The following is a 72,089-nucleotide window of genomic DNA, read 5'->3' on the forward strand; positions in this document are numbered from 1 at the left end:
TCAGATGATTAAGGTTAGCATGTCAGTGAAAGCCACAGAATAGGAAAGGCAACTATTTCAAATACTGAGCACTTTACATGTACCTCTTTCTGCCTTAGGTGCTTTATTTTATAAGTTTTGTTTTCCCTTTTTAATTTTATAATTTTTATTGAAATATAGTTGATTTACAATGCTGTGTTAGTTTCAGGTGTACAGCAAAGTGATTTAGTTATATATATGCATATATATGTTCTTTTTAAGATTCTTATCCATTATATGTTCTTAGAAGATATTGCATATAGTTCCTGTGCTATACAGTAGGTCCTTGTTGGTTATCTATTTTATATATAGGAGTGTGTATATTTTAATCCGAAACTCCTAATTTCTCCCTTCCCCCACTTTCCCCTTTGGTAACCATAAGTTTGTTTTCTGTGTAAGTCTATTTCTGTTTTGTAAATAAGTTCATTTGTATCAATTTTTTATATTCCACATACAAGTGATGTCATGTGATATTTGTCTTTCTCTGTCTGACTGGCTTCACTTAGTATGATAATCTCTATGTCCATCCATGTTACTGCAGATGGCATGATTTAATTCTTTTTTATGGCTGAGTAATATTCCATTGTGTGTTCATACCACATCTTCTTTATCCATTCATCTGTTGATGGACACTTAGGCTGCTTCCATGTCTTGGCTGTTGTAAACAGTGCTGCTAAGAACATTGAGGTACTTGGTGTCTTTTGAAATTATAGTTTTCTCTGGGTGTAAGCCCAGCAGTGGGATCTCTGGATCATGTGGCAATTCTATTTTTACTTTTTTAAAAAAACTTCCATTCTGTTTTCCATAATTGCTGCACCAATTTACATTCCCACCAACAGTGGAAGAGGGGTTCCCTTTTCTCCACACCCTCTCCAGCATTTATTAGTTGTAGACTTTTTCATGGTGGTCATTCTGAACTGTGTGAGGTGACCCCTCACTGCAGTTTTGATCTTCTTTTCTCTAATAATTAGCAATATTGAGTATCTTTTCATGTGCCTGTTGGCCATCTGTATGTCCTCTTTGGAAAAATGTCTGTTTAGATCTTCTGCACATTTTTTGATTGGGTGGTTGTTGTTGTTTGTTTTGTGTGTTTTTTTTTTTTTTGATATTGAACTGTGTGAGCTGTTTGTATATTTGGAAATTAATCCCTTGTCGGTTGCATTGTTTGCAAATATTTTCTCCCATTCTGTAGGCTGTATTTTTGTTTTGTTTATGGTTTCCTTTGCTGTGCAAATGCTTTTAACTTTAATTAAGTCCCATTTGTTTATTTTTGTTTTTATTTCCATTACTCTAGGAGGTGGATCCCAAAAGGTACTGCTGTGATTTATGTAAAAGAGTGTTCTGCCTATGTTTTCTTCTAGGAGTTTTATAGTATCCAGTCCTACATTTAAGTCTTTAATCCATTTTGAGTTTATTTTTGTGTTTGGTGTTAAGGAGTGTTCTAATTTCATTCTTTTACATGTAGCTGTCCAGTTTTCCCAGTACCACTTGTTATGGAGAGTGCCTTTTCTTCATTGTATATTCTTGCCTCCTTTTTTGTAGATTAATTGAGCATAGGTGGGTGGGTTTATTTCTGAGCTTTCTGTCCTGTTCTATTGATCTAAGTGTCTGTTTTTGTGCCAGTACCATACTGTTTTGATGACTGTAGCTTTGTAGTATAGTCTGAAGTCAGGGCGCCTGATTCTTCCAGCTCTATTCTTCTTTCTCAAGGTTGCTTTGGCTATTTGGGGTCTTTTGTGTTTCCACAGAAATTTTAAAAAAGTTTTTTTACTATTTCTGTGAAAAATGCCATTGATAATTTGATAGGGATTACACTGAATCTCTAGACTGCCTTGGGTAGTTTGGTCTTTTTAACAATATTAATTCTTCCAATCCAAGAACAAGGTATATCTTTCCAACTGTTTGTTTCATCTTCAAGTTCTTTCATCAGAGTCTTACAGTTTTCCAAGTACAGGTCTTTTGCCTTCTTAACTAGGTTTATTCATAGGTGTTTATTCTTTCTGATGTTATGGTAAACAGGATTATTTCCTGTATTTTTCTATCTGTTATTTTGTTGTTAGTGTATAGAAATGCAACAAATTTCTTTATATTAATTTTGTAACTGTAACTTTACCAAATTAATTGATGCAGATGACAGGATATTATTCATAGAAAATCTTAAGGATGTCACCAGAAAACTACTAGACCTTGGCACTGTATATTCATGAACAGATTAAGTGTATTACAGTGATTTTTCTTAAAAGATCAGGAAATAGTGAGAAGCAAGCAGAATAGCAAACAGCAACAGTACTTTTGAAAAACGCACTTGGTATTTGTAAGTAATTCTTCTTAAGTAAAAGAAACCCACGGTCATAAAAGTTTGGGAAACACTGAACAGTAAATTTTTCTTTTTGGAGATTTATAGCACATTAAGAGCTTGAAAACATTGCAAGAAGAAATCAGTTTAAAGTTATTAAACCCAAGTTTACCAAGCTGTTTATCATAGAGCTAAAAAGAGTAGAAAAAAAATTAACGTATCACACACTGCTGGGCCTGGTGTACAAATGAAAGAAATAGTAGTTGTTGGGCTTATTGTTTTCCTACATGTCTTGCTGGGTGTGCCAAGAAAGACAGGACCTAACTGCTCATTATGTGGGCCTTTCCTTGGGCTTATGTTTTCAGTGGTGAACCTGGAGGGGTGATATAATGCCTCACTCCTGCCCTCCAAACCATAAGAGGCCTTGCTTACTGCTTGCTGTGCAAGTGGTAGATCCCTGAAACTCAGTCTTCCTGATCTGCAGTACAATCCCACTATGTGCACAATAACCATTTGACCTTGTTGCACCTCCCATGTGAGACTTGAGGTCCAAGGGAAGTGAAAGCAAATAGGCTGATATTCAAGCTTTTTACTGAGCTATAAGAGAATTTTTGTCTCTCTCCCAGGAGTGTCATGTCTCTTCTGCCAACATCCATGTACATTTTAAGGTAGCTTATTAGCTTATAACTAGGGTAAATTCAAATCCAGGATATAATAGTATAATGTAGTAATAATAAACTTTCAGCTTTTTCCATAAGTTGATTAATTTGAGTAATTTTTCCAGGGCTACCAATTTTGACAGAGGAGAAATATGAGTTACTAGACAATCAATTCATAGATGCTATGATCTACCACAGTTACAAGGTCTTAATTAGCATTTGAGTGCTTACTCTTTCATTTACTGTGGAAAGCACTTGACATGAATTAACTTGTTTAGTCTTCAAAGCCGCTCCATGATTTAGGTACCAGTATCTTCATTTTACAGATAAGGGCACTAAGACATAGAGGGGTTAATTAATTTTCCTAAGGTCAAACAGTAAGCAGTGGGCTTGGAATTCAAACCCCAGGCACCAGAACCAAATTTCTATCCATCACATTTAGAGAAAGGAGATTTGGAGTTTTAAATTTATTCACAATAGAAACAAGAAAAAAAAAAAATAAAATACTTTATTGAAGAACAAGTTTTTGAAATATTAAAAGCCTGAATTTGCAAATGTCTACCCATAAAGAGAAAAGCAGATCAAAATCTTATTGTCAAACAAGTATAAAGACTATATGAGAAGAGAGCAAATGAGTTTTGAACTAGGAGAGCCCCACCAATTCAAGATATGGTTAACACTCCTTATTTAATCATTCAGATTGTATCAAGCAGAGCAGCCCCATTCAGATGGTAACACTGGTCCCTAATCCTGAAAGTCAAGAGTTCCTTCGTTGGTGTGGCAAAGCAATTCAGTCAGTTGAAAAGTATCTATTTCATGTAGCCCCAATTCTTCATGACATATACTTTACATAGCTATGATAGGTTAGTACAACTGTAGTGTTATAGGAAACTCTGGGGCTAACCAAGCCACGCAAAATGATTATTCACGATATGAAGATTTACAAATTTTAAGTACCTTCTGGTATAGGGATCAACAAACTGTGGCAGGTGGGCCAACTCTAGTCCACCCTCTGTTTTATAAATAGATGTTTCTTGGAACACAGTCACACCCATTTGTTTGGTATTGTCTACGACTGCTTTGTGCTGCAGTGACAGAGATGAGTAGGGCAACTGCCACTGAGGCCATATGACCTGCAAAGCCTGCAATATTTCGTATCTTGTCCTTTAGAGAAAAAGTTTGCTGATTCCTGTTTTAGTACCTTATGCACATTTTCATCAATAATAAATATTTTATTCAGCGTGTATATAAAAGTGAGTCAAACATGGAGCTTTAATGTTTAGAAATGAACCCTACTATCAGTATACGCTGAACTTCGATAGTTTTTGTTTGTAAATATTTCTACAGTGTGACAGTGAATTAAACTAGTTGACCATAAATTTTTATTCCATTTCATGGTATTAATGGTTAAAGCCACACATCATCTTGCCCATTTCATAGTTACCTTTAGCGGTTTTTCCTTCCCCAAGGGATCCATGAATTTTTTCACTTAACATTTCTCATGATAGACCTTGCTAACTGTTCACAGCCTTTGATCTGCATAGATCTTGGAGACTGTATCTTTCTCAACAAGTTTAAATCATTCTCATCCAAATGATTTCAGGCAATTACTATCAAATGGTTGTTGAAAGAAATTATTTGCCATCTGGGCCTTAGGCTGAATATACTGTTTGTAACTTTTTGTTTACGTAACAAGTCTGTTGAATATTTTCTTCATATTTTGCATGATAAATTATTCTATTGATAAATAAATAGAAACTTGTTTTTGATCCTGAAATAGGAACTACAGAGCTGTGTAGGAAATTACCTTGATGCAACAGTGTCCTCCAAGTACACTTCCAATCACTATCCCAGTGGTCTTAGAACAAAAAAGTCTCAGAGCTTTAGATGATTAAATACCATAATTTTAAACTGAAATTTAAAATACACAGTGATAAGTTAGGTGAGAAATGTGGGGTAGGTTTACAAATTTAGGACAGGGTGCAAGCAGGGTGAAAGCCCTATTATACCTTAATCCTGAAGTACATGATTCAGGAACAAGGGAGCCAAAAATACAGAAGGTGCTTGGTGTCAAAATCTTCCCTCGTTGTATTGGAGAGACACAGGGGCAAGTATCGCCAGAGCTGTAGACAACCAGTGACTTGATGGAGAGCATGGATTTTGTTTTTGTTTTTTCTGTGTGATACTGATGGCACAAATGTGGTACCTCTATACCTCCTATAAATGTAACACCTTACACATACTGTCTCATGTATACTTGATATTTCCATCCCTTCCTATTTTTGACAAATGCTCTACTGTAATTAGTCACATTAGCTTCTACACTTAGTTTCATCTGTACTTGTTATTTGTTCTCTGATTAGCAGTGCTAAATACACTTTTTTTGTAAATGGTATAATTGACACACAGTTGTCTCTCCATATCCATGGGTTCCCCATCCACAGATTCAACCAAACTTGGAGTTCAGTCTGTGGTTGGTTGAATCGGAAGATACGAATGGTAGACATGGAAGACCAATGGCCCTATGCCAGTTTATATAATGGACTTGAGCATCCCTGGGGAATTGGTATCCATAGAGGTCCTGGACCAATCCCCTGCAGATACCTAGGGATGACATTATAACACTACCTTAGTTTCAGGTGTACAACATAAAGATTTGATGTTATTATACACTGTGAAATGATCACCACGATAAGTCTAGTTAACAACTATCACTGTAAATAGTTATAATTCTTTATTCTTGTGATAAACACTTTTAAGATTTACTATCTTAGCAGCTTTCTAATGTGCAATACAGTATTATTTACTAGAATCATCATGTACAATACATCCCCAGGATTTATTTACTTTATTATTGGAAGTTTGTACCTTCTGACACACTTTACTGATTTCGTCTACCCCCACCCCTTGCCTCTGGAAACCACCAGTTTGTTTTCTGTATTTATGAGCTTTTTTTTTTTTTCCTTTTGGATTCTGCATGTAAATGAGATCATCCTCTGTTTGTCTTCATCTGTTTGACTTATTTCACTTAGCATAATGTGCTTAAGGTCCATCCATGGTATCACAAATGGAAATATTTCAGTTTTTATGGCTGAATAATAGTCCATTCCATAGATAGATAGATAGATGATAGATACATATATCTATCTATATGTATATTTCTATCACAATTTCTTTTTGTATTCATTCATTAAGGAACACTTAGGCTGTTTCTTGCGGTCCGCAGCCTCTCACTGTTGTGGCGTCTTCCGTTGCGGAGCACAGGCTCCGGACGCTCAGGCTCAGCGGCCATGGCTCACGGGCCCAGCCACTCTGCGGCATTTGGGATCTTCCCAGACAGGGGCACGAACCCGTGTCCCCTGCATCGGCAGGCGGACTCTCAACCACTGCGCCACCAGGGAAGCCCCCTTAGGCTGTTTCTTGATCTTGTCTGTAATACTGCAACAATATGGGAAATGTATATATCTTTCAAAATTAGTGGTTTTGTTTTCTTCAGATAAATACCCAGAAGTTGAATTGCTGGATCTTATGGCATTTTTATTTTTAATTTTTGGAAAAACCTCCAACTGTTTTTCCATAGTGGGTGCTTCAATTTACATTTCCAACAACAGTGCACAATGGTTTCCTTTCCTTCATATCCTTGCCAAAACTTGTTATTTCTTGTCTTTTTGATGACAGCCATTCTAATAGGTGTGTGGCAAGATCTCATTGTGGTTTTGATTTGCATTTCCCTGATGATCAGTGATGTTGAGCATCTTTGCATGTACCTGTTAGGCCATTTGTATCTCTTTTGAAAAATGTCTATTCAGATCTTCTGCCACTTTTTTAACAAGATTGGTTTTTGTTTTTTGCTATTCAGTGTTACGAGTTCTTTATTCTTTATGTATTTCGCATATTTACCCCTTATCACACATATGATTTGCAAATATTTTCTGTTATTCCATAATTTGCCCTTTTATTTTATTGGTTTCCTTTGCTCTGAAGGAACTTTTGAGTTTGATGTAGTTCTACTCTTTTGTTTTCGCTTTTGTTGTAAAATTTGAAAAATTATCACCAAGATTGACATCAAGGAGTTTACTGCATATGTTTTCTTCCAAGAGTTTTATGGTTTAAGGCCTAATATTCAAGTCTTTAATGCATGTTGCATAAATTTTTGTGTATGGTGTAAGGCAGTGGTCTAGTTTCATTCATTTGCATGTGGCTGTCCAGTTTTTACAGCAACATTTGTTGAAGAGACTATTCTTTCCCAATTGTATATTCTGAGCTACTTTGTTATAAATTAATTGATCATATATGCATAGGTTTATTACTGTACTCTCTATTCTGTTCCATTAATAATGTGTCTGTTTTTATGCTAATGATATACTGTTTTGCTTACTATAAATTTGTGGTATAGTTTGAAATCAGGGTGTATGGTGCCTCCAGCCTTGTTCTTCTTTCTCAAAATTGCTTCGGCTATCCAGGGTCTTTTATGGTTCAGTAGAAATTTTAGGATGACTTGCTCTATTTCTGTGAAAAATGCCATTGGAATTTTGTTAGGGATTGCATTGAATCTATAATTTGCTGAGTAGTATAAACAGTTTAACAATATTAATTCTTCCAATTAATGAGCATGGAAGATCTTTCTTTGTGACGTCTTCAATTTATTTCATCAGTGTTTCATATTTTTCAGTGTACAGGTCTCTCACCTCCTTGGTTAAGTTATCCCTATGTAGGAATTGAAGCAATATGAAGCAATTGCAAATGGGATTGTTTTCTTAATTTCTCTTTCTGAGAGTTTGTTACTAGTGTATAGAAATGAACAGGTTTTTTTGTTTGTTTGTTTTTTGTGGTACGCGGGCCTCTCACTCTTGTGGCCTCTCCCGCTGCGGAGCACAGGCTCCGGACGCGCAGGCTCAGCGGCCATGGCTCACGGGCCTAGCCGCTCTGCGGCATGTGGGATCTTCCCGGACCGGGGCACGAACCCGCATCCCCTGCATCGGCAGGCGGACTCTCAACCACTGCGCCACCAGGGAAGCCCAAGAAATGAACAGTTTTGATATTGATTTTGTATCATGCAACTTTACTGAATTTGTTTACTAGTTCTAACAGATTTTTGTAGGGTCTTTAGGACTTGATATTATGTAATATCAAGTCATCTGCAAACAGTGACAGTTTTACTTCTTCCTTTCCAACTTAGGTATCTTTCATTTCTTTTTCTTTCTGATTGCTATGGATAGGACTTCCAACACTATGTTGAATAAAAGTTGTGTGAGTGGGCACTCTTGTCGTGTTACTGATCTTAGAGGAAAGTCTTTCAGCTTTTCACCATGGGGTATGATGTTAGCTGTGTGTTTGTCATAAATGGCCTTTATTATGTTGGAGGTGTATTTACTCTAACCTTGTTAAGGGTTTTTATCATAAATAAATGTTGAATTTTGTCAAATGCTTTTTCTGTATCTATTGAGATAATCATGACTTTTTATCTTTCATTTTGTTAATGTGGTGTATTACGTGGATTGATTTGCACATGTTGAACCATCCTTGTGTCCTTGGAATATATTCCACTTGATCATGGTGCATAATTCTCTCAGTGTGTTGTTGAATTTGATTTGTTGATATCTTGTTGAGGATTTTTGCATCCATATTCACCAGAGATATTGGCCTGTAATTTTCTTTTCTTGTGGCTTCCTTGTCTAGTGTTGGTATGATGGTTTTGCTGGCCTTGTAATATGAGTTTGGAGTGTTTCCTCCTCTTCTATTTTTTAAAGGAGTTTGAGAAGTATTGGTATCAATTCTTGTTTGAATGCTTGATAGAAATCACTGATGAAGTTGTCAGGTCCTGAACTTCTGTTTAGTGAGAGGTTTCAGATTACTGATTTCATAGCTCTTAGTTTTACTGATCTTTTCTACTGTCTTTTGGTCTCCATTTATTTCTGCTCTGTTTTTATTTCCTTCCTTCTGCTAACTTTGAACCTCATTTTTTTTTCCTTTTTCTAGTTCCTTGAAGTGTGAAGGTAGGTTGTTTGAGATTTTTCTTATTTCTTGAAGTAGGCATTTATCATTATTTACTCCCTCTTAAAACTGCTTTTGCTGCATCCAATAAGTTTTGGTATTTTGTATTTCCATTCTCATTTGTCTCAAGATGTCTTTTGATTTCTCTTTTGTTTTACTTTCTGACCCATTGCTTGTTCAGTAGCACAGTAGCATGTTTGGGAATTGGCACATATTTGTGAATTTTCCAGTTTTCTTCTTGAAATTGATTTCTAATTTCATACCATGGTTGTAAAAGATGCTTGATATGATTTTAGTCTTCATAAAATCATTAAAATTTGTTTTGTGGTTTATCATATGATCTATTCTCGAGATCATGTGCACTTGAGAAGAATGTGAATTCTGTTGCTTTGGGATGGAATGTTCTATATACACCTGTTAAGTATATACCTAAGTTAGGCAGTATACTGGCCTAACTTATTACAGGTTTTTGTTTTGTGGTTCCCATGAGTCTTACATACAATAGCATTATCACATACCTATAAAGGTTCACATATAACAACATATTTATAACAGTCTATATTAAGTTGATAACTGCTTAAGTTTGAACACATTTTAAAGCTCTACATTTTTACTCTCCCCACTGGCTTTATGTTTTTGATGTCATATTTATGTCTTTATCTTGTATATCCCTTAAGTAATTATTGTAGCTACAGTTATTTTTACTACTTTTGACTTTCAACCTTTATACTACCTTCAGTAAATATTTACCTTTACCAGTGGGGTTCATATTTTCATAAGTTTTTTTGTTACTAGTTAGCACCCGTTTTTCATTTAAAAAATTTCTTTAACATTTCTTGTAAGACTGGTTTAGTGATAATTTATTCTTTTGACTTTTTTTTTCAGTCTATTTTTTTCTGGTTTTATTTTTATTTGTTTTTATTTTTTATTCTTTTATTGAAGTATAGTTGATTTACCAATGTTTCACATTACATCAAAGTGATTCAGTTATACACAAACACACACACCTACGTATATATATAAATTCTTTTCAGATTCTTTTTCATTTTAGGTTATTACAAGATATTGAATATAGTTGCTTGTGCTATACAGTAGGTCCTTGTTTTTTAATCTATTTTATGTATAGTATTGTGTATCTGTTAATCCCAAATTCCCAGTTTATTCCTCCCCATCCCTTTCCACTTTGGTCATTATAAGTTTGTTTTCTATGTCTGTGAGTCTATTTCTGTTTTGTAAATAAGTTTATTTGTATAATTTCTTTGATTCCACATGTGGTATCTTATGGTATTTGTCTTTCTCCGTCTGATTTCCTTCTCTTAGTATGATAATCTCTAGGTCCATCCATGTTGCTGCAGATGGCATTATTTCATTCTTTTTTATGACTGAATAATATTTCAGTGTGTGTGTGTGTGTGTGTATCTTCTTTCTCCATTCATCTGTCGATGGACATTTAGGTGGCTTCTATGTCTTAGCTATGATAAATAGTGCTGCCATGAACATTGGGCTATCAGAAACACATATTGTTTCTGATTAGAGTTTTTGTCTTTTCCAGATATATGTCCAGGAGTGGGATTGCTGGATCATATGGTAATTCTATTTTTAGTTTTCTGAGGAACCTCCATACTGTTTTCCACAGTAGCTGCACCAACTTACATGCCGACCAACAATGTAAGAGGGTTCCCTTTTCTCCACACTCTTTCCAGCATTTATTATTTGTAGACTTTTTAGTGATGTCTGTTCTGACTGGTGTGAGGTGGTACCTCAGTGTAATTTTGATTTGCACTTATCTAATAATTAACGATGTTGAACATCTTTTCATCTGGATGTTGGCCATTTGAATGTCATCTTTGGTGAAATGTCTGTATAGGTCTTCTGTGCATTTTTTGATTGTTTTTTTTTTGTTTTTGTTTTGATATTGAGCTGTATAAGCTGTTTATATTTTGGAATTTAAGCCCTTGTCAGTCACATCATTTGCAAATATTTTCTCCTAGTCCATGGTTTGTCTTTTCCTTTTGTTTATGGCTTCCTTTGCTGTGCAAATGCTTTTAAGTTTAATTGGGTCCCCTTTTTTTAACTTTTGTTTTTGTTTCCATTACTCTAGGAGATGGATCCACAAACAATTGCCATGATTTATGTCAAAGTTTGATCTGCCTATGTTTTCCTTGAGGAGCTTTATAGATTCTGATGTAACATTTAGCTCTTTAATCCATTTTGAATTTATTTTTGTATATGGTGTTAGAGAATGATCTAATTTCATTCTTTTATATGTAACTGTCCAGTTTTCCAAGCACTACATGTTGAAGAAACTGTCTTGTCTCCATTATATATTCTTGCCTCCTTTTTTTGTAGAGTAATTGACCATAATTGCGTGGATTTATATCTGTGCTCTCTATCCTGCTCCACTGATCTATGTGTCTGGTGCCAGTACCATACTGTTTTAATGACTGTAGCTTTGTAATATAGTGTGAAGTCAGGGAACATGGTTTCTCCAGCTCAGTTCTTCTTTCTCAAGATTATTTTAGCTATTCGGGGTCTTTTGTGTTTCCATGCAAATTTCAAAATCTTTTGTTCCAGTTGTGTGAAAAATGCTATAGGTAATTTGATAGAATTAATCTATCAAATTGAATTGAATTACATTGAATCTTAGATTGTTTTGGGTAGTATGGTCATTTTAAGAGTGTTGGTTCTTCCAATCTAGGAACACGGTGTATCTTTCCATCTGTTTGTGTGGTATTCAGTTTCTTTCATTGATGTCTTATATTTTCCAAGCATAGGTCTTTGGCCTCCTTAGCTAGGTTTATTCCTAGATATTTTATTCTTTATGATGTGATAGTAAATGGGATTGTTTTCTTAATTTCTCTTTCTGCTATTTCATTGTTAGTGTATAGAAATGCAGCAGACTTCTGTATATTAATTTTGTATCCTGCAGCTTTACTGAATTCATTGATGTGCTCTAGTAGTTTTCTGGAGGCAGCTTTAGGATTTTCTAAGTAGAGTATTATATCATCTGCAAATTACTCCTTTAGGTTTTTCTTGTCTGTGAACTTTTTATCTCTTTCACCTCTGAATGATAACTTTTTCAGGTAGAATATTCTTAGTTGGAAATTTTTTTTTTCTTTCAGCGCTTTGAATATATCATGGTTATCCCTTCAGGCCTGCAAAGTTTCTGCTGAAAATTCTGCTGATGGTCTTATGGGGGTTCTGTTGTATGGAACAAGGTGTTTCTCTCTTGCTGCTTTTAAGATTCTCTCCTTGTCTTTTACTTTTAATATTTTAATTAAAATGTGTCTTGATCAGCATCTTTTTGGATTCATCTTTTTTGGAGCTCTCTGTATACCTGGATTTGGATGTCTGTGTCCTTCCCAAACTTAGGCAAGTTTTCAGTCATTATTTCTTCAAATAAGGTATGTGCTCCTTTCTTTCTCTCTTCTCCTTTTGGGACTACTGTAATGCAAATGTTAGTCTACTTGATGTTGTCCTATAAGTTCCTTTAACTGTCTTCAGTTTTTTTTTCATTCTTTTTTCTTTTTGGTATTCTGATGGGTAAGTTCCACTGCCCTGTCTTTGAGTTCACAGATCCTTTCTTCTGCTTTGTCTATTTTGATGTTAAATTTTCCTTAGTGTATTTTTAATTATTGTATTCTTCAGCTCTGTGACTTTTATTTTGTACTTTCTTACATTTTCTATGTGTTGAAGTTCTCATTGTGTTCTCCTGAGTTAAAGGAGCATCTTTATGATCATTACTTTGAACTCTTTATCAGGTAAATTACTTATCTCCATTTCATGAAGATTTTTTCTGAGGTTCTATCTTGTTCTTTTGGGGGGAACATATTCCTTTATTTTGCTTTTTTCTCTGTGCTGGTTTCTGTGCATGAGATGTAATAGCCCTCCTTCTCAGTCTTAAAGGAGGGGTCTTGTGTAGGAAATGAACCATATCGTTCATCTGTGCCCTAGCTCTTGGTTTTCTCTGACACATTTGTGATTGTTCAAGCAGCCTATTTTATTTTTAATAGCTCAAAGTAGTTGCACGTGTGCAAGACCTGTCAGCATCCCAAATAGGAGGAACTCACCAAGGACTTAGATTCAGGCTGATTGGAAGCTCTTAAATTATGCTGCAGCTCTTAAATTATGCAGATTTATACTGTCTGGTGGGATCATAGTTTTATGCCAATTTGGCCTCCAAAACCAAGTGTTCTGGAGATGTGCTCTGAATGGAAGTTGCAAAAATCAGGGCTCCAGACAAGTAAAATAGTTCTTTTCTGGAAGTTACCAGTGAGCTATAGTGAGGCAGGGGGAGAAAACTGAGCTGGTGTTCACCAGCCTATGTTCCCTGAGAGTATGTCCATAGGACTCAGGTCCTATGCCCCTCAGGTCAAAGATCCAGGGCAAGCAAATACGCCTCTATCACAGAAAGAATGGGAGTGTTTCAGTCTCTTGTTTGTGCAGTGTCCTCGGCATGGTAGTCTGCCAAGAACTGTCACTCTGATTGTTAGAGTCTCATGAGACTCAGGAGCACAAGGCCCTCTGGCCTCTAGAGCCAGGTGAGGGGTATCCCCTGGGAATCATCCTCTAAACCCAGGGCATCAGGTATAAAAACTGAATTATTAAATTCATGTGAAACTCCATTATGGAAGATAGTGGTTTTTCTTAGCACTGCAGAGGGAGAGTGTGAAATCGGCATCTTCTGGCTGGAATGGGGCAGAGGAGGTGCATAAGCATGGTGCTCATGGAGGGAGGGGGAGGTGGCACCCACCTGCTGGAACAGGGCAGAGGAAGAGTGTGAAGATGGTGTCACCAGCCTCTGTCCCACAAAAGTATCCCAGCAGGCGCCTATATGTGTACTAAATGAGATGCCTGCACCTCAGTCTGACATTTTAAAGTTAGCAAATGAGCCTCTTTCATATACAGTCTGGGTGCCTCTTGTTCTGCTGCTTCTGTACCTAACCCTGGGGGAGGTGAGCCTGAGCATGTGAGCCCTTTAACAGAGTCATTTCTCAGTTTTTCTGTGCCCTTGTGGGTCTCATGGAATTGATCAGCTAGTTTTTAGTTTATTCAGAGAAAATTGTTCCTTATGCTGCTGTAGATTTGAAGTGTGTGTGGGAGAAGTTGAGTTCAGGATCTTCCTATGTTGCCATCTTCAACTGGAACCAGAGCTAAATATTCATTAATAACACAGCAAATATAAATAATACAGAAAAATAACACATTTCAGCAAGAAATTATTTGTAGAAGAAATTTCTGAATCCTAGTGACTCAACTGCCCACTGAGTTGGTTACTCCACTGATACCCCTCCTTATACTTCTAGAAACATGCTACATGTGTACTGGTGGCAGGCTGGGGTGGGAAGGGAATGGGGATGGGCAAAAGGAAGTGGCTGACTATCAATACAGATAATTCTCACAATCTTATAGGACCTTTAATTTTAAATGATTATTCAGATATCTATGGAAAAATGTGCAACACTAACGTATGTTAATATTTCAAAAAGTTTCGGAAGAAAGAAAATTTTTAGAATCCTGCTCCCTGGTCTCTATCAAAATCTGAAGATATTTAATACTTTCTCACAATCCAGATTTCTATTTTAAGACAGTTCCTCAGAAGTCTCCAATAACTAAATTCTCCTCTTTAATATTTAGGAGGTGGAGTTTATAAAATGACCCACCACTTATTTCCTATCCTTTCATGTAGACCCATCTTTTCATAATGACCATAGTCCTCAACTATGTAGACTGATTCTGGGGAATATCTCCAGTGTTAATATCTCTTACTTGCCCCTGACCTATCTGCTACTTTACATGCAGTAAATATGAATATTTGTCATGAATATTGTCAAGCAGATCAAAGAACACATTCTAGAAAATTTAGAGAGTATAAAGTTAGTACTATCTCACCCTCTACTCTGCCATATAGATAGTTCTATTACCATCTGAAAATAGCATTTACAAGTTCAACAGTCAAATGACAGAACTTAGTAGAATATTTATAGCAAATTTTAAAGTCTGATGGATTTCTTCTCATCTCAGTATGCTTATATAGCTTTGTTCTCTTAAGTTATTCTGCTGATATATCAAACTATTACCAGCAACAGGTCAAATAAAACTGTTACACAGTGGTCCAATTTCAGTATGACTTAAATCAGGGCTTTTTCAATTTCTTGCGTATAGAAATCGCTTTGGTATCCTATTAAAATACAGATTCTGATTCAGTAGATCTGGGTTAGCATCTGAGATTCTGCATTTTTAACAAGTTCACAGGTTATGCTGAGGCACCCGACTCAGATTTCACACAATTAAAGAAACAAAACTTTAAAACATTTATGTTTTCCTAGCTATGTCACAGTTCTCCTTCATGAGTGTGTAGAATGGAACATTTCTGAAGTATGTACACATAAGCTTACTAGCATCTGAGAACAGTTGGGAAAAGAAAATGGAAGTTAATATGTCAATAACTCGTAGACAAAAACAGCTAATATACAATTATAGTAGCAATATCAAACAATATTGAAGTCAAGCACATTCAAAAATTATAAATGAAAAGCAAATCATTTATCTAATAAAGTTTTTATTTTCACAAATATTTAAAAACGTAGCTTCCTTTGAGCCAGGAAAGGAAAAAGCAGAGTATGCCTATATGTATTGGATACAGATATTCAACACTGACTCATTCTTAGTTCATTAGCTCAGCTCACTGCAAATAACTCAGAAAAACAATCATAGGTAGTTCTGTTAGTGTATGCAGAAAAGGGTAAGGGACAGTGATCGTTTAAGTGGAGTGAGTGGAGTGGTTATTTAGAGTTGTAGACGGGCCAGAAGAGGCAGACAAAGAGAGAGCAGCCACAGTGTCTCTAATACATTGAACTTCATCCGGAAACACTGAACTGACAGGTGGAACACAGCTGCAACAAACTCGAGCTCCAAAGATAATTAATGTGTAGCTCAGACATTGAAAATGGGTTAAGATTGACAGATTATTTCACATGTAAAAATCCAAATACAAATATCCAGCACTTTCACAAGAACAAATTTTCAGGGATAACCAATTTGCCTTATTAGTACATTTTTTTCCTGAAATGATACCCCCTTTTCTTCTCTTTTTCTGAGAACTGAAAACTGTATAGCTCTTTTCATGTACTTGTCAGCAACAGTAAGCCTTCACCCGTTTTAAGATGCTATAGATTCTCTAACTTATGTTAACTCTTTTGCATATGCTATACATTTTCAAACTTAAGTTTTGAACAACTATAGTTTTGTGGTGATTAAACATACCTTGGAATGAAAATGTGCCACTTTACAAAATGGTGCAAGTTTTCTATGGAATAAAACATACAAATTCATTCACGTGTACAATGACACTTTCTCTAAGTCAAACAAGTCACGTTTAACACATTCCCAAAAGCGCCCACTCCCAATTCAGCATACGCACATGCACATGGAAACACACACACATCCAAATCCATTTTTTATATGAAAAATCTATCTCCCATTTATTAAATGAAGTATTATTTTTTTCTACTGGGTATTTTTAATGTATTTCACTTATCTTTGAGTATGAATTATCCTTCCTCATACATAATATATAGAATTTAGAGAAAACATGGTGAGGAATGGTAAAGATTAGAATATTCATGTATTTAGTTATAGACACATAAATCAAAGCCTTTTTCCTGATATCTATATACTATGAGATGCATTTTTGTATGAAGATTTAAAATTGATTGGTTATACAGTTCTGCCATGAGGTGGATATGTAATTTCTCAACCAGTTCTTCTGAACAGTTTCTACTTTACATCATTCAGCCCTACTTAGTTTAAGATTGAAAGAAGTATCCTTTATATTCCTCCTAGATCAACATGTCCGCAAATATCCTAATATGGCGAAAGTAGACTCAAGTATCAGAAGAGGATGTTTAGGATCTCATATGTCCATATCTTAGGGGGATACTTTTTTTCTGTTCCCAATAAATGAGAGGACATTATTACATCAGTATGTTTTGAGTATCTTCAAGATTTTCCAACAATCCTTCCAAACTGGTGGTATCTTAGTTTGGGGTTTTCAGTATTTACCCTGGCAGCTAGCATGAGGAGATTAATTATTCTTGATTTTAGTATCTAGACAAACCAGTTACTAATAATTTATCCTAGAAACCTCTGTGTGTAAACATAGGCAGAATGTGATCCATCTTCTCTTTCTATGGGGGGCCTTTTTAGGGGGCCTAGTGCTCTCTGCCATAAGTGAACCCCTGCTAAAGAAAGCAGGGTTACCTAACAATATGTCTTCTAATAAAAAGGAAATATACTTCATAGTCTAGAATTTAAATACTGTAACTCTAAAGCATGACCAAGTATCTTTTTATTTCCTTTTCCCCCAACTGGCTCAAAAAATTAGCAAAGGAAAAAGTGGTCAAGATTGAATTCAGAAATGTTTCATGAGGAAATATAGATGCATAAAGAAATAAAAATTCAGATAGAATTCATCGGTCAGAAAACCAGAGTAAATGTTTTGTGACACAACAGGAACTGGACAAAAGCACAGGAATTTAAGGAGCAACATTTTTTAATGTTTGAAACCAGTCTTTCTGAGGCGACTATGAAAGCAAGAATTATTACAAAAAATAACTATGAATGGACATTCTACTCTTTGTAATCTCCCACACAATAATTTCTTTATTATCATTTACATCTCTTAATACTAGCACAGCATTCTGAAGTTGCCAAGCATAAGTTATATGCAACTGAGTGAAAAGATCAAAATCTACTCAGATTTCCAGAAGAGCTGCAGAATGTGGAAAATGACAAAGTCCCTAAACATGTTCATTTGCATTATCACTGACAAAAATGTGAGCCATATTGTTATAAAGAGCGTGGTGATAAGGCTTGCTCATGCTGTGTGAAGGATTTAATAGAGAAAGAAAATTAAATAATGTTTAATAAATGGTTCATAGGCCAGTCATTTAGTTTCCATTCTTAAATGTCTTTCAAAATAGTTGATACTCATGAAATGCAATGTCCTGACAGTCCTGGGGTCTTTGTATTGCAGGGGCACTGATGAGGGTAGTGATGTTTTCCCTTTGATGAGGAAGACAAGAGTTCAGGGTCCAGGATTTGTTTAGAACATCCACCCATCTGCTGAATTTAGCAAACTGGAACCAATCAGTGAATCAGTACCAAATAAAAATAACTGGATAATGCTGAAGCCACATCTGTAGAAACTGAAATCCATTCCATTGTGAACATGTTGAATTTTAAAAGGTGCTGTTTTATTCAAAGTATGGATTTTAATGACATCTTAATAATCCTTTAGAAATGTGCTGCTTCTCAGTACAAAAAAAAAAAAAAAAGTGCCACCAGTTCTTCAACTATAAGATAAGGTGTGTTTTGCAAACATAAAGCATATTAAATCTTTATTTTGTAGGTCGATATTAAGAAAGATCCTGATGTAGCTGGTGCATAAATGTAAAGACTCATTTGCTTCCTGGAAAGCAGAAGAAAGGTAAGTACTTATCAAAAACTCGTGGAAAAATAAAGCAGGTAATATTCAAATTCTAATTACTGCAGATGTCATGTTTTCTAGTAATTAGCCCAATTTCTCAAGCTGCAGAAAAAATTCTCTGATGAACTTCATGGATAAGGCAATTATTTTCCCATTCCAGGATACATGGAAGGCTGCTTCCCAGCTCTCAAGAGCTGCGTGTGGCCAGATAAGGAGGGGTAGCTCGTTAAATCTGCTCTGGATGAGCATTTCCACTCTTTGCTGTCCCTTCAGACCATCCTCCATTTAGCGGTGTATATACTACTACTTTCGAAAGGACTATTGGCTTACTCTCTTTGTGATCCATTGAGCAAAATCACACCTTAGCTCCACCATCTTTGCTTTACTCCCTCTTGTACATCCATCTCTTTATTTTTCAATTGTTTATAAATCTTCTCAAAGGCATAATTATTATAATATTCAAAACTGAAGCTTCTTTAAGGAAATCTATATCTGTAATTCTTCTAAATCTAGTAAATCAAGTAATCTACAGAGAACAGTGTTCTTCTCTATTTGTAAAGAAAAAAGACGTATTGTTGTGTAAAGAGCAGTAGCTTTTCCCTGTAACAGTCAGATGTTAAGCCAAACCAATATACTTGTTGACAAAGGCACTCTAGAAAGTTTTCAGTCTTTCACCTTAATAGAGCCATGTACAGACCCAAGATAATTGGCATTCAGGGCTCATTAAGCACTGATGAAATTGTTCATGTAATTTCAGTAGAGAACTATACAGAAAAAATTTATGACTCATACTTCGTTTTGAAAAGCATATTTTCCCACTAGAAGAAGTTTTTGTTGTAATTTGGCTTATCAGTGGATGATCTTTTTGTCTATTGTATGTGTTCATATGAATTACTTTGTTTAATCATAACTTATTTGTTACTGGACTAATGACAGGTCTTAAAGGTGATGCAATATTTCCTTTATGTGTTATAATGTGAATATATTAGGTTAGCGTTTTGAATACCTATTCAAATGGATTGTAGGCAGAATTATTCAGTCCTCTTTTGAGTGAATAGTGACAGAAATAATCAGAACAAAAAATGGAGTTGCCTTCCTAGTCTCAAGCTCTCAATTTCATATCCAAAAAAATATTGTCCAAAAATTCCACTTCATTTTTCTTCATCTTCAGTTTGACTGATTCACACTGTGAAAATGGACAATTTTGCACAGTTTAAATTTATAACTTTCTGGGATGACTCCATAAGATAGAATGGATGCTAATGAATCCCTGATTATTGGAAACTCATGAAATATTATTACGGATTAGTTGTGATAAATCATGTAAAATATTTAGCATGATTTTGGCACATAATAAAAGCTCAGTAATTATCAGTGGCAGTTCCAGAATTTCTACATGACAGGTTACAGTCAACAGGCTGATTGGAAGTAGAACAAGAAGACTTTTGTTTTGAAGTTGTGATTTTTTCATACCAAGTATATTGCTTTTATTTTGATTGCGTTTATTTTTTGAGGTTCCTGGGAAGGGAGGGGGGACAGAAACTATGGGTAAGTGACAAATTCCCCCCCTACCCCCCACAGGCCATACCTATGCCAAGTATGATTAGTAAAGAAAGGCTTAGGGAAGATAGGGTCAGGCATTCATTCCTCTATGTACAAGGGGGCTTGTGCAGTAATACCTAAAACACAGAGGCCTGAAACACCTCTACAGTTTTGTCAAAACTCAAATCTGTCTACATTTAGCTGATTTTCCTGTAAACTCTGAGTAATTTGGTTTTACTGTGTGAACATTTTTGTCTTCTGTTTTCTTGTATTGTTGTATTCAGTTCTAGCTCCTGAATTGTAATAATTCATCAGGGCTTCCACACTAAACATCTAGAGTGCACACTGTGATTTTGGACAGCATGACTATATGCAACAATCCTGTTTCTATATTAATATGCTATCTTCATTTAAAAATAGCATATTTTTACCTAATTTTAGTTCTATCATTGATTGAGTTTTCATTTCTCATTAATTTCTAGCTTATTTAATTTTCCTTTTTATTTTCTTTTCTCTTGTAAATTCTAATTTCCCCAAATAGCTACCATTTTCAGTTTTACATAAACTTTCCTGGTCATTGATCCATTAAATTAATTATTTGTAATTTTAAAATAATTAACTAGCTAGAAATAATTAGGAAAAGAAAAGTTAGTACATATATAGCTTTTGTGCAACATTCTAACTTCGAAAGGTGACAATTTCATATCTTAGCCCATTCCTCCAATAATAAAGATGAAATATAGTGATCTGCTTGATATTAGTAGGCCTTATTACTCATTCAGGTTTCATTTATGTTTTAATTTACATTTAGTATCTCAAAACTTCGAGGATGTATTAACAATGATAGTTGGCCAGACATGTCCAGAAATATTTGCAGCCTAATTTATAACTCCTGTTTGATAAAATGGAAACAGTAATATATAAACTAACATTACTGAAGCCATATATATATTTTGTTATATACTTACTTATTCTACACTCTTCAATCTGCATGCACAGTATGAAATCATAAAAGCAGTAAACATCACCGCACCAACACTGATTAAGATCATTTCTACCAGGCCAAGGAGTTCTATTTTTCCAGTCACTTGATTTCTGAACATTTCTGCCTTCTCATCACCGATTGTTCCAGTCTGTAATCAAGTTAACAATTAGCATTATTTCAGTTGATTAGTGGAGCAAATTACTCAAAACTCTCCATTTATGTATCACTCTTTTTTCGAAACACTGCATAGATGTTAGTCATCTTTATCTATAAGAAAAGACAGTGTAATTCCCTTTTCATGTCAAAGAAGGCAGTAAATGCCAAGGTAGAATATTTAGAGAGAGAAATATAATCTTCCTTTGAAACATGTTATGTAGCCCTCTCCAATACACTGACTTCATTGATCTATACAAAGGTCTTACTGAAATATTTTCCAGTTTTCCAAAGGATGTTTCCTAGTGACAGAGGGAATTGGAAAGGCCAACAGTTTCTTTCCTCTGAAGACTTCTGTAGTGCATTTCCTCATTCTGTGGCTAATCAATTCTGTGATTTGTACTAAAAATATCTTGTTAGGCACTCGGATAGACTGCAGACACCTACTCTTACCTGGTCTTTATAAGTTTGGTTTGCTTTTATTAGCACTACAGTATTCACATTGAGTTACTTGGAGTTACGTGTATGTATGACTCTTTCCTAACACAAGCACTATGACAAGAAAAAGTGTTTACTAGTTGTATTATGAAAATAATGTAAAATTATAGGAAGTACTTCATCCTTCTGAAATAAAAACACTGAAAACTAACATAAACCTGATATTTCTGTGTGGCTTCGTTCTCTCAGAATAATTAATTATATAATTAATAATATATAAATTCACCTATATAGGTAATGGAAACACATACAACTTCAAATTCTATACATATGTATTCAATTTTCAAACACTAAAAGCTGTTTCTATATACAAGGAAGTTTACAGTTTTTGGTGACTAAGAGATAAGAATACTAACCTCATTAAGCCAAAGAACAGGCACCATATAATTCTGCTTCAGACCCTTTAATGCTCTGTAATAAACATTGAAAATAATTATAACAATATATACTAATATAATACCCATATATAACAGAAATGTTAGTAATTACTAGTGTAAATAAATGTTCAGAAATTAGTTGCTCTTAAACTTGCTAAGTTCCTTGATTTTTGTTCCTTGTAATGAATCATTTAAATATTACTATGGCTGTTTATCAGACATCTTTCACTCTTATAAATCTTTCTAATACATATTTCTAATTAGATTGACTTTTTCTAAGCATGTATTTTCCCTTTTGACAATTTATACCCAGGAAACTAAAATTGAATTTTAGAAACAATTGTCCTGGAAATATTTGGACAGCTAGCAAAATGAGAAACGCCATCATACACTAATTCCAGAATATGTGTAAATACAATTTCAATACACACTAGATATAATTCTAAATTACAGATGAAAGTTATAAACAGTAATTATTTCATGATATTAAGTCAAAGAAAAGTTGAAATTTTATATTATTTCCACTTAATTTCATACATATACTCACTTTCTGGCAAGAAAATACTAAAAATCATAATGAACCTGTTCAAGAGACTCACCCAATGCTTTTTCCTGGCTTAACCAGTACATTGATCTGCAGGCGTTTTGCAAATTGTAAAGTGAATCCAGTTATCTAAAAAGAGAACAAACTAAAATAATTACCAACTTCCTTTAAATAATTCATTTATAATATCTAAAACTTATTTTTACTGTTATATAGAACCTAAGGGAAAACTGTAGTACTTGAAACTTGTGAAATTTATTAAATAATTAATTAGACATATTAAATATTATGTACATAACTCTTCATAATTACATTTTATGTGTATATGCATGTGTGTATACAGACCTATACACACATGTATATATGCACACACACACAATTTCTTTGCCCAACCTACTGTCAAGGTGATATTTATCTGAATTGGTTTGGGGAATCAACAACAACAGCAGTGAAACTTAGAACTCATATAGTCAATTTAAATCCCAAATTATATATGGTCAAATATATATTCAGTCAGAACCCATGTGTCATCAGTATAATTATAATACTTCTATCATTAGTTAAAATTAAATGTGACTACTAAAATTCTGGCATGTCTGGCACAAACGTGCCATGTCTGGCACGTTTAACTTTTGAAAAGGAGAATATTAAAATAAATTAAAAGTTGAAACTGTTACACTATAGGAAATTTAATAGATTTTTCCTGACGCTAAGTATAATAGATCTTGCCTCAAATGCGCATATACCCATAAAATCTTTTAATCCCTCATGATCTACAGTGTCCCTTCATATAAGCAATACTTACAGTTAAGTATAAAATGACAGTAAAATTGTAATTTATACCAAATTGTTTTAAGCCAATTAGAATCATACCCATCATTACTATCCCTGACCTACAAACAATTAAAAAGGATTATAAAGTTCCATATGCTGAAAAAACTAAAATAGAATTACCTCGACATTTCATAAGCAACAACAGGAAGAAACCAATGAGATTTTCCTTGAAATAAAAGTAGGTAATTATATACACATTACTCTATGTAAAATAGGTAACTAACAAGGACCTACTATGTAGCACAGGGAACTATACTCAGTATTTTGTAATAACCTATAAGGGAAAAAAAATCTGAAAAAAATACATATAAATATAACTAAATCACTTTGCTGTACACCTGAAATTAACACAACATTGTAAATCAACTATACTTCAATAAAAAATTTTAAGTAATTTGTCAAGATTGTGATGCAGTAAATATCATCAATAAATGTGATTGACAGAAAGGCAAGAACTTAATTTTTCTTTCATTTAAAAAAATGCTAAACCAATCAGATCAATAATGTATTTGCTTACAGGTTCAACATCTAAGTACGTGCTATGTTCCTCTTCATTTGGACTTAAGCCTTCAACAGGTTCTGCAATTTCAGGACTTGCATGTAGAAAATGAGGAAGTGAAATGTACACAGGTTTTCCTGAAAACAAGTTTTAAGAGACAATTGGGATAAATCATTTTCCTCATTACGCGTAGCACTCAAAAGATTTCCTTGAAAATAGATTTTTAAGTTAAAAGAAATGCAAAGTTGGCTTTGAATACTAAATGGGGAATGAGGGTGAGGGAAAATTATTACATCTAATCACTTTTGAGCAAAAATAAAATATAAGCTTCTGCATCATCCTACTAACCATTCAGTTGATGTCTGTCATTTATCTCTTAGGTGTTTATTTTCAATATGTAAAGCTTAGCTGCTGAACACAAATTTACAACCACATACCTTCATGTTTTAGGGAGTAATATGTCTGTGGACTGAGAATTTAAGAGGCTTTTCTTTTTTTATTCTCACCCACTCCAATATGAAAAAGGTGAGCAAAATAAGACAGACTCCAAATTTCGTGTTTGAGTCAATTCTTCTTTCAGAGACATCCTGAAATATATTTATTTTTATTTACCATTTTCTAGGGTAGAAAAAGTTAGAAAAACGTCAGATGGGTGAGTTGGGATGCTCAGAGTATTCTGAGAATTATTTTCATTTTACCCTAAATCTAAAAGGAGCACAGGGATTCTGCACAACAAAGAAAGCCATCAAAAAATGAAAAACCTACCTATGGAATGGGAGAAAATATTTGCAAAACACATATCCCATAAGTGATTAAAATCTAAAATATGCAAGGAATTCACACAACTCAAGAACGTAAATAACCCAATTAAAAAGTGAGCAAAGGACCTAAAGAGACATTTTCCAAAGTAGCACAGGGAAATATCAGTAGGGTTTTACCTAATAATAACTAAGCTTTGCAACACTGAAACAACTGGGAGCTTGAAAGCGGTACAAAAATCAGAACAAAAATATCTTATCATCACCTTTACTTTCTGCCCTTTTTACTTTCTCACTTTAAATTTCTGGTGGAAAGGAAACCTAGGTGAAATTTACATTTTAAAGAAAAATGCATATTATGCCATGGATTGTGACATCAAGACCTTTTACTCACCGTCTTTGCATTTGCCAATATCTAGCACACCATATAAGGTACAATTTTTGGAGATAATTTTTTCTGTGCAGAAACAGTGGTTGTCTGGATTTTGAAGTGGAGATGCAAAAGCCAAGGATGGAAGGATAAATCTATACACAGGGATTCCTTTCAGATTAATTTCAGCTCCAAACACAGCATAGAATGATCTAAACACAGATAAGAAAGACCTTCATTCTGGAAAACTGAACTTCATTATGGAGATTCTGTTTTTCTTATTTCTAAATTAGAAAAACTGGATATAATCTTGTTAGAATTCTTGCTTAAGTCTTAGGAAAAATGTTCTTGTGATATTTTAAGACACACCAGAACTCAGTACCTGAGTATGAGCTCTTCTTACCTTTGTTTTCAAAAGCTTCTGAGAATAATTTTTGCTTGTGAACTACCGTGGAGTATTTATACTGAGGACATTTCTCAGAGTTAGTTTCCTTTATAGAGTAAATATATGACTTCCTCAAGTCCTCTATTTGTGCCCAGTTTAAATGAAAGAAAATAAAATTTCAATCTTCCACAACTTAATCCTGGAGAGAAGTGCTGCTCACTTCCTAGGGTGTGTGCATGTGGGTTTTGATACATGTCTCCTATGCGCCATCATTTACCAAGTGTCCACCATAACCTCAGCAACGTACTGGAACTCAATACATAATATTTCTAATGGCCAGATAATTCTGTATGAAGAAATGCTACTCTCTTCAATTTTATAGATAAGGAAAATATTCAGAGATATTAAATACTTGCCCACACCACACAGTGTCTAGAAACAGAGCTAGGATGCAAGCATACCAGTGTGGGTGCCAGTGCTTGTGTGATAGCTACTGGACCCCATCAATTTGAAAAGATGCTGTAGTGTCAGCAGAGCACATGAACATAGTTCTGTGACTGTGGTATCACCATCTTGGACATTTTTAAAAATTGAAGTATAGTCGATTTACAGTGTTCTGTTAGTTTCTGGTGTACAGCAAAATGATTCAAATATATGCATATATATTCTTTTTCAGATTCTTTTTCATTATAGCTTATTACAAGATATTGAATATAGTCCCCTGTGCTATAAACTAGGACCTTGTTTATATAGTAGTGTGTGTATATGTTAATCCCAAACTCCTAGTTTCTCTCTCTCCCACTTTCCCCTTCGGTAACTGTAGGTTTGTTTTCTGTGTCTATGAATCTGTTTTGTAAATAAGTTTGTTCATACAATTTTTTTAGATTCCACCTATAAGTGATATCATACACTATTTGTCTTTCTCTGTCTTACTTCACTTACTATGATAATCAGTAGATTCATCTGTGTTGCTGTAAATGTCATTATTTCAGTTTTTTATGGCTGAGTAATATTCCATTGTGTATATATACCAGATCTTCTTTATCCATTCATCTGTTGATGGACATTTAGATTGCTTCCATATCTTGGCTATTGTAAATAGTGCTGCTATGAACATTGGGGTGCATATATATTTTTTAATTAGAGTTTTTGTCTTTTCCAGATATATGTCCAGGAGTGAGATTGCTGGTAACCGTAGTTTTATATTTTAAGGACCCTCCATTCTGTTTTCCATAATTGCTGCACCAATTTACATTCTCACCAACAGTGTAGGAGGGTTCCCTTTTCTCCACACCCTCTCCAGCATTTATTATTTTTAGACGTTTTGACGATGGTCATTCTGGCGGGTGTGAGGTGATACCTCACTGCAGTTTTGATTTGCATTTCTCTAATAATTCGCAGTTTTGAGCATCTTTTCAAGTGGCTGTTCTCCATCTGTATGTCTTCTCTGGAGAAATGTCTATTTAGGTCTTTTGCCCATTTTTTGATTGGGTTGTTTGTTTGTTTGTTTTGACACTGAACTGTATGAGCTGTGTGTATATCTTGGAAATTAAGCCCTTTTGGGTCACATTGTTTGTGAATAATTTCTCCCAGTCTTTATGTTCTCTTTACAGTTTGTTTATGTTTTCCTTTGCTGTGTAGAAGCTTATAAGTTTGATTAGGTCCCATCTGTTTATTTTTGTTTTCATTTCTATTGTCCTGGGAGACTGACCTTAGAAACCACTGCTACGATTTATGTCAGAGAATGTTTTGCCTAGGTCCTCTTCTAGCAGTTTTATGGTGTTGTGTCTTATATTTAGGTCTTTTAGCCATTTTGTGTTTATTTTTGTGTATGTTGTGTGGGTGTGTACTAACTTCATTGATTTACATGCACCTCTCCAGCTTTCTCAATACCGCTTGATGAAGAGATTCTTTACTCCGTTGTATATTCTTGTCTCCTTCGTTGAAGGTGAATTGTCCGTAGATACGTGGGCTTCTTTCTGGACTCTCTGTGCTGTTCCATTGATCCATATGTCTGTTTTTCTGCCAATACCACACTGTTTTGATTACTGTAGCTTTCTGAAGTCTGGAAGGGTTATGCCTCCAGCTTTGTTCTTTTTCCTCACAATTGCTTTGGCAATTCTGGGTCTTTTGTGTTTCCATATAAATTTGATGATTATTTGTTCTATTTCTGTGAAAAATGTCATGGGTAATTTGTTAGGGATCACATTAAGTCTGTAGACTGCTTTGGGTAGTGTGGCCATTTTTACAATACAATAAGTCCCCTACATACAAACCTTCAAGTTGTGAACTTTCAAAGATGCGAACATGCATTCATATGTCCAATCACATAAGTTAGTTCACCTGTGTGGCATACATTGTCATGTGTGTGCATCCTCCACAAGTGGTTGTGCTTTTGTGTACTTTACTGTACACTACTGTATAGAGTACAGTAGTGCAGTATCTGTATTTCAAGCCCAGGATGTCCAAAAGTAAGAGTAAAAGTGGCGGTGGTATGTAGCTGGTACTACTGTACTGTACTGTAAGATTGAAAATGTTTTCTTTATTTTTTGTGTTTGTTTGTTTTTTATGTGTTATTTCTGTGAAAAGTATTATAAACCTATTACAGTACAGTCCTGTATAGCCAATTGTGTTAGTTGGGTACCTTGGCTAACTTTGTTGGACTTACAAACAAATTGGACTTACGAATATACTCTTGGAATGGAACTCGTTCGAATGTAGGGGACTTACTGCATTAATTCTTCCAAGCCAAGTGCATGAGATATAGTCATTTATTTGAATCATCTTCAGTTTCCTTTATCAATGTTTTATAGTTCTCAGTGTAGGTCTTTCACCTCCTAGGTCAGGTTTATCCCTAAGCATTTTTTGGATGTGATTTTGAAAGAAATTGGTTTTTTACTTTCTATTCTATTTCATTGTTAGTGTAAAGAAATGCAACAGATTTCTGTATGTTAATCTCATATCCTGCTACCTTGCTTTTGTGTGGAGTTTTTAGGGTTTTTCTATATAGAGTATCATGTGATCTACGTATAATGAGAGTTTTACCTCTTCCCTTCCCATTTGGATACCTTTGATTCTTTTTCTTGTCTGATTGCTGTGATGGGGACTTCCAATACTGTGTTGAATATAAGTGGTGACAGTGGGCATGCTTGTCTTGTTCCAGAATTTAACAGGAAGGCTTTCAGCTTCTCATTTTTGAGTATTATGTTGGCTGTGGGTTTCTAATAAATAGCTTTTATTATGCTGAGATATGTTCCCTGTATACCCACTTTGGTGAGAATTTTTATCATGAATTGATGTTGAATTTTATCAAATGATATTTCTGTATCTATTGAGATAATCATATCTATTGTGACATTTTGTCTTTTCTTTTGCTGATGTGGTGTATCTCATTGATTGTTTGCCTATGTTGAACTATCCTTGTGGCCCCAAAATGAATCCAATTGATCATAGGGTATGATTCTTCTTATATATTGTTGGATTCAGTTTGCTAATATATTGTTGAGGATTTTTTCATCTATATTCATCAAAGATATTGGCCTGTAATTTCTTTCTTGGTAATGCCTTTGTCTGGTTTTGTTATCAGGTTGGAGGTGACTTTATAGAATAACTTTGTGAGTGTTCCCTCCTCTTCAATGTTTGGAAGAGTTTGAGAAGGATCGGTATAAGTTTTTCTTTGTATGTTTAGCAGAATTCCCTAGTGAAGCCATTCAGTCCTAGACTTTTGTTTGCAGGGAGGTTTTTTGTTTGGTTGTTTGTTTTATTACCAATTCTATTTTACTTCTAGTGATCAATCTGTTCAAATTATCTATTTCTTCTTGATTCAGTTTTGGTGGGCTGTATATTTCTAGAAACTTGTCCATTTCTTCTCAGTTGTCCAATTTGTTGGCATTTAATTGTTCACAGTGTTCTCTTATGATTTTTTGTGTTTCTGTGGTATCAGTTGTTATTTCTCCTTGTGCCTTTCTTATTTTGTTTATCTGAGTCCTCTCTTTTTTCTTCTCTTTTTTTTCTTGGGCAGAATTTTGTCGCTTTTGTTTATCCAGCTCTTGATTTTTTTTCTATTATTTTTTTAATATCTATTGTATTTATTTCCTCTCTGATCTTTATTATTTCCTTCCTTCTGTGCATTTTAGGCTTTGTTTCTTCTTCTTTTTCTAATCCTTTTAGGTGGTAAGTTAGTTTATTTGAGATTTCTCTTGTTTTCTGAGGAAGACCTATATTGCTGTAAACTTCCCTCTTATGACTGCGTTTGCTGTGTCCCATAGATTTTGTATGGTTGTATATTCATAGTTGTTTTTCTCAAGGTACTTTTAATTTCCTTTTTGATTTCATTGTTGACCCATTGTATTTTTAGTAGCATGTTGTTTAGTCTCCATGTAATCATTATTTTCTCATTTCTCTTTCTGTGGTTGATTTCTAGTTTCATGCCATTGTGGTCAGAAAAGATGCCTGAAATAATTTCTAACCTCTTAAATTTGTTGAGGCTTATTTTGTGTCCTAGTATGTGGTCTACCTTAGAGAATATTCCATGTACACTTGAAAACAATGTGTAGTCTGGTTATTTGGGGTGTAATGTTTTGACAATATCAATTAAGTCTAACTGTTCTATTGTGTCATTTAGGATCTCTGTTGCCTTATTGATATTCTGTCGTCTGTCCATTGACGTCTGTGAGGACTCTGTGAGCACATTGAGAATGAGGTTGCTCAGGTGGAGCCACGCCTCACTGTTTTACTAGTTTAGTAAGAGAAAAGAAATGTTCTTGCTTAGAAATGAAGAAGGAGAAAATGATTTTCGTTATGCAAAGTATCCTTCTACAACCTTCAATTTTTTAAAGACTTAATAAACATTATGAATTCCATATTGTATTTATTCTTAATACGTCAAGAAAAACTTGCCTAAATGTATTTTATTTTTCTCAAATAATATGATTATCAAGTATGATCTTCTATGCCTGTGTTTTTTCACTTGGAGAAAGAATTCTGATATATAGGAACATATCAGTTTCTTTGTCTTACCTGCAAATGTCAGAGGAAAAGAATTGCAATACCCGGGTCTTCTCAATGAAAGGTGGAAATGAGGCTCCATCTGTTTAAAAATCAAGCAAGTGGCAAGGGATTAGGGGAAATATGTGTCCTAGAAAAATCTAGAAATCTTAATTCCAGCATAGTTAAGAGAAATAGAATACAAACTGTATATATAACATTAAAATTCTCCAGTAGCCACATTTTAAAAATAAAATAAGTATCAGGTATATTTTATTTAACCCACCATATCCAAAATATCATTTTAACATGTAACCAATATAAAAACTAACAAATCTCAAGATCCAGTGTGTACTTACAGCCTATTTCAATTTTTACTAGCCACATTTCAAGTGCTTAATTGTGACACATGGCTAGTAGCTACCGTATTCAACAAGTCTATATACTATACACATTCACTGGTATCCATTCATATTAAATTTTCCTACTCCTTAAAAATAAATGAAAGTTTAAAAAAACAATGGCAAAACCACATGTTGTTAAAACTGTGATTGTGTTTGTTTTTGAAATCCCCACCCTATCTATAGAGTAGCACTTTTCTTACCATGAGGTTCATTTAGAACTCCTGTTTGGTAAATGGTCTTCTTACTTTTAATAGTGATTCATTCATCTGCCCTAATGGCTGATTAATATTTTTTAAATCATTTATTGAAGTTCTCTCACTAAATAGAATTTCCTGAAAATGGTTGGAAAAATATACACATCAAACTAAAAAGGGCATTTGTTGAGCTTATTGAATCTCTACTATGGTTATGATCCATGCACACACTGGATATAAGAAGAAATAGTTAGGTAATTCCTCCATTTGCTCCACAAATCAATATTACCAAAATGAGCCACTACTGAATGTGTTTGTTCAAAACAGTAAGACCCATCCTTCAATTATGAATACCACACTCTTTTTCTTATAACTGCACTAACCTTGTGATCTTATTACATTTCACTTATACTCTTGTGATAAGTGAAATACAACAGATGATCACAGTGAATCAGCATTGAGAGAATGAGATATTAAAGATTAGCTTAAACTCCCCAAACAGGTCCCTGAATGGGCGTTGCCTACAACTGTCTTCCCAACACCTTAGCCGTAAAAGAAAAGAATACATTGAAAAGCTTTAAAAAATCATTTGAAATATCATCGAAGATTATGTATTAATGACACCAGCAATTACCATGGGTCATGATCATAAGATAGCTGATATTAGCAGGGCTCTTTTTTAAATGCATTCAAATGTAAATCAGTGTTTTCCTTTTCTGTCTCTTTAAGTTTGTTGAAGAAGATAGAGGAATTACTTCTAAATCATGGTTAAAACTCCTTGGAACCTTTTCCATTTCATTAGTCTCTTTTCCCTAGTGCCATAACCAAAAATCTCTCTCACAGGCATGCCATCAGAGTCCTCTGGCCTGTTCAGTCTACCTCTGTTCCTAGTTTGTTTTACATCTATTTTCTTCTTAGATACTTTTAACTTCATGCCTGATACTCATGTAGTTATGTTATTGTCATTAATAAATCCTCTACCTCATTTTTAAAACTTCTTTCTTCTCAGTTTTGGACAAAAGTGTTTAATTTTTTTTTTCTTAAACCCATAAAGACTCCTTTACTATTTAGGAGAAGCACAATATATTTCTCTCTGTATCTAAGGATACAGTATGAAGTTTATGGTTATGAAATTACTAGAGTTAGTGGTATTGGGACACTTGACAATTTATTGGCAGAAATGAACTACTTAGAAAGGAATTTCTTCACCCAATTCCATGACTCAAAGCACTACAAAGCAAACTCAACCGTGGTTTTGCTGTTTTTTCTTCAAGAGAGTATTAAAAAATTAAATCAACATGCAAAACTCAGTAATACCTTTGGAAAAGTAAACATTCCCCATGTTTGCTTTTTATTCCCTACCTTTTACATAACTTTGTATTTAACATTTTTCACTTTCATTATATTACTTTCCTATGAAGTATTGCCTAACTAGCTTTGTAAGCATTATGGTCTGCTTCTGCTTTTTAGCAGCTGAGAGCTCACCTCCTGGTATTCAATTCCCATTGCTTTTTACAATCTTAATTCTTAAACTCATAGGCATATATATACTTTGCTTTACTTCAAGAAGAATAATAAGCTGGATCTAACCATGCTTAAATCTAAGTACATAGTACTTTCTTTCTTCCTAACTCTAATTCAGGATGTTCATTTTTGCATACATTTTTCATGGTTAGTACACATGTAACCTTGTTTTTGTTGCTGTTGTTGTTCTTTTCTCTCTTTCTGACCATCTTCTTCACAATAGGTGGCTCTGCTTACAAGTTCACTGATTCTAACTCAGCCTGAAATCTTTGGAGGTATGTCTTACCTTTTGTAATTATCCTGATATTTTAATTCCTTTAATTTTAAATTATTATCTTTATAGTATTTACAAAAGATGTGAACAGTAACCACTACTCTAAGGTTTTCTAACCCTTTACTTCTGTGGTCAGGAAGGAGTTCGTTAAGTTTGTACAAAGCAAACGTTTCCCCAGAAATGCAGTAAAGGCTCATCCTCGATGGTTAATCTTGAGAAATTCCATCACATTAGACAGACATTTACTAAACCTACATAAGAACAGAGACTCTGAATTATGTTGCAGGAATACAAAGATAGGCAAACGCATACACTCAACGCCCAGAACATTGTAGGTATGGAGGTGGATTTGTGGGAGAAAGGAGTTGGTTTCATTGTGATTATTACCACAAAACATATGCCCTTGGGCTTCCCTGGTGCCGCAGTGGTTGAGAGTCCACCTGCCGATGCAGGGGACACGGGTTCGTGCCCCGGTCCGGGAAGATCCCACATGCCGCAGAGCGGCTGCTCCCGTGAGCCATGGCCGCTGAGCCTGCGCGTCCGGAGCTTGTGCTCCGCAACGGGAGAGGCCACAACAGTGAGAGGCCCGCGTACCACACACAAAACAACAACAACAACAACAACAACAAAAACATATGCCCTTACCTGTACCATTAATCATGTCACAATAATTTGGCCAATAGGAGAGATGCCTTAGGAATAAAAAAAATAGAAAATGATATTCTTATTTCAAGGGCACCTTTCTCACATCACTTTGTCTATTATGATTCAGTACTTCTGCTAAAATAATAAATATTGATTAGACTAGATGTGACAGGCTAAGTTTAAGAAATGTTCTAAATCATTTGATCCATGTTTTGTTTGAAGTTTCCATTTTGTTGAGTTAAATGAAGTGCCTGAAACCATTAAGTGATCAGATTATAAAATAAAAACTGCCAAATGTTGTTAGAAACAACATGGAACAGAAACAGTTCTGCAGAAAAGAAAATTGAGAAACATTTATCAGACACTTAGATCTTTTAGGGGAAAGTTTTTTTCCCAGTGGGATTATTTCATAGTATGTTGCATTCAAACTGAATAGGAGGAAGATAGTAAATGGATAACTGATGTAAACTCAGTATGAGGGAGAAGAGGGGAGTGTGGAGGAGGAAAGAAAGAGAAGCAGATGTTGGATCAATCGAGATTGGAAACATAGATAATTTATACTTTTCCTTCTCTTTTAACTCTTGCAATAACTGGCATTTAAGTAGGACAGAGTTTATTAATTTATGCTCTGGCATCTACAAAAGATATATATATATATTCAGTATATATATATATATATATATATATATGGAAGCAATAAAGACAACAGTAGTGATAGTTGCTCTGCACACTCAGCCACTTTTTGGTGATGGAAAATGGGTTTTTCACACTCCTAACATACCATCCAGTAAGATGTCAAGGCAAGCTATTGCTTCTTTTTTAAACAGAATAAGTGATTAATCATGCTCAGTCTTGCCATGATCAGTTAAATTAACCTTGTCATAATCTTAAACTCTCCTTAAAACCTATCTGTAATATTGAAATAGAGGAAATGCTCATTTTCCTCAATACAGAGATGTGATTCCCCTGAAGTGAGCATTTAGAAGTGTTTGTTTTCCTCCATTAGACTTTTCTATAAAAAATATGTGACTGTGGACTCTGTGGAAGAAAAAGGACTACACGAGTGAGCGTTTAACTGTTTTAAGCAATTTTTAGATAGGAACTCAGTGTGAGGCAAGAGTTACTTAAAATATTTCATCTCTTGATTTTGATTACTTTATTCTTTGTCAGGAAATCACTGATCTAAAACTCATTTTAACTTTAAGGAGGAAAGACTTTCTCCCTTGATATTTATTGGGGTTCTTCCTATTTTAGACATATGATGAATTTGGTATACTCCAGATAAACAGGTAGGAGCTAGGGAAAAATAGGAAATCATGGCTATGTGAACATATCTCATTTTACTACTATTTCACAGGAGGTGTGCTCTTTGTCTTCAAGTTTAATATGTCAATTTTAGAACTTGAAATACTAATTCCATTTTTTCATTGATAAAGGTTTAAAAAAGCTGAGTTATCAATATAGAAAATTATTTCAAGAAAATGTTGAAAGGGAAGGTCATGAAAGCGTTGGCATGGATACATTGAGCTTCCACCTTATGGCACATTTAGTCACGTTACTGGAATGAGCAATTTTTATATTCCATGCTCAGTAAAAAAAAAAAAAAAAAACCACCCAGTAATATATACTTTTCAACCTGCTAGACACCGAGTTGATTTTCTTCCTTTTCATTTGTGGTTATGTAATTGTACGGGTGCTTGATAGTGCCTGTTGTGCAGCAGAGATGGAAGTAGTCCCTTTAGATTTCTTTATGTAAGAGACCCTGTGCATAAACGTCAACCCTCAAGTGGGGCTGATACTCAGCACCTATGCACTAGTGTGACTAGTCATCACAACTAAAGGGTTAACACCTGGCAGAACAGGAGTTTCTAGGGCTGAGATACAGGCAGGTCTGTTCCATAGGTTGGTGCCTGTGCATTACCAGTTGTTAAATAAGTTTCTTACCTACCTTAGAGTATCCTAGTGACACACACACACATACACATACACACTTTGCCTGGATACTTACTTTTTGCCTTTATATGTGTCAATTATGGCAACTTTGCTTATGTCATCTTTTCCATTGAAAACTTTATAAACTCCATCTGCAGTATTGTGGTACTGAAAAGATGCATACAAGAAAAAATTAATTCTAGAACAAGCCATATTTTCCAAGTTATAAAATATGTAATTAACTCACTTTTGCATTTCTCAAACACTGTTTATAATTATTTTATGTAATTTGAAATATATATGCAATAAAGTTTTAAAATTATTGGTCTTTAACATTTTAAAAAGACAGAATATGAAAGGTACCTAGAAATAAGTGCTAGATGCTGAGCAAAGGAAGAAAACAAATATAAGAAGCTGATGTGATCCAACTCTATCCCTCTTTGCCGTAATTAAGCCAGAAAGGCCATTTTGATCACTCCTCCTATTATATTGAGGTGATGGAATAGTGAACAAAACCTATGAGAACTGTGACAGATTTCTAGAAGTTTTCTCAACGTTATTATTTCTAAGAAGTGGTTACTAAAGATTAGGTACACAGAATTAAAAACAGAATTAGCCAACGAAAGAATTCAGAGTATTTAGTTAAATACTAGTAACTGAATTTTTTATCCCTTAATGCTTTCTTAATTGATATATAACCTTGCAATCCTAAAAAACCATCTACAGTAAAATAGCAACAGTGAACTGGAGAATATAACTAATGTCACATACAGTGCCAAGTGAAATCATGGTCAAAATTTCAATTCACTAGTCAGATTATCCTATTTATAACTTGAAACATTAAGGTATAACTAAGTACATCACCAAGTTCACATTTTTCTTAATCTCCAAGCTGCCATTTCATAACTTTTGTAGATTATAGAAATTCTTTTCAACTAATTCTATGAAAATATGACATTGCTGATGTATTAGTCTCATTGGGTGCAATTTTAGCTAAGTTTTAAATATTCAGTACAACCAATTTGTAGGATGTCTAGAGAAGGAAGAATGACATGACGAATATATTTAACATAAATAAATAAAAATGTGGCATTAAACTTGATTTTTTAGACAGGAAATCAAAACCAAAAACAGTGCTCAAAGCCTTGCCAGCTTACAATCTAATTTTAGATAGTTGTATATTTATCAGAGTGGAAACTTGATTAAATGTTCAGTTTCTTAATTTTAAATTAAATTGTTAAAAAAATTTAATTGTTAAATTCAGATAAGTAAATTTTCCCAACCAGGAAAGCTAAACCCGTGTGAGATGGAGACTTAAAAAACTTAGAATATGTATTCCCAGATCAGAAATAGGGTTAACACACTAAATGATAAAATTATGAATTAACAATGCCATTATATTTATCCAATTAACGTTTAACAATATTGACATTCATATTTGGTACTCACAGGGTAAAACACACCGACTGTAGTAGGAACCGGGTATGGAATCAAGCTCAAGAATGGATCCTTATAGCCCCATAATAGTTCTTTCAAAGTTCTCTTTTGAAACATAGAAGAGTTTGATTTTTTGATAAAGATATTGACTATTATTTGAACAAATGCGCTTGGATAGAGATGGGGCACAGCCTATAAAAAAAAACCACTGTTTAAGACACCAATAGCTATATCAGATTTTTAAGAAGAAATGGATAAATAGTACAATTAAGTTTAATAAAACAACTTTCAACTGTTTCTTTAAAATTACTGCCAAATCTTTCCAGGACTAAAAGTGTAATTTTCTTCATCTCTGAATGATGATTCAGACACTTTTCAGACACTTTTCTCTGTCTCAGTGTGAGCCACAGGAAGAAGATTTCAAAGTTAAATCCTACTTTTTTAAAATGATACACTTTAAGTGGTCTTCTCAATTCAGTTGATTATTCTATGATCTTGTCATCTTTCCAAATGACCGTAATTCAAAATAATGCCAAATGAACACATTTTCATAAAAATGACAAAACAAAAAATATTTAATGATAGCTCTAGTCGTGAGATTAATTACAGAGGATTCTAGAGTATTTCAAAACCAGTAATTTCACTGTTTGTCTACTCACTGCTACAGCCAGATTGAGAACAGTGAAAGTGTCATTCTCGGTTCCAACTGATAGTGAGGGTTCAAAGATGGCACCGTTGGGCTGTAGGAAAGAGACCGTGTGGGTCTCAGAGTCTTGGGTTATATTTTCCTTGGCTAGATAACGAACTCTGAAAAAAAAAGTAAATAAAATTCAAAATAATTGTTGCAAGTGAACATTAAGTCTCAAATGCCGTTCATTCATGCAACAAATAATTTTTGAGTGCACAGACTATGTCAGAAATTAGGCTAAACAGGTGGGTTAAAATGATATATAAGCAAATGCTGAGTTTCTAGCAAATCAGAGAAGGTGGGGAGGGGTGGGTGGGGAGGTGTCTTAGAGGTGCAGAGCAGGGGAGAAGGAGTACGCGTTATTATAGGAGTTTACACAGAGTCTGTGGGAAAACACAGAACAGGTACAAACCCAGGCTTGGGATGGTTATGGGGGGATAATGGACAAGATACAATTCCACATAAGTGGTCTGAATGACAAGGAGAAGTTTAGTTAGGTAAAATAGGGTAGAAAGTAGCATGTAGAACATTAAGGAGTAAGAACATGGTATAATTTTAGATATGCAAACTTTTTTTTTTAAATATCTGTATCGGAGTATAATTGCTTTACAATGGTGTCTTAGTTTCTGCTTTATAAGTCAGAAAGAAAAACAAATACCATGTGCTAACACATGTATCTGCAAACATTTTACTATGGTTGGTTTACAGAGTTAGAGTAAGGAGAGTGGTGGAAATAAAGCCACTAAAATAAACAAGATCTCAAACACAAAAGGGTTGTGTCCTGTACTCAGATATTTAGCTTTTTATCCTGAGGGTCAGGAGGAGACAGCAGAGAGGTTTAAGGAAGGGAACAGTAAAAGCATGTCTTCTTACATTAGAAAGACTGTTCAAAGTGCACAGCCTTGCCAGCACTGTTTTTTTCATAATTTCCAGTATTTTAATGAGAAGGATAACTAATGGAATATAATTTCCACTTAAGAGATCAATTCCCCTCCATCTCTGCCTCATATATTGTATACTTATTAGCTCTAAGCTCCTGGCTCTAAAATCTCTAGGCAAAGTACCAACTACTTTTTAGGAATGTGGTGAAAGGTCATATTATGGAAAAAAAAATCTTTTGCCAGTACAAGATATTTACTGAGATGAAATAAGGTAGACGTTGCATTATCATATATTTGAATGTCTATTATTTGAGGCTACAGTAGTTATCTATTATTATTTAACTAAGATAAAGACTGAAAAAAACATGGGACTGAAATGTATAAAACATAACAAACCAAAAAAGCCACACATTTCAATCAGGTACAATACCTGTAGGGTTGGTATTATGAGTGTTTTTTTTATTCCCACAGTGCCTGCTACTTGGTAAGTTCTCAACAAAAAATTTTGAATGAATAAATTAATTAATACCTCACATTAATATCTCAAAAGAGAATTCAAAAAAGATATAAATATGTTTTACTTTTAATATAATTTCTTCAAAGCTTTATTATTTACTTTTCTCTGAGTACTGTAGACATACAAAGAATATAAAAATCTGAAACAGCAGCCAGGACAGTCTATTAATAGTCAATTACTATTTCCTCTTAGATAATTGTATTTTAAACTTATATTACATATTATTAACATTTAAAATTAAAATGCTCTAATTTTCAGGAACATTTATGTGTATATAATAATTGAGATAACAGCAAAATAATTGTGACCCAATTCTAGTTTACTTAGTTGTACTTACAATACTATACCAGTAGATGGCACTCACCAAGAGAAAAAAAATCCTTTAAACTGAGGCCTGTGTGTACAATGTACTTTTAAAAAGAGAACATAATCACTGAATTTTTGGTTTAAAATTTAGAGTATAAGGAATTTCCTGGCGGTCCAGTGATTAGGACCCCACGCTTCCATTGCCGGGGGCATGGGTTCTATCCGTGGTTGCAGAACTAAGATCCTGCATGCCGTGCAGGGTGCAGCCAAAAGAAAAAAAAAAGAAGAATATATACAGGTTTTAGAAAGGTGGTTTTTTTTTTAATTTTTATTGGGGCATAGTTGACTTACAGTGTTGTGTTAGTTTCAGGTGTACAACAAAGTGAATTAGTTATACATATATCCAATCTTTTTTATTTCTTTTTCCGTATAGGCCATTACAGAGTATTGGGTAGAGTTCCCTGTGCTATACAGTAGGTCCTTATTAGTTATCTGTTTTATATATAGTAGTGTGTATATGTCAATCCCAATTTATCCCTTCCCCCCTCCCCTTATCCCCTGGTAACCATAAGTTTGTTTTCTATATCTGTGACTCTATTTCTGTTTTGTAGATAAGTTCATTTGTACCCTTTTTACAGATTCCACATATAAGTGATATCATACGATATTTGTGTTTCTGTGTCTGACTTACTTCACTCAGTATGACAATCTCTAGGTCCATCCATGTTTCTGCAAATGGCACTATTTCATTCTTTTTTATGGGTGAGTAATATTCAATTGTATATCTGTACCATATCTTCTTTATCCATTCCTCTGTTGATGGGCATTTAGGTTGCTTCCATGTCCAAGCTATTGTAAATAGTGCTGCAGTGAACACTGGGGTGCATGTATCTTTTTGAATTATGGTTTTCTCCAGATATATGCCCAGGAGTGGGATTGCTGGATCATATGGTAGCTCTGTTTTTAGTTTTTTAAGGAACCTCCGTATACTGTTCTCCATAGTGGCTGCACCAATTTACATTCCCATCAACAGTGTAGGAGGGTTCCCTTTTCTCCACACCCTCTCTAACATTTATTGTCTGTAGATTTTTTGATGGTGGCCAATCTGACAGGTGTGAGGCAATACCTCATTGTAGTTTTGATTTACATTTCTCTAATTATTAGTGATGTTGAGTGTCTTTTCGTGTATGTTTTAGCCATCTGTATGTCTTCCTTGGAGAAATGTCTATTTATATCTTCTGCCCATTTTTTGATTGGGCTGTTGGTGGTTTTTTTTTTTTTAACTGAGCTGCATGAGCTGTTTATATATTTGGAGATTAATCCCTGTTGTTTGCTTCATTTGCAAATATTTTTTTCCCATTCTGAAGGTTGTCTTTTCCTTTTGTTTATGGTTTCCTTTGTTGTGCAAAAAGTTTTTAAGTTTAATTAGGTCCCATTTGTTTATTTTTGTTTTTATTTTCACTATTCTAGGAGGTGGATCAAAAAAGATATTGCTGCAATTTATGTCAAAGAGTGTTCTGCCTGTTTTCCTCTAAGAGTTTTATAGTTTCTGGCCTTATATTTAGGTCTTTAATCCATTTTGAGTTTATTTTTTTGTATGGTGTTAGGGAGTGTTCTAATTTCATTTGCTTACATGTAGCTGTCCAGTTTTCCCAACACCACTTATTGAAGAGACTGTCTTTTCTCCATTGTATATCCTTGCCTCCTTTGTCGTAGATTAGGTGACCATAGGTGAGTGGGTTTACCTATGGACTTTCTATCCTGTTCCATTGATCTATGTTTCTATTTTGGTGCCAGTACCATACAGTTTTGATTACTGTAACTTTGTAGTATAGTCTGAAGTCAGGGAGCCTAATTCCTCCAGCTCCATTTTTCTTTCTCAAGATTGCTTTGGCTATTCAAGGTCTTTAGTGTTTCCATACAAATTGTAAAATTTGTATTAATAAGGTCAAAGGGAGGAATCTGCCTCAGGTTTTGCTTTCTGTGTACTCCTGCCAAAGCAAAGTAATTAAAAAAAAAGACTTATGTTGGATCTGAGAATATTCAGAAGGAGTTACTGGGTCTTCATAGAGATGTAGGTTGGAATAATAATTAAGATGTCTATCCAGGTAATTTCATGCTTTGACCCATGTCACACCTTGTCAAAGTTTCATCAAGCTCACATTAGCAGCCATTCTGTTTAAGGAGGGACATCCTCCTCCACTTCCAATTTCAGTTGAGTTCAGGGTGTAATTGATGGGGAGGCAGGTTCAACTCAACACATGGAAGACTCTCAAATTATTAACTTTTTCTGAAAGGTGACCAGTCGTTTTCCCATCATTTAAGGCATCCAAGCAGACACTAAGGACTCTGTTTTGTCAACATCATGAGAAAAGATGACTCACAGTTGATCATAAATTCCTTTAACATTGTTATATAAATAGGAGTTTATTGTTTACATACTTTAGCTGCAAATCTAACTTCTCTTCTCCAATCCTCCCCATATTGCTTCTCCAAGTAAATCAATTATATCTAACCCACCCCCTTTCATCCCTTAGAGAGATAGGTTAAAGCCTCTAAAAATAAAATTTATATTAACTGTCACCTATCAGAGCAGGACTAGCACAGGATTCAATATTATGTTTATGTTTTCTGATACTCCAGTTAATATCTTTAAAAGTAAAAACATAACCCCTTCCAAACAAATAAAAAATTAAACAAAAAACTTGATCAGCTCTCAAATTCTAACAAATATTCTCACACATACTGAGTTCTCTTAGAGTATATTTATTTATTGACTGATTAATTTAACATTTACTCTATTGTGTTGTATAAAGTACCTATGTAATGCAAGCATATACTGTCCTAAAATATTTCCAAATAACATGTGGTGTAGCCCACAGTCTCTGCAGAAGCACTGTGAGTAACCTGTGCCTTTACACTTTACAATCCATTTATGGCTGCTGTGAAAAGTGTGATAACAGACGAAGAAAAAAAAATAAAGCTAAATATGAAGACACCTTTCCAAACATACACAGCTTACAATGGAACGCCAATGGAAAAAGTCAAATGAGCACATTTGATGTAGTATCTCTAAAATGTAGACTCTTCAGTAAAAAGCCAAAGGCACATAAAAATATATTTTAACTTTAAAATAACTTACTGTAATACTTTGCTTGTGTCTTACCAACATGTTGCTGACAGTCAAAATTTCAGGATATAGATATAATATATAGGGATATATAAGAGCTACAAGCAAATCTCCAAAACCCATCAAGTTGTTCAAATGTGGAAACAGAGAAAAATTTTAACAGTGGAGAATTTGCTATGGTGAACCCAAACAATATAATATAGAAAGGAGTCTAGAAAAAAGGCTTAGGTGTTAAACAAATTTTGACTTCCCCTTGCTCAGAAAATGCCAAAGTACTGTAAAGGTCCTTAATGTGACTGGCACAGCCCTTCATAGCTAGATAGTGCCAATCCTGGCCAAGCCAGATTTCTGACCTGTCTGGAAGCAAAAAAATGTGAGCCGTACATCAGCAATGCCCGCCAAAAATGGGTTCTGACTCTCTTCCTCTCTTTGTCAGGACAGTTGTTTGTTTTTTTAACTGTTTTTGCAAATTTTGTTGGAACGTTATTCTAGAAAACCCATCATGTAATGGCAAATATAGTCAGTGAATCTTTCTCTTTGACTGTGATTAGTTTTGTTTTGATTTTTGAAACCTTTTACCCCAAAGGAAAAGAGCCAGAGGTGTACTGTTACTTATTTTTATCCATGACCTTCAGCGCTGCATCCAGAAATGAAGGCCCAAGATCGAGCTGCAGGAAGAGGAGGGAACCCAGTGAGATCAGAGAGGGACTCCTCTGGTTTTTAGTCTTTTCCTTGACGAGCTCACACCAGGCGGGATGGTCAAACATTATTCTTGGCTGCCCAGTAGAGGTACAGTTTGGAGAGGCTGGCAGAGTGGCGGGACTGGGATGGGGACCCACCAGAGCCCCCATGAAACGCCCCCCTGATAGACCATACTGTTCTCTTCCATGACCCACTCACAGCTAAGCCAGGGCAGCTTTCCCGGACCAAAGGACTCCTGTTTGGAATTGAATGTCATTGTTGACAATAAGGGCAACATGAGTGCTTGTGATCCTCCAAGAGTCGGGAGGGAGATGGTGTTTTTGAGCACCAGGGTGAGCGTTTCTGTGAACATGGAGTCGGTGGTGCTGCGGACCCTGAAGAACTCCATACACCCAGGGAGCTGCCCCATGCATGCTTTCTCCTGGTTTCCAGGTAGAAGATCAGAGGTCCCCTGAAGAAAGGAAATGTCTCCGAAGACATTGAGCTGGCCATCCTTGACCACGTGAATGGTCCGGCAGAAGTCTCCAAGGGGAGGACTGATCATATCGGGAGACAAGATGCCCCTCTGTTTGAATTTCTTTCCTTTCTTATTATTGGCAGCTTTCAGGTAAATTAGGATCTTGGCTGCCCTTCTGGAGTTGGAGAATGTCGATTTCGCAAAAACGGCCACTTTCTTTCCGGATGTTATTTTTCCCCAGTATCCTTTTTGATAGGAACTGTCACATCATTTTTCTCCAGCAGCCTCAGAAGTGGCTGTGAAAGGAGCCAGAGGTGTAGGAGACCTTCTTGGACTTACAGCCGACTGGGGCTTTCTGGAGAGCCGGCTACATCCTCCAGTCCCTGGCACAGTGTGGAGAAACCAGTGGTGCCAAGGATCCCAGCTGCTGCGGGATCCACACAGGTGGATGTGCGGGACCCACACTTCCCGAGGGCACACTCAGCCCCTGCCCATCACGCACAAATCCAGCCAGGTCAGCCAGCACCTGCTCACAGCATTATCTGTGCAGAGGCTGTGTGAAGGCTCCCAGGGCCGGGGTCTCCGGGCTCGCCCCCCGCTGCTTGGACCCCGCAGCTGCGCTCCCTGCCCTCTCAGGCCAGGATAGGAATATTTAAACAACCGTGCTTAGATTCTTATTTGGTCATGTGGGAATTCTAGATTTTCATAGGTACACATCATAGCTACAACTTTTTTTTGGACCAAGATAATACTCACATAGGCTTTTGATAATAACATAAGAACTATAGACCATGAAAAAATAAAACTATTTTCCAAGGTGAGGGTTATTTTTGTTTTTGTAACAGTGAAAACCAAGCCGTCTTTGACAGAGTTGTGAATAGTCACAGATGTGCCTGGAGACAGGAGACGTGGGGATAATTACTAGGACAGAATAGGCACCCAGGCGCTCGGCATGCGTGCTTACGCTCACAGGCATGCTCATGTGCTGCGGCAGCAGGCATCACCCTCCCAACTACTGTTATTTCATTATATTTGCGTGTGAGTTGTCAATCTAGAAATATATTAATGAATGGAGAGGAAAGAAATTATATAATTATAGACCATCTGAAATAGATAAGAAAGTAAAACTATGAGTTAGAAGAAATCATTACAAATATGAAATTTTGTGATAATACTTGATCATGGCATATAACTAGTTGTAATTATTCTTGAGGAAAAATCACACATTTTTATAACAAATCATGTAGCAGGACTTAATTCTGTTCCTATATGGGCACCATAAGTGTATTTCTAATCCTTGGTTAAGTTTAGTGTCTTTAGCACCTCAGTCTCTCTTTTTCTTACTTTAATAGTTAGAAAAGACACATAGTCTATAACTTAGGAGAAAATGGACACAAAAATCTAAGAGTTACCAGTCCCTAGGTATGTGTGAACTTGGTAAATCACTTCATATCCCCTGGAATGAGTTTTCAAAATTTACAGAATGAAAGGTTCTGGCTAATTATTTCCCCCTAGTGCTAATGTCTAAGATTCTATTCAAGAATGTGTTAAACTGTTAAGGAATGTAGATAAAGGTATAGCTTATTCAGTCTAAGTACTGGAGAAAATATAAGAATGAAACTACTAGATGAATAAAAACACCCTTAAGACCTGGAAAATAGTTTGAATAGAAGTCCTTAGCAGGTATTGTAGTTAGGTAGAAACAGTTTAATGCTGCGGTTCTCAGAATTGAGTGTGTATTGCAGTCCCCCAGAGTACTTGTAAAACTCATTACTGGGGTCTAAACCAAGTGTCTCTGATTCATTTGGTCTAAGGTGGGGCCTGAGAATTTGCATTTCTACTTAGTTCCCAGGAGATGCTGATGTGGCTGGTTCAGGAGCCACCCTTGGAGAACCACTCATATAACCTACACTTTCAATTTTAGGATTTTAAAGTGCTCTGGTTTTAAAACTTTGATAGATGGTTTTTTATTTAGCATGTATATTTTAGACTTGTTTTTTAAATTCTATTTATTACTATTATTTTTTAATATTTATTTTATATTGGAGCATAGCTGATTAACAATGTGTTAGTTTCAGGTGTACAGCAAAGCGATTGATATATATATATATATATTTATATACGCAAACACATATCTATTCTTTTTCAAATTCTTTTCCCATTTAGGTTATTACATAGTATTGAGCAGAGTTCCCTGTGCTGTACAGTAGGTCCTTGTTTATTTTAAATATAGCAGTGTGGATAGATTGGGAGTTTGGGATTGACATGTACACACTGCTAGAGTTGTTGAGAATATATGCTACAAGTGTAAAGCACCTGTAACTTCTTAAATGTAGAGCAGTTAATTGATGCTGGTAAATTCATAATAAAGTCTGTATTTCTTATAATCATTAAATCCTTAGATTAGGGTTTTATATAGGCAGAAACAGAATATTTCAATGTATGTTAATGGCAAGAAAATAATAAGTACATTTCAATACAATGGCAGTTGTCAAGTGGAAGCTTTTTCAGAAACACATATGGTCAAGGAAAGAGTGCCACTTTTTATGGGGACTCGCTCACCTGTACGTGTAAGGACCTCTTTGCTTAACTTTAATTTTGCTGCTGTTCACTGCCACCTCCTCTGGATTCTGTACATCAAAGATCCAAACCTGTCTGTAAACTTCTGTGCCTGTTTTAACCCAACTTTTAAAAGCAATTGTACCTTCTTCAAGGACAGCTTCCTATGAAAAAGAAAACAAGTTTGGGTTATTTACTTGTAGTCAATATGGGCACTTGTGGGAGTTGAAAACCTTTAGTTAGTCACCGAAAGCAATAAGCTCAAGTACGTTGCTCATGAGAACCTTTGCAGCCTGCCACATGCTTGGAACAGAAATATTTTCAACACGTTACGATAGCAATCTCTTTTAGTTAACCTTTTACAAAGAGAATCAGTGTGTAATATTGTAGACATGTCTGTCGATTGTAAGGCCAGCCACTGGCAAGCTTTGGAGTGACCCTATGGCAATATTGCGACAGTTCGTAACACAATTTATTAAGCAAATTTTATTAAACTTTTTCCAAAAAATTCTTATCAGGTCAAACATTAACCTCTCCTCTGCCTTCAGTGAGTTAGACTGACGAGGCAAAACAGAAAAACTGAGAGAAAAATGTAGTGGTATTGGAAGCTTTTTCATTTTCTTCAAATCTTGGACAGTTCCAGGGAAGATTATCACTTAACATTTGTCAGACTAAGAAAACACAAATTTCGCTTCTCCCCTTCCAAACCCTGCTCAATGAGGCTTTCCTAACTCTCAGTACATCTGCAGAAATCTATTAGTACGTGTTTCCAAAAATTACAACAGTCTGATTCGTTACTATTAGGTTACTACATTTTAGATAAAAGAATGAAAAAAGGACATGTCCTATTATTCTTTTGTGAAATCCATTAAAAATCTTTGATGCTCCTTGTAGTAAAGACAGAAACAGAAAAAATACCAATGACAGAATCAGAAAGCCCTACATTAGAAATTGGCTCCTGTGCTTTAGGAGCTGGGACTGAGGAGAAAGTCACCAGATTCCCTGGGTCAATTTCAGTATCTGTAAAACGAGGGAATTATAGATGGTCTCGTGGTTTCCTTCCAAGGCTTTCACTCTCTGAGCAGCAAGCCTCTGAAGATCTAGTAGCTAACGCAGACAAAGGTGACTTTGTAGCAGGCAGTGTTTCCAAGTAAGTACCTTGGGAGGAATGCCCAGGTGTAAAGCTCCAACTTACCTTAGTGCTAGAGGAAGAGGGAGAAAAGTATTTCACACAAAATGAGCCTAACAAGACCCATGAATACAGGGACAGTCTGACCTGTTTGTTTCCTTCACCTGCTTTCATAGAATGATGGATCAGGAAAGGACATTGGACATTAGTACATTTTCTAGGAGAGCGTGCTGAGGCTCTGAGAAACCAGGTGTCTGGCCCAAGGGTAACCGAGGCAAATACCTAGAAGTAGAATCATGACGAGGATCCTAGTCTCTGACCCTTAGGCTGGTCCTCTTTTACACCGTGTTTTTACTATTTTTTGTTCCTGTCACCTCTGCACTTAGTTGGTAGAAGTCAAGTTAAGTTTCATATCTTCAGGAAACTTTACTTATTACTTAGTGGAGAAATAAGGGAATTCCTTAGAGAAGAACAGGGCATCAGGTATAATGCCTTTACAAAACCCTGTGCTGTTGCCATCCTTTTACACTGGGTACATTGGAGCTGCTAAAGTGATGTTAGATCTTACTTTTTTACAACGAATTATCCTTAAAAAATGCTTTATTGCTCCTAAAAATCTTATTTCCATAGTAAGCTGAAAATTAAGACAATATTGCACATAGATAAAGTATTATGGCTGTTCCTCTAAATGTAAAGGTGTTTATGAGGGTGTTGAAGCTGAAATCTATACTGAAGTTGAAATCTGTGTTAATTTACCCATTTCAAGAAAACATACGAACCTACACATTATTACTCTCACACTAGTGATATAAGAATCTTAAGGACTAATATAATATCAATTGTTTACCATGTACCTCTCAAGGCACATATTTTATTTCAGTTCTTAATGAAAGGAACTCTATAAGTACTTAAAGAATTGAAAAGGGACTGTGACAGAATGTACTTGGCAGGACAGAAAACTTCCTCATTCTAATGGTTATGCATTTAATATCAAAAGGCATTGTAAGCATATCATGTCTTTTTTCTAAAAGCCATGAATCACTTTGCCTTATTTGTTCATCTGGAGATATTTTTTCAACTGGGAAAGCTGAAACGCAAAGAGTTGAAATGAATGCATTGAATTATCAGCTATTAGAGTTAGGGTCATCTAATTCCATCCATTTTTTAGAGGTAGAAGTAGGTCCTACAGAAAACAGATGTCCGATTCAATATTGTATGACAATTTAGTAGTAGATAATGGAGAATCAGGTCTTTTACTACAATTTTGTGTGGTTTGCATAACACCACGATTTGTTCACAAAGAAAAAAATACTGAAACAGTCAGAATAGGAATGCATTTCTTCTGATCCTAACACTACTATATGTACTAGAAAATTGTATAGACCTCATTGACTACTAAGATTATTTTATCATCAGTTCCTCTAATTTTAAAGGGAGCAAAAGTTTTTATGTCCTTTGTGAATTTCAGAGGCCTTGATTTTAAATTGACTTTGGACTATCTGTCTATTTTGCAAATCTTTTGCTAAATTTGAAGTACAAAGGTGTTAATTATGTGTATAGAAAAATTAATATAATTTAAGCTCCTCGCACTTGGCTGATTCAGCCCTAGTAATGACTGGATTCCAGCCTGATGACTCTCACATGGCTTGGTCTCCAGCTGAGTTGAAAGACATTTACCTAGAAACTTCTACATTTGCTACATTTTGTTTACCTTGAAACTTCTATTTTGCTACATTTGCTAATTTGAAAGCAGACGTTGGGAAGAGTAATAGTTTTTATCTAGTCACATGGTCATTTGATTATTGCTGTTACAGGAAAACAGTACTCATCCACATGACTGGCAACTTTAGTATAACTATTAAAATGTCCTTGATACCGTCCTATGCATGAAGTATGTAGAGCACATATGTCAAAAATATATTGTCCCATTTCTCAAGGCTCTTATAGTGTACAGGAGACAGTATCATGTGTAGCATATTTTAATCTATGAGTTGATTTCCTTACCCTACTTCCAGCCTGACCAAGTCCATTGGCTTCTTTACTCAAAGCCTAGAGTGAAGTGGTTAACAATGAAACAAGATGCTATGAGTTTGATCCCCAGTTTGGTCATGTGCTAACCATTTAAACTTGGGCAGGTTATTTAATTTTTTTGTACCTCAGTTTCCTTATCTGTAAAATGGGGTAATAATAATATTAAGTTGAACTATACGAAATTAGTATTTTTCAAAGTCAAAATAAGTAGAACATGGTGTAATTAAATATTTATCCTCATGGGTTGTTATAGGATTTATTAAATGTGAGCATTTAGAACAGTGTTAGCACATAGCAAGCATTCAATAAACGTTGGCTACTGTTATACAAATCCTATCCACCCCTTAGAAGGAGAACTCTCATCTCACTTGCTTCCCATCTTGCTTTAACTACTTTGCTCTTAGCATTACTGTCTAAACCAGTTATGTGGTAATAACATGTAAAATCCTGTAGCACTTCCTTTTCTGCTATTTAATTATTTATTTATTCTCCATCCAGTGAAATCAAAACTTCCTTAAAAAGCAGAAACATACTGAAAATAGTTTTCATCTTCTCCACTCACTACCAAAATCTGTTCTATTTGGGACCAATTACAAGCAGTTTCCACGTCCAAAAATTTTTCTAATACGTGTATGCATTATGCACATGCATGTGTGTACAGGCTGAGAGAAAGAAATCTTTAATTTGCTTCTTGGTGTTCTGCAGTTAATATCATAAGGAAATTAAATTTATTTTAAATTACCTGTGTTATACAGTATTCACTAAGCACTTGCAAGTGATATGAAGAATGTCAAGGTGACAAATTATCCTTTGTAAATAGTGGCAAAACTTTGTCCTTTTTCTGAAGTCCTTTGGTAGTTTCTACTCTCCACATACATGGCAGCTCATGCCATTGACTTTTAGTCTGTCTAGCAAGATTGCATAAACCTGCTGGTCCAGAAAAATCTACCAGGAATCATAGTCTAAAATACTGGTAAAAAAAAAAATAGTTTTCAGCTATAACGCATAAAAATCATGAAGTCCTTAAAAAACATCCCTGGGGCTTCCCTGGTGGGGCGCAGTGGTTGGGAGTCCGCCTGCCGATGCAGGGGATGCGGGTTCGTGGCCCGGTCCGGGAGGATCCCACATGCCACGGAGCGGCTGGGCCCGTGAGCCGTGGCCGCTGGGCCTGCGCGTCTGGAGCCTGTGCTCCGCGGCGGGAGAAGCCACAGCGGTGAGAGGCCCGCGTACCGCAAAAAGAAAAAAAAAATCCCTTGGAAATAAACAGTAAAGAAATATGAATATATATATATATATATATGAAGTAAACTGTATGGACTATTTTAGGCCATTTCAAATGCTGGAGTCTGGGGACCATCTTTTAGAATTGAAAGGTATCGTAGAGTACCAAATCTATACTTTAGAAATTAGATAACATCATGAGATGATTTTCTGATCTGTTAAAATTAAGCACTTTAATTCTTCTTTTTTTTTAAAAAAAAAAATAGTGTTTGTATGCAGGTAATAACGTTCCCAATTTGGTATTAGTCCATTAAATGAAGCAAGTAATCTGCAATGATTTCAATGGTAAACAAAAACTGACCAGTACTAAAACTTGTATATATTTGTGAAATAACAGCATTAGCTTAAGTGCTCTTGAGGTAGGGGTAAGACACTTGGCTCACTGGGTTTACACATAATTCAGAGATGTGACTCCTACTGTTGGCCAGTTTCTCTGTCTTTTTGTCTCTACATTCAGACTCTCTAGAAAGTGAACCTATTGCTTAGTTTTATCTGTAATCTCTATAGTAATGATCAAATCTCTCTGAGCACTGACCTTTGAAATACATCTGATGTTCATATCAAATCACTTCTAAAACCTCTGTTTTTTATTCTTCTAAGGAATACATCTCCTTCAGTAACTCAACTGGTTATCTTACAGTTTGCAACTTTCACTCCTCTCCCTATTTAGTCCTTTTATTCCATTGTATCCCATCACCCATCAGTTATATGTACTCCACCACACTAGACCAGAGTGCCTTTTATTATGTGCAGACTGTGCAATAATCTTATTAAAAGGGAGTCTTAAACGACACAAAAAAAAAGCTGGAAAAAGAAAAACACGTGGAGGCTATATAATGTACTTCTAAACAGCCAGTGGATCTCTGAAGAAATCAAAAATTACCTAGAGACAAATGAAAATGAAAACATGATGATCCAAAACCTATGGGATGCAGCAAAAGTAGTTCTAACAGGGTAATTTATAGCTATACAAGTTTACCTCAGGAAACAAGAAAAAACTCAGTTAAACAACCTAACCTCACACCTAAAGGAACTAGAGAAAGAAGAACAAAAAGAAATCCAAAGTTAGTAGAAGGAAAGAGATCATAAAGATAAGAGCAGAAATAAATGAAATAGATACAAAAAATAAACATCAAGAAAACTAAAAACTAGTTCTTGGAAAAGATAAATAAAATTGATAAACCTTTAGCCAGACTCATCAGAAAAAAAAGAGAAATGGCCCAAATCAATAAAATCAGAAATGAAAAAGAAGTTACAACCAACACCACAGAAATGCAAAAAATCATAAGAGACTGCTGTGAACAACTGTGTGCCAATAAATTTAAAGAATATTTCTTTCAATAAAAAATGGTATATATGTATGCAAAAAACATATCAACATACTCTTTGGACATAATTAAAAGCAATTATTTCTTTTAATATGCATACCTAATATAGTTTTTTATCAAAATTTGGATATTTAGACTTAAGATGACAGTGCATTCATATAGAATATACATCATGCTTTGACCATTTCTCTATCATGTAGAGTTTCAATTGTTCATTATCACCTTTGTGTCGAAGACACAGAATTGCCAGTTACAATGAAATATAAAACAGGCACCCTAAGCCAAAAAGGGATGGAAGATAGAATGAATCAGGATGACAAGAAACATTCTTGATAATACTTGTACCTTTTTAACTGTCTTCTCAATAAGCATGTCTCCAACTGGCATTAGAATACCTCCAAACACAGCCATGAGTGCACCAATGACAGCACCAGCGATGAGCCCACAGTTTCGATCGCAGCCCATTTTTCTTGTTCAGGGGGACAGCTAAGGTTCAGCACCTGCTTCTTTCAAACTCCCAGGTCTGATGAACGTGGTTTCCAGAAGGTCTGGTTCTATCATTGGAAGGAGATTATAAAGCAGAAACTTAAATACCAGTAGAAAAAGATCAAAGTAAACATGCAACTGAAACAGATCATTTTGCCAGTTATAAATAAACAGATGCTTTTTTTAATATACAAACTTTCTAGGTTTTGTCCTTTCTTAATTTGAACTACCTACCAGTGGTAGAAGTAATACATATTGTCACATAGAGCAGTTCTTTAAATTTCTCCTCTTTTAAATTTTCTTTCTATGGATGATTAACACACTGAAATATTAACTAAGGAGAATATGCTTACTGTACTCTCACCCCCTGCCTACCTTCCATCAGCTTGGGACACTTACGGGCATCTTTATCCTCTATCTGGCTTCTCCACTCAAACACAACCAACTGTCTGCACCCTACCTGGAGTTCTGCAAACTGCATGTGGGTGGACTGATGTCTTTTCCATCCAAATGCTAAGCAAATACAGTGACAGATGTTTTCTTTACTATTCCTTTTTCACAAATAGAAAGATAGGGATTTTATAGGAAATGATCTGATGAGTCTGCGAAGAAATCATTCTTTCTAATCATTTATAAGCTATCTGTTAAAACAGAAAACATGGGTAAGTTGGGAAAATAATACTAGAATAGTCTCTAATATCATCAAAATTATAAGCACCATTAAAAGAAAATTCCACTGTCAGGAATATTGAGTTCATGCCTGAATTCCTTCTTATGCACAGTGTTGAAAACATTGAAATATTTTAAAGAAGAGTATTTTCAATTTAATTTTTAGTAACTGACTTTTAGATAGTTGTGAGGTAAAAAAGATTTGAAGAAAATATGTAAGGTAGAGGATACCTAGTTTCTGTCACAGCATTGGTTTCTTACTAGTCTCAAATGAATTTTTTAACATATTCAAATGCAATATTGTTCATTTTGTCATGGACAGCTGACTCATGCCAATTCTGTTAAAATATGTAGATTGTGTCAGTATGTATTTCACCTAGTCAGTCTTATCTTTGGTATCTTCATATAATATATGCTCCTTTCATAAAGATTGAAAGAAAACTCTTAGTGGAATTGGTAGATCCTTCTGTAACAAAGTTAGTAAGAATTTGCTATTCTAGTGTTCAAAAACCTGTTCATTTGAGATATTTTGTTTGCAGCAGCATTTTTTAAAATGGGGTTGACCTGACATTGATAAATGGAATGTGCTTTGTACTTATAAAAAATTATTCCCTGCTTCAAAATGCCCCTGGCAAAGGAAAACAAAAATGCCAACAGAATGGAGGCTATAGACAGAAAAGACACACAACCAATATTTTTGTCATCCTCGTGACTATAATAATAAAACGTATATTAATTAATTCTTTAAGAAAATAAGGAAAGTTAGGTTTCCCCCCAAATGTATAACAAAATTATAACCATTTTTCATGGCATTTTTTTTTATACACCAGGTTCTTATTAGTCATCAATTTTATACACATCAGTGTATACATGTCAATCCCAATCGCCCAATTCAGCACACCACCATCCCCACCCCACTGCGGCTTTCCTCCCTTGGTGTCCATACGTTTGTTCTCTACATCTGTGTCTCAACTTCTGCCCTGAAAACCAGTTCATCTATACCATTTTTCTAGGTTCCACATACATGCATTAATATACGATATTTGTTTTTCTTCTTCTGACATACTTCATTCTGTATGACAGTCTCTAGATACATCCACGTCTCAACAAATGACTCAATTTTGTTCCTTATTATGGCTGAGTAATAATCCATTGTATATATGTACCACAACTTCTTTACCATTCATCTGTCAATGGGCATTTAGGTTGCTTCCATGACCTGGCTATTGTAAACAGTGCTGCAATGAGCATTGGGGTGCATGTGTCTTTTTGAATTATGGTTTTCTCTGGAATATGCCCAGTAGTGGGATTGCTGGATCATATGGTAAATCTATTTTTAGTTTTTTAAAGAACCTCCATACTGTTCTCCACAGTGGCTGTATAAATTTATATTCCCACCAACCGTGCAAGAGGGTTCCCTTTTCTCCACACCCTCTCCAGCATTTGTTGTTTGTAGATTTTCTGCTGATGCCCATTCTAACTGGTGTGAGGTGATACCTCATTGTTGTTTTGATTTGCATTTCTCTAATTATTAGTAATGTTGAGCAGCTTTTCATGTGCTTCTTGGCCATCTGTATGTCTTCTTTGGAGAAATGTCTATTTAAATGTCTTCTGCCCATTTTTAGATTGGGTTGTTTGTTTTTTTAATATTGAGCTGCATGACCTGTTTATATATTTTGGAGATTAATCCTTTGTCTGTTGATTCATTTGCAAATATTTTCTGCCATTCTGAGGGTTGTCTTTTCATCTTGTTTATGGTTTCCTTTGCTGTGCAAAAACTTTGAAGTTTCATTAGGTCCCATTTGTTTATTTTTGTCTTTATTTCCAGTACTCTAGGAGGTGGATCAAAAAGATCTTGCTGTGATTTATTTCAAAGAGTGTTCTTCCTATGTTTTCCTCTAAGAGATTTATAGTGTCTGCTCTTACATTTAGGTCTCTAATTCATTTTGAGTTTATTTTTGTGTATGGTGTTAGGGAGTGTTCTAATTTCATTCTTTTACATGTACCTGTCCAGTTTTCCCAGCACCACTTATTGAAGAGACTGTCTTTTCTCCATTGTATATCTTTGCCTCCTTTGTCATAGATTAGTTGACCATAGGTGCGTGGGTTTATCTCTGGGCTTTCTATCTTGCTCCATTGATCAATGTTTCTGTTTTTGTGCCAGTACCGTACTGTCTTGATTACTGTTGCTTTGTAGTATAATCTGAAGTCAGGGAGTCTGATTCCTCCAGCGCCGTTTATTTCCCTCAGGACTGCTTTGGCTATTGGGGGTCTTTTGTGTCTCCATACAAATTTTAAGATTATTTGTTCTAGTTCCGTAAAAAAATGCCATTGGTAATTTGATAGGGATTGCATTGAATCTGTAGATGGCTTTGGGTAGTATAGTCATTTTCACAATATTGATTCTTCCAATCCAAGAACATGGTATATCTTTCCACTTGTTGGTATCATATTTAATTTCTTTCATCAGTGTCTTATAGTTTTCTGCATTCAGGTCTTTTGTCTCCCTAGGTAGGTTTATTCCTAGGTATTTTATTCTTTTTTTTGCAATGGTAAATGGGAGTGTTTCCTTAATTTCTCTTTCAGATTTTTCAACATTAGTGTATAGGAATGCAAGGGATTTCTGTGCATTAATTTTGTATCCTACAACTTTACCAAATTTATTGATTAGCTCTAGTAGTTTTCTGGTGGCATTTATAGGATTCTCTATGTATAGCATCATGTCGTCTGCAAACAGAGACAGTCTCACTTCTTCTTTTGCAATTTGTATTCCTTTTATTTCTTTTTCTCCTCTGATTGCCGTGGCTAGGACTTCCAAGACTATGTTGAATAATAGTGGTGAGAGTGGATATCCTTGTCTTGTTCCTGATCTTAGAGGAAATGCTTTCAGTTTTTCACCACTGAGAATGATGTTTGCTGTGGGTTTGTCATATATGGCTTTTATTATGTTGAGGTAGGCTCCCTTTATGCCCACTTTCTGGAGAGTTTTTATCATAAATGGGTGTTGAATTCTGTCAAAAGGTTTTTCTGCATCTATTGAGATGACCATATGGTTTTCATTCTTCAGTTTGTTAATGTGGTATATCAGATTGATTGATTTGCATATATTGAAGAATTCTTGCATCCCTGGGATAAATCCCACTTGATCATGGTGTATGATCCTTTTAATGTGTTGTTGCATTCTGTTTGCTAGTATTTTGTTGAGGATTTTTGCATCTATATTCATCAGTGATACTGGTCTGTAATTTTCTTTTTTTGTAGTATCTTTGTCTGGTTTTGGAATCAGGGTGATGGTGGCCTCATAGAATGAGGTTGGGAGTGTTCCTTCGTACACACTTTTTTGGAAGAGTTTGAGAAGGATGGGTGTTAGCTCTTCTCTAAATGTTTGATAGAATTCACCTGTGAAGCCATCTGGTTCTGCATTTTTGTTTGCTGGAAGATTTTTAATCATGGTTTCAATTTCATTACTTGTGATTGGTCTGTTCATGTTTTCTATTTCTTCCTGGTTCAGTCTTGGAAGGTTATCCCTTTCTAAGAATTTGTCCATTTCTTCCAGGTTGTCCATTTTATTGGCATAGAATTGCTTGTAGCAGTCTCTTAGGATGCTTTGTATTTCTGTGGTGTCTGTTGTAACTTCTCCTTTTTCATTTCAAATTTTATTGATTTGAGTCCTCTCCCTCTTTTTCTTGATGATCTGGCTAATGGTTTATCAATTTTATCTTCTCAAAGAACCAGCTTTTAGTTTTATTGATCTTTGCTCTTGTTTTCTTTGTTTCTATTTCATTTATTTCTGCTTGATCGTTATGATTTCTTTCCTTCTGCTAACTTTGGGTTTTGTTTGTTCTTCTTTCTCTAGTTCCTTTAGGTGTAAGGTTAGATTTTTTATTTCAGATATTTCTTGTTTCTTGAGATAGGCTTGTATAGCTATAAACTTCCCTCTTAGAACTGCTTTTTTGCATCCTATCGGTTTTGAATCATCGTGTTTTAATTGTCATTTGTCTCTAAGTATTTTTTTATTTCCTCTTTGATTTCTTCAGTGATCTCTTGGTTATTTAGTAACGTATTGTTTAGCCTCCATTTGTTTGTGTTTTTTATGTGTTTTTCCCTGTAATTGATTTCTAATCCCATATCATTGTGGTCAGAAAAGATGCTTGATGTGATTTCTGTTTTCTTAAATTAACTGAGACTTGATTTGTGACCCAAGATGTGATCTATCCTGGAGAACATTCTGTGCGCACTTCAGAAGGAAGTGTAATCTGTTGTTTTTGGATGCAATGTCCTATAAATATCAATTAAATCTATCTGGTCTGTTGTGTCATTTAAAGCTTCTGTTTCCTTATTTATTTTCATTTTGAATGATCTGTCCATTGGTGTAAGGGTGTTAAAGTCCTCCACTATTATTGTGTTACTGTCTATTTCCTCTTTTATAGCTGTTAGCAGTTGCCTTATGTATTGAGGTGCTCCTATGTTGGGTGTGTATGTATTTATAATTGTTATATCTTCTTCTTGGATTGATCCCTTGATCATTATGTAGTGTCCTTCCTTGTCTCTTGTAACATTCTTTATTTTAAAGTCTATTTTATCTAATATGAGTATAGCTACTCCAGCTTTCTTTTGATTTCCATTTGCATGGAATATCTTTTTCCATCCCCTCACCTTCACTCTGTATGTATCCCTAGGTCTGAGGTGGGCATCTTGTAGCCAGCATATATATGCGTCTTGTTTTTGTATCCATTCAGTAAGCCTGTGTCTTTTGGTTGGAGCATTTAATCCGTTCACGTTTAAGGTAATTATTGATATGTATGTTCCTATGACCATTTTCTTAATTGTTTTGGGTTTGTTTTTGTAGGTCCTTTTCTTCTCTTGTGTTTCCCACTTAGAGAAATTTCTTTAGCATTTGTTGTAGAGCTGGTTTTGTGGTGCTGAATTCTCTTAGGTTTTGCTTGTCTGTAAAGCTTTTGGTTTCTCCATCGAATCTGAATGAGATCCTTGCTGGGTAGAGTACTCTTGGTTGTAGTTCTTCCCTTTCATCACTTTAAGTGTATCATGCCACTCCCTTCTGGCTTGTAGCGTTTCTGCTGACAAATCAGCTGTTAACCTTATGGGAGTTCCCTTGAATGTTATTTGTCATTTTTCCCTTGCTGCTTTCAATAATTTTTCTTTGTCTTTAACTTTTGCCAATTTGATTACTATGTGTCTCAGCATGTTTCTACTTGGGTTTATCCTGTATGGCCCTCGCTGCACTTCCTGGACTTGGGTGGCTATTTCCTTTCCCATGTTAGGGAAGTTTTTGACTATAATCTCTTCAGATATTTTCTCTGTTCCTTTCTCTGTCTCTTCTCCTTCTGGGACCCCTATAATGTGAATGTTGTTGCTTTTAATGTTGTCCCAGTGGTTTCTTAGGCTGTCTTCATTTCTTTTCATGCTTTTTCCTTTATTCTTTTCCGCAGCAGTGAGTTCCACCATTCTGTCTTCCAGGTCACTTATCCGTTCTTCTGCCTCAGGTATTCTGCTATTGATTTCTTCTAGTATAGTTTTCATTTCAGTTATTGTATTCTACATCTCTGTTTTTTTGTTCTTTAATTCTTCTAGGTCTTTGTTAAACATTCTTTGCATCTTCTCAATCTTTGCCTCCATTCTTTTTCCGAGGTCCTGGATCATCTTCACTATCATTATTCTGAATTCTTTTTCTTGAAGGTTGCCTATCTCCACTTCATTTTGTTGTTTTTCTGGGGTTTTACCTTGTTCCTTCATCTGGTACATAGCCCTCTGCCTTTTCATATTGTCTATGTCTCTGTGAATGTGGTTTTTGTTCCAGAGGCTGCAGGATTGTCATTCTTCTTGCTTCTGCTGTCTGCCCTCTGGTGGATGAGTCTATCTAAGAGGTTTGTGTAAGTTTCCTGATTGGAGGGACTGGTGGTGGGTAGAGCTGACTCTTGCTCTGGTGGGCAGAGCTCAGTTAAACTTTAATCCACTTGACTGTTGATGGATGGGGCTGGGTTCCTTCCCTGTTGGTTTCTTGGCCAGAGGCAACCCAACACTGTAGCCTACCTGGGCTCTTTGTTGCCTCTAATGACAGACTCTGGGAATGCTCACACCAAGGAGTACTTCCCAGAACTTCTACTGCCAGTGTCCTTGTCCCCACGGTGAGCCACAGCCACACCCTGCCTCTGCAGGAGACCCTACAACACTAACAGGTAGGTCTGGTTCAGTCTCCCCTGGGGTCACTGCTCCTTACCGTGGGTCCCGATGCGCACACTACTTTGTGTGTGCCCTCTAAGAGTGGAGTCTTTGTTTCCCCCAGTCCTGTCAAAGTCCTGCAATCAACTCCCAGTACGCCTCAAAGTCTGATTCGCTAGGAATTCCTCCTTCTGTTGCTGGACCCCCAGGTTGGGAGCCTGACGTGGGGCTCAGAACTTGCACTTCAGTGAGTGGAGTTCTGTGGTATAAGTGTTCTCCAGTCTGTGAGTCACCCACCTAGCAGTTGAGGTATTTGATTTTACCGTGATTGCACCCCTCCTACCATCTCATTGTGGCTTCTCCTTTGTCTTTGGATGTTGGGTATCTTTTTTGGTGAGTTCCAGTGTCTTCCTGTAGATGATTGTCCAGAAGCTAGTCGTGATTCTGGTGTTCTCGCAGGAGGGAGTGAGAGCCTGTCCTTCTACTCTGCCATCTTGGTTCCTCCTTTCATGGCAGTTTATTTGTTTTATATCCTTTAGGATTTCCCTTTACCTATGCCTAATACCTAGGATACTTCCACTGTAAATCAGGATGAACTAACTGATTCACACTGAGGTCTTGGTGGCTAGGTAACTTGTATAGTCATTAGTGTCACATGATTTTCCAATGTAAACAAAATGTTTATATTGGAGAAATCAGAAGCCTAAACAAGTGATTTACTTTTCCTATGGAATTTTATATGTCCCTGAGCAAGTAGGATAGGATTTTTATTAATTGCTTGGGGATGGAGGGTGAAAAATAACATACTACCTCCTATGGCTTTGACCAAGGTTGTCATAATGCAATGGAACAAGTTATTTAAACCTGATAGTAATGACTAGATAGTCTCAAGTAGGATCTCCTATGCAAAGGATAATTGCACAGCCCCTTAAAAATTTTGTGAAACATCATCTGTTAAACGATCATTGTAATTGCTAAGTAGAAACTATCATCCAGGTGTTCTGTAGTATATACAAGTGATCTTATTCAGGTGAGCTGATTAAGTAATATTTTACTGAGTGCCCATTTCATAGGCCAGAGGTCCCCAACCGCCAGGCCATGGACAAGTACTGGTCCATGGCCTCTTATGAACTGGGCTTCACAGCAAGAGGTGAGTGGCGGGTAAGCAAGCAAAGCTTCATCTGTATTTATATTCGCTCCCTATCGCTCGCATTACTGCCTGAGCTCCACCTCCTGTCAGATCAGTGGCGGCATTAGATTCTCATAGGAGCACGAACCCTACTGTTCATGAACTGCACATGCAAGGGATCTAGATTGCGTGCTCCTTATGAGAATCTAATGCCTGATGATCTGAGGTGTAGCTAAGGTGGTGATGCTAGCACTAGGGAGTTGCTGCAAATACAGATTATCATTGGCAGAGAGGTTTGACTGCAGAGAGACCATAATAAATCAATTGCTTGCAGACTCATATCAAAACCCTCTCAGTGAGTGGCAAGTGAAAACAAGCTCAGGGCTCCCACTGATTCTGCATTATGGTTAGTTGTATAATTATTTCATTATATATTACAATGTAATAATAGAAATAAAGTGCACAATAAATGTAATGCCCTTGAATCATCCCAAAACCATCCCCCCTCCCCGACCCATGGAAAAATTGTCTTCCACGAAACTGGTCCCTGGTGCCAAAAGGTTGGGGACCGCTGTCATAGACTATTCCCCAATTCTCACCTGCAGGTTATCAGAATACAGGGATCCAACCTGGTGTAATTGAGTCTGGTAGACTGGAGATTAAACCAAAGTCTTGCCACTCTCTTGCCAGGTGACCATGGGCAAGCCCCTTAATCACTCTTTTCCTCAATTTCCTCATGTATAAAATAAGATGCTAAGATGAGGTCTGCATTTTTTAATTTAAGCAGTTTTTATTTTAAGCAGCTGAACCAGTTTTTCACTCAGTTTCTTACATGGAAGACCAGGCAGAGTGACTATGATTACAACAGTGGTGGGAACCCTGACCCCAATTCCTAACTTGATCTCCCACCTCCCAGCTAACACTATCCTGTCCCATCTTTAGGAAACTAAAGGAGAATCTCTGTAGAAACCTATGGTTCCAACTCATTAAAAAGTTGGGACAGAAAATCCCCAGGGTCAAATTCCAGTTTTGTTTACATAACAAAAAAAATATAACTCAAAGATAAAGTCATCTCTTTTAGAAAGATATTTTATTTTCTGTATAAGCACCACTAAAAATTATTCAATATCAATGTCCTTTGCAATTCTGACAGGTGAAATAAAAATTGTTCTATTCATTTTGTTTATGGTTTCCTTTGCTGTGCAAAAGCTTTTGATTTTAACTAGGTACCATTTGTTTATTTTTGTTCTTATTTCCATTACTGTGGGAGATGGATTGAAAAAGATATTGCTGCAATTTATGTCAGAGAGTGTTCTGCCTGTGTTTTCCTCTAGGAGTTTTATAGTGTTCAGTCTCACATTTAGGTCTTTAATCCATTTTGAACTTATTTTTTTTATACGGTGTTAAAGAATGATCTAATTTTATTTTTCTACATGTAGCTGTCCAGTTTTCCAGCACCATTTATTGAAGAGACTGTCTTTTCTCCATTGTACAGTCTTGCCTCCTTTGTCATAGATTAATTGAGCATAGGTGTGTGAGTTTATCTCTGGACTTTCAATCCTGTTCCATTGATCTATATTTCTATTTTTGTGCCAGTACCATACTGTTTTGATAACTATACCTTTGTAGTATTGTCTGAAGTCAGGGAGCCTGATTCCTCCAGCTCCTTTTTTCTTTCTCAAGATTGCCATGGCTATTCAGGGTCTTTTGTTTCTCCATACAAATTTTAAGATTTTTTTTGTGCTGGTTCTGTGAAAAATGGCATTGATAATTTGATAGGGATTCCAATGAATCTGTAGATTGCCGTGGGTAGTATAGTCATTTTTTTTTTTTTTTTTTTTTGTGGTACGCGGGCCTCTCACTGTTGTGGCCCCTCCCGCTGCAGAGCAACAGGCTCCGGACGCGCAGGCCCAGCGGCCATGGCCCACGGGCGCAGCCGCTCCGCGGCATGCGGGATCCTCCCGGACCGGGGCACGAACACGTGTCCCCTGCATCGGCAGGCGGACTCCCAACCACTTGCGCCACCAGGGAAGCCCAGTATAGTCATTTTGACAATATTGATTCATCCAATCCAGGAACATGGTATATGTTTCCATCCGTTTGTGTCATCTTTGATTTCTTTCATCAGCACCTTATAGTTTTCTGAGTACAGGTCTTTTGTCTCCTTAGGTAGGTTTATTCATAGCTATTTTATTCTTTTTGATGCGATGGTAGGTGGGATTATTTCTTGAATTTCTCTTTCTGATCTTTCATTGTTAATGTATAGAAATGCAACAGATTTTTGTGTATTAATTTCGTAACCTACAACTTTACCAAATTCATTGATGAGCTTAGTAGTTTTCTGGTAGCATCTTTAGGATTTTCTATGTATAGTACCATGTCACCTGCAAACAGTGACAGTTTAACTTCTTTTCCAATTTGGATTCATTTTATTTCTTTTTCTTTTCTGATTGCCGTAGCTAGGACTTCCAAAACTATGTTGAATAAAAGTGGCAAGAGTGGACATCCTTGTCTTGCTCCTGATCGTAGAGGAAATGCTTTCAGCTTTTCACCATTATGACGTTCACTGTGGGTTTGTCATATATGGCCTTTATTATGTTGAGGTAGGTTCCCTCTGTGCCCCCTTTCTGGAGAGTTTTTATCATAAATGAGTGCTGAATTTTGTCAAAAGCTTTTTCTGCATCTATTGAGATGATCATATGGTTTTTATTCTTAAATTTGTTGATGTGGTGTATCACACCAGTTGATTTGTGGATATTGAAAAATCCTTGCATCCCTGGGGTATATCCCACTTGATCATGGCGTATAATTTGTTTAATGTATTGTTGGATTCGTATTGCTAGTATTTTGTTGAGGATTTTTGCATCTATGTTCATCAGTGATATTGGCCTGTAATTTCCTTTTTTTGTGGTATCTTTGTCTGGTTTTGGTATCAAGGTGATTGTGGCCTCATAGAATGAGTTTGGGAGTTTTCCTTACTCTGCAATTTTTTGGAATAGTTTCAGAAGGATAGATGTTAGCTCTTCTCTAAATGTTTGATAGAATTTGCCTGTGAAGCCATCGGGTCCTGGACTTCTGTTTGTTGAGAGTTTTAAAATTACAGTTTCAATTTCAGTGCTTGGTCTGTTCATGTTTTCTATTTCATCCTAGTTCAGTCTTGGGAGACTGTACCAAATTGTTCTAAAATTTACAGAACTACTGTTTCTAAAATGGATATATGTGTGTATATGTGCCATTTTTCAGATTCTGTGCCATCACTAAGTTTAGAATTTACCTGACCTTTCCCAGAATCATTCTCCTTTATTCAGGCAGCCCCATGGACTACAGGGAAGGGTCCCAAAGGGCAAAGAGTCCCAAGAAAGTACATTAGAAAACCCAGGGGGCAAGATATTCTTCAGTGCTTTACTCTCTAAACCTTAAAACTCATTATTATGACTTGCAAGGACCCTGAGTCCAAAGGTGTCAAGTTATGGGCAGACCTGGGTACTGCCTAGGCTCTGTCTGCTTTGAACTTAAAACTGAAGTGAGATAGTTTACACAGCCCACTGCTGTTGAGTCAAGCACATCAGAAAACAGAAGTGTCAATAATTTATTGTGTTGAATTGCATGGCTAGACAGTTCTTAGTCTAACACTGTCTGGATGATGCATAAGCAAAGATACAAGAGTTACTCTAACATTCCTGCATACGTGTACTGATATTTTCAACAGAAAAAGATTGACTTTACCTCCTTTTTCAAATTTTGAACTGCCTGACTCACTTTCATTACCTTGATGTAAATTTCCACGTTTTCCTGTAAGAACAGGCAAGATATTTCACATGAGTGTAGTCCTGCTTTATCGGCAGCTTTGCTTTCTATAGTTTTACTTACCCATGGTCAAACAAGGCCAACTGAGGGTAACTGAACATGTAGAAAGCAAAATCATGTATAAGGGGGGGACTACTTAGGGTTTGGTGCTATCCTACTATCCATGGTTTCAGGCACACGCTGAGGGTCTTAAAAGGTATCCCCTAACACCTGTGGATAAGGGGGGACCGTGAGTCCATTAATTATGCTTCAGTGTCTTGTCAGCATGATTAAGTATTGCTATTATAATCGTGCTTTAACCTTATGCTTCACACTACAAAATTCCAAATACATTTGACCCTTGAACAACACAGAGGGATTACAGGCATGGACACTGTGCACAGTGGAAGAACCATATGTAACTAACTATACAGTAAGTCCTCCTTATCTTTGATTCTGCATCCATGGATCCAACCAACTACACATTGTGGATCGGTTAGTACTGTAGTACTTATTGAAAAAAATTCTGTGTAAAAGTGGACTCACAAAGTTCAATACTGTTTTGTTCAAGGGTCAACTGTAGTTTTATTCACCTGAAGCAAAAGAGGGACAAACACATTATGTAAGACATGCACTGAGTACATAAGAGAAAAGTTCAGGTTACTCAGTATGTTTTACTTAGCTTTTCCACTTATGTTTATCTTTGGAAACCAGTGTTGTTTGTCCCCACTCTTCTCTCAAATGCAGCTATTTAGAGCATATAAAATTTTTGCCTTGCATGCTTGGTTTTCTTAATAGTGTAGCTTCTTACATATTAAAATCTATTTTACCTACTAATTAGATTAAATTTTATATTTTATTGTTATTTCTTCATCATAAAAAATAGATAAGACATTGATATCTATAGTAATTTACTGCTTGCTTAAAGTACTTAAATTTAGAAAACAAAGAATAATCACAGGTACAGGAAAGAAAACTAATTATTGGTACTTAGGTCAAGAAGAGAAAATAAGAAAGCATGTTTTAAGATACCACTAATTGCATATCTTTCTTGAGTCTATAGGGAGATTAGCTGTGTCAGCTCATAGATTATTCTCATTTGTAGAACTCATGAGTATATCTACATGTGGGCTATCTTTGAAAGAGGAAATAGAATTTTTCTGTTTCTTTTTTTGCTGTCATATCTACGGAGTGTTTCTAGGATGAACTTATGAGCATTATGCCTTTCCACTATGTTGGAAACCTGGTGGTAGGAACTGAGACTGAGCTATAAGATGTATGTCCAGTAAACAGGTCAGAAAATCAGAGAACTTTCCCAGAGAATCTGTAATTATTCAGATGTGTGGATAAAGCTGTGTTCCCTGGGAAAGCCCCCCGAAGGAAAGGCTTGGCCAGAGGTAAAATTTCCTGGGATGTGAACTACAAAACTTTAAAACAGTTTCAGATGACAAGAGTACATACTTGTACCACAAATGAATGCCAGGACCTGTATGACATTTTTGTACTCATGAGTGAGTATCTCAGATTTCCTATTCTATCCATAAACCTTCCTTCCACTTTTCCTTGGAATAGGAAGCCTGATCACACACCTCTGTTTTCCACTAGACACATGCTGTGATTCTTTTGATACACAGTCTTCCTCACCTGATAAATACAGTATCTACCCACAAAACCCAGTTTTAGAGTTTTGGTTATGATTAATGCAACAACAGGTAGAATATGAATGATGAAAGTTAACTTTTAAAATTAAGTTCCTTTTCACACTCTTACTTTACACGATATCTAGGTGTGTTTACAAAGCCATGATTCCCCAGACATGAGTAATATGCAGATTCACATTCAAGCTAGTTAAATCAATCACTTAAATCTGGTTGTGTTTCATCATGTGGAAACAAAAGTTCATTAGACTAGTACTTATTTTACGTACAATTTCAATACATGAAGATAGTTAAAAGAACAGCTATTATGGTCAAAGTTAGCAAGAACTGTGGCCCTTGCCCTTTCCAGTCACATCTCATTTGGGCTCTGAGTCATCCCCACAGAACCCAAGGGCTCTGTAGAAAATATTTAAATAATTAGATTAGGAGATCTCCAACACCTTTTCTTATTGAAGTTACCATAATCCTTCTAATTTACTTCTGCATTTCCATCCTATCAGAATATGTGGAGCTAAAAATATATAATAGAAAAACATTTATAGACATCTATAATATAAAATAATACACTTCACTAAATTATGCCTCTCAAATATTACAACTTGTTTTGGTCACAGTCTTAAAAAATTAAAACAATAAATACTATATTTATTGTTATATTGTACTAAGGATTCTTCTAGAAATAAGCCTATCTTTTAGAGTACTTTTTGCAGTACTTGATTTACAGGGATTACTATAAGTTTGAAATTATTCTCTTAGAGTCATGTTGGTTCAAATAGGATTATCTAGAGCCATCCTTGATGAATCCAAGACAGAAATGCTATTCTCTGTTTTTTTCCTAACTCAAGTTTTACTGTAAATAATAAGATACTATACAATTTTCAAGAGTTATGATTCTGGGCTTTGAAGTTAAGTAATTTAGGTCAATTCTGGGTCTTAATATTATAATTTCTCTGTGGCTCAATGTTCTCTAACTGGAGATAGGATACATCATATAAGATTGCAAATGTCAGATCAAATTAAATGAGATAATGAATAAAGATTCCTATCATAGCACATGTTATTTTTATTTCAAATGTTATTATGATGTGTTATTTTGAAAAATCATAACAGTAAAATATTATCGCATACTGGCCAAGTATTATTTTTAAAAAATCTAATAAATATATATAGTTTATACAAGTAGGAATGATTATTTGCAAAATACTTAGATTACCATAAAATCTGATGAGATGATTTGTTATATATGTATACAGGAACTAAGACTATCATGCAAATAAAAAGGAAGCTTCTGGCTTAGAACAGTACTCCTTGAAATTTTCAGCTATGACTTGGGCCTAAAACACCCACTTGAACTAAAACACCTTGTGATTAAATCAGATGATAGTTACAGAATCAGTTCCTTCAGGACCAAAAAATCCACAAGATTCAAATATGTTTGAGTAAACTTCACCAAATATTTTCGTAAAAAATATGGGTAGCAACTATAACTTTCAAGGTAAATTTCAAAATTTTCAGTATGCTCTGTCCAAGTACCTTTCCAATTGTAATTTTGAGATTCTTCCCAGGTTAACCTGCTATCTGATGATTATGTATTGGATTTATTTTTCCAGTCTCTTAATGATTCTGATAAATGGAAAAAAAAATTCTATGTATTTTTTTCTCTCATAAAATCCAGTCAACCACTGGACTATCTACATAACAATTTTTATAAATTTTTTGGATTATTTTTTGAACAAATATTAAAAACAATGTTTCTTGTACTAATTTAAAACTACATAGTAAAGAAAGGACTGAAAAGTGCATGCAAAAGATTTTAGAAAATATCTTTCAATATGTAACTTGATAATTCCAGAAACTGAGATATAGCAAATTTATGCCATTTACATTTATGTATGAATTCACTTACTAATTAAATTAAAACTTTAAATTTCTTCAGAATTATTTTTGTTATCTAAACTTGGTATCATCATTCAGGAAAATAATTCACTGATATTTGTAATAAGCTTCCTAAATAGCCAAAATCATTAATTCTGAGTTGTTTTTATTCTGCTACCGAATTTTATATAATTTATACAAAATTATTAAATCTAGAATCCTTATTTGGAATTAATATAATTTACCATTCCCAGTAGCAACTACAGTATCTTTGTTCACTTAAAAAGAACATATCCAAAGAAGACATTGCATTTAGCCATGTAGACAAAGTTTCACCAAAAGTTGTGAAATTCAGATAGAAAGTTAAACTAATAACTCTCTAAAATAATTAGTTAATAATTGCATATTAGGAAGCACGTTGGCATAAGAGTGTCAAATCATTTATAAGAACTAATTCCACTATACTAATTTTTATTAATGTTGACTTTTATTCATAATTTAAATTAGAAATTATGTATAAATAGCCTAAGTAGACAATGAAAGTTATGCAGTAATCAAACTGGATAGTACCTTGTTTTAAATATTGATAAATATGTACAGATAAACATAAGATTTTAAACATCAAGAAGCAAAATGCCATAGACTAGTGGACAAGGTTTTAATATTTTTTTAAACATAAAAGGTAAGAAGATTACTTAACTTGGAAAACAACAGAAACCTAATTTTTTAAAAAAGCCTAATAACTTCAAGAAAACAATTCCTGCTTGCTGTTGTTGTTCTATAACTTCTTAAGAGTGTTTATATAGTAGTGTCATCTCCTATTAATTTGGGAAATAGAAATCTTTTGATTACAAAAAACCATTATGATTCACTTTTAAAAAGGCTAAGAAGGATTTTTCAGTCAAATGCTCCAACATCTGAACAGTCAATTCTTAGTAGGACCAAATGGTATTCTGCAGAAAAACCCTACACTGAAATCCTCATTACATAAAGTGTGAGAGTTTAAATATGCTTTCAGAAAAAAAAATGAAGATGTCAGATCCCAGTGACTGGTTTGGTAGAAGAGGAATTTAAAAAAAACAAAACCCACACACATCCCACCACTGATATGACTCCTATGGGTCTATTTTTATGTTCTGGTAAGGACCCATTACCTGTATCTGAGATCCTCTGCAGCACTTTTTTTTTTGGGGGGGGGGCATTTTCTATCTAAGTATATCAGATGCCAGAGAGACAAAAGGAACTAACTTGCTGAGTAGCCTCTAATATACTCTGTTTTACTACACAGTCATTACTCCAGATGATAAACTGGGTCTGAGGAATTAAAGTGAATAATTAAAGAGAATTATCAGTCTCATTTTCCTGCATGATTGAGCTTGAAAAACTCATTTCATGATATTTAAATAAAGCGTACTTTTCTATACAGCATTAATCTAAAGGGTATTGAGGCTAATAATTGTGAAAATGACTGGAGACTGTCAGTCAACAAGGGTGACAAACAGACTTTAAAAAGGAAATAGGCTATTTTTCTAACTGGGAGTTCTTCACTATCATTTTCTGTTAGTTGTACAGAAATTTCATGAGCACAACAAAATCCTTCTATGAAAACCAAAAAAATTAAATTTCTCTTAGATCTCTTCAGATAAAAAGACAACTGTTAGATAACATTTAAATAATTCTATTTATGATGACCCTTTAATATAAAAAAGCATAATCATAAGTTAGTTTAAAGGAAAGTCATTATTTTAAAATCTAACCAAATCTTGCACTTGGGGAGGATAAAAAAGACCCTCAATATTAAAAATACATTTTTAGGGCTTCCCTGGTGGCGCAGTGGTTGAGAGTCCGCCTGCCGATGCAGGGGACGCGGGTTCGTGCCCCGGTCCTGGAAGATCCCACATGGCCGCGGAGCGGCTGGGCCCGTGAGCCATGGCCGCTGAGCCTGCGCGTCTGGAGCCTGTGCTCCGCAACGGGAGAGGCCGCAACAGTGAGAGGCCCGCGTACCAAAGCACTCTTTTTCCTCAAGCATTGCTTTCTTTCTCCAGGGTTTTTTGACTGACACACTTACTTAACAATTAATAAGTTATAAAATTCTTTAGGTATATTGGGGTTTTTTCAAATGTCAGATCACTTAATTATGATAAAGTAGAAACGGGCTTGTGTAATCTCATTATGATTTATGCTTTTCATTTAAAACGAATAACTTACAGGGATTTCAGGTAATTTAAGGAGATGGTTCCCTTATCCCTGTGACCTTTTTCTTTGTTGTATTAGTAAAAAGGTAGTATAAAGGCTAATTTAATAAATATTTTAATTAAGAATATGTATTTTCTTGTAGTTAAACTGCTTTGATACATTTCCTTCTCAGTCTTAATTCTCACAAATACGCACACCCTCCTGTGTAACAATTCAGAAATAGCCTACTAACACAGGAGTTCAGATGGTATTTTATACAGCATATCTTAAATGTATTGAAAGGATAGTTAAATTATAATGAAAATATGAACACTGTTAGAGAAAGATATTTCAGAAAAAAATACATGTAAAATAGATGCCTAAGTTGACACTGGACTTACTTGGATCACTATTTAATCAGTAGCTTAATGCCATCCAAATCCTCTGTTTCTGGAGAGGAAAATGTCACACCCTCCCATGAGCAAACCAGAGAATCAAATTTACATTCTCAGAGGCAGCTGTTAAGTGTTCAGTCCCATAGACAACAGTTCCTGAGTAGCTTAGCACACAAGACTCTGAAAATGTAGAGCTATGTAAAATCTGCAACCGTATTTTTATATTTCGAGCAAAATATTCTGCTTGAGCAATAAGGCAGAAAAATATACCCATTTCTAACGTATGTTGGTGTTTCCATGTTAAAAAGATTATGCATGTGCAATATTTTGAAGGGATATTCTTTATGAGGGTATACCTTGCCTTATGTAAATCCGTTAGAGCTCTAGACAAAATGAAAGCTAAAATTGTCCACATGCTAAAGTCACCTTAGGCACGGTGCTTTCGGAACTCTTTTTCTCTGAAAGACCACTTAGGGTTTGGAATCAGATGTTACCAGGCCCTAGCTATATTGACTGGGGATTAGGAGTTAACTAACAACTCATTCTTATTTTCTTAATCAAAAAATGGAGGAAAATAAATCAGAGCATCACAATAAGAACTAACTAAGGCGAGTTGTGTGCAACACTTGACAGGTACCTGATTATGAGGCAACAAAATGCTTCCCTTACCATCGGGCCCCTGCCCCTTTTCTCCTTTCTCTGCTGTTTCCTGGAGATTACATATCTTCATCAGACATACATTTGACCTATTTTTTTGTCCTGTCTCTGCATCTACTAGAATGTTGGCTTCATGGGAGGGGAGACAGTTTTATCTGTTTAGTGCACTGCTGAATCCCCAGAGCACAGAGCAGCCTCATAGCTGGTAATCAGTTGAATGAATGGACACACATATGATTATCACAACCACAATAATATTTTGAAAGGAGTGAGAATGACCAGAAATTAGAGATTATTATATTGCTAGTTTGTAACACAAATAGGCAGTGCTTTGAGGTGAAGGGCATCTGCTATGGAAGTGAATGGACCTAAGTGGAATTTGGAATTCTTCCCTTCCTACAGTGTGTGACTTGTTGCTAACTACCTTACCTCTCTTAGTCATAGTGGAAATAGCTCCCTCTCAGCATTGTTGTAAAGATCGAGAGTGGTAATATGAAGGACTTAGCACAGACCCTGACATACAGCATTTGTTGAATAAATAATTGTTATGTGATCATTGGCAAATTTTTATTTTAGGAAATTCATTAAAGTAATACGGACAAGTAAAAAATATTGAAAATTATGGAGAGGTATAAAATGAGAAGTCTCGTTCACCCACCAGTTCTATTCCTCAGAAGTGACCGATGTCAGGTGTGTCCTCATACCCTCCATTAATTTTAAGATTTTAAACTTATATACATATGTATATGGACTAGTACATACACTGAATCATACTTTCTGCGACTTGCCTCTTTTAATATCAGGTGCCTTCTAGTTCTCTGATCTTACAAAAATGGTGCTAAAAATTCATGTCTGTATAGTTTTGTTTATGTGCTTGGGCACTAGTAAACAGAGAAAGTGAAATTTCTGGGTCAAAAATTCGTACTTATTTTTTTGGTAGGAAGAGTTTTATCTAATTTCTGTTCCTACATGTACACAGCAATGTGTGAAAATGCCTATTTCCATACATCACACACACTGGTTTATACTGAAATTTAAATTTTTAACAAGTGCTTATTTTATTGGTAAATATTTAATTGAGTGAAGTTTTAACCTATTAAGTATATTGACATGTATATTTTAAAATATTTCTGAGAATAGACTTGCTCATCTTTTTTTTTTCTAGTGGGTTTGTTTGTCCTTTCCTTATTAACTAATAATGAAATAGCCTCTCTTCTTACATTTGACACTTAAAAAATTTTTTGACTATGTTAAACTTTATTTTTATTGTAT

At 35.4% G+C, this 72,089-nt stretch overlaps 1 protein-coding gene and 1 pseudogene across 3 annotated transcripts; both read right to left on the reverse strand.

Moving 5' to 3' along the window:
• Positions 1–17,568: 17,568 nt before the first annotated feature.
• LOC113629415 (platelet glycoprotein 4-like) lies at positions 17,569–52,275 on the reverse strand. Of its 3 annotated transcripts, XM_027123795.1 has the most exons (13): positions 52,153–52,275; positions 46,042–46,202; positions 37,458–37,605; positions 36,811–36,990; positions 35,438–35,529; positions 33,430–33,476; positions 30,422–30,491; positions 25,042–25,229; positions 23,908–24,026; positions 22,612–22,685; positions 21,992–22,046; positions 20,968–21,132; positions 17,569–18,439 (listed from the first exon to the last, which is right to left on the reverse strand). In XM_027123795.1, the coding sequence occupies exons 1-12, from the start codon at positions 52,270–52,272 to the stop codon at positions 20,968–20,970; spliced, it is 1,419 nt and encodes a 472-aa protein (XP_026979596.1). In that variant the 5' UTR covers positions 52,273–52,275; the 3' UTR covers positions 17,569–18,439. The 3 variants fall into 3 exon arrangements, with proteins under 3 accessions (XP_026979596.1, XP_026979598.1, XP_026979597.1); XM_027123797.1 differs by lacking the exon at positions 36,811–36,990 and having other exon boundaries at positions 17,569–21,132; XM_027123796.1 differs by lacking the exons at positions 30,422–30,491; positions 33,430–33,476 and having other exon boundaries at positions 17,569–21,132.
• Positions 42,929–44,480, reverse strand: LOC113629628 (cdc42 effector protein 3-like; annotated as a pseudogene).
• Positions 52,276–72,089: the final 19,814 nt, after the last annotated feature.

Source organism: Aethalodelphis obliquidens, unplaced genomic scaffold (genome assembly GCF_003676395.1).
Source record: "Aethalodelphis obliquidens isolate GAN/ISIS:26980383/991018 unplaced genomic scaffold, ASM367639v1 scaffold27, whole genome shotgun sequence".
NCBI lineage: Eukaryota > Metazoa > Chordata > Mammalia > Artiodactyla > Delphinidae > Aethalodelphis > Aethalodelphis obliquidens.

Excerpts from the sequence above, each read along its gene's own strand:
- LOC113629415 (XM_027123795.1), bottom strand. The coding sequence starts at position 52,272 with ATGGGCTGCGATCGAAACTGTGGGCTCATCGCTGGTGCTGTCATTGGT. Across the intron at positions 35,530-36,810 it reads CAGTCGGTGTGTTTTACCCT|TACCACAATACTGCAGATGG; the intron begins GTGAGTACCAAA and ends GCATCTTTTCAG. Across the intron at positions 24,027-25,041 it reads TATTGGCAAATGCAAAGACG|GAAAACCTGTGTACATTTCA; the intron begins GTGAGTAAAAGG and ends ACTTGTTTTCAG.